Source organism: Lissotriton vulgaris, unplaced genomic scaffold (assembly GCF_964263255.1).
Source record: "Lissotriton vulgaris unplaced genomic scaffold, aLisVul1.2 SCAFFOLD_692, whole genome shotgun sequence".
In the NCBI taxonomy this organism is placed as follows: Eukaryota; Metazoa; Chordata; class Amphibia; order Caudata; family Salamandridae; genus Lissotriton; species Lissotriton vulgaris.
Genome location: NW_028252646.1, coordinates 290,768 through 362,856, shown reverse-complemented (window position 1 = coordinate 362,856; position 72,089 = coordinate 290,768). Strand labels below are relative to the sequence as shown.

General features: G+C 47.2%; 1 protein-coding gene across 1 annotated transcript; it reads left to right on the top strand.

The window, feature by feature from the left end:
* The first annotated feature begins 20,722 nt into the window (after positions 1 to 20,722).
* LOC147662087 (uncharacterized) lies at positions 20,723 to 49,254 on the top strand. The gene is made up of 2 exons (XM_086951118.1): positions 20,723 to 22,301; positions 47,537 to 49,254. The coding sequence occupies exons 1-2, from the start codon at positions 20,723 to 20,725 to the stop codon at positions 49,252 to 49,254; spliced, it is 3,297 nt and encodes a 1,098-aa protein (XP_086807244.1).
* Positions 49,255 to 72,089: the final 22,835 nt, after the last annotated feature.

The window sequence follows — 72,089 nt, the reverse complement described above, 5'->3', positions numbered from 1 at the left end:
AACTTTTGCTGAATCCCTAACCCCTTCAGTACATATTCCACAATCTTTCCAACAAAATGGGGCCCATTATCGCTCCACAAAAATTTGCAAACTCCAAAGCGAGGAAAGAATTCCTTAAGCAACACCTTAGCTGTTGTCAAAGCCGTATTGTCTTTCGTGGGGTAGGCCTCAACCCATTTGCTAAAAGCACACACCACCACTAGGACATACTTCAGGTTATTGCAGCGCTCGAGTTGGATGTAATCCATTTGAAGCACCTCAAACGGTGCAGAAGGTGGAACGAACCCTCCTTTCGGAGTATGGGTCCCCTTCCAGGATTGTGTTGCAAGCATACCAGGCAGGTCTGCACTACTCTCTTTGCAGTATTCGCAATCTCGGGATGTTCCCAAACTCGTGTTAAAAGCCGAGTGATTGCAAGAGCTCCGACATGAGCCAGTCCATGTGTCATCTGGACCATCGCCTGTAAGTAAGCCGCAGGCAATTTCCACTTCTCCATGTCTTTGCTTCTCCAACAACCCTCGTCATATAGTACCCCATCTGCTGCCCAAGCCGCAAGTTCAGATTCTGTGGCTGATTTTTGAATATCCCGTATTTCTGCTCTAGCATCACTCCATCGCTCAGCCTGTGATTGTACCACGTACATGGGGGAGCTAGTTCGGGACATAGCCGTTTGCCTTGCTATGCTGTCTGCAAAGGCATTTCCTTGACCCACTTTATCCGTAATCTTCTTATGGGCACTGCACTTTACTATCGCTACTTTCTTAGGGCCAAGCAACGCATTTAGGAGATCACGCACTAGCTCTCCGTGCATAATGTGCTCTCCATGTGATGTCAGAAACCCGCGTTCCCTCCAAAGGAGCCCGAAGTCATGGGCCACTCCAAAGGCATACCGGCTGTCCGTGTATATGTTCACACATAATCCGGCACTCAATTCGCAGGCTCTTGTTAAAGCTATCAACTCTGCTGCCTGAGCCGATTTTTGTGGTATCCTAGCTGTTTCTACCACTGTCTTAAGCGTCGTGATCGCATATGCTGCGGAAGTCGTACCATCTGGCAGCCTTAAACACGATCCATCAACCCACAGTTCCCCATCCACATCAGGAAGTGGCACATCCTGTAAGTCAACACGACCCTTTGTCTGTTCCTCAGTCAGGAAAACACAGTCGTGATGTTTTTCTTCCTGACCCTCCTCGGCCGGATAGGGCAATAAAGTGGCAGGGTTCAAAGTAGCGCATCTTTTCAATGTTATATGTGGCGCTAAGAGTGTCAGCTCATATCCTGTAAGTCGTGCACTCGTAAGGTATTGAGTCTTTGTTTGATTTAACAGGGCATCTACTGCGTGAGGGACTAACACCAACAATTTGTGTGATAACACTATGCCCTCACTCTGTCGTATGGCTACTGCTGTTGCTGCTACCGCTCGGAAACACCCAGGCAATCCTCGTGCTACAGGATCCAAAATGGCAGAGAAGTATGCACATGGTCTCTGCTTATCCCCGTGTAATTGCACTAACACTGACAACGCGCACCCATCATTCTCGTGCACGTACAATGTGAAAAGTTTCGTGTAGTCTGGTGTACCTAACACGGGTGCGGAACAAAGGGCCTGCCTCAACTGCTCAAAAGCTTTCTGACATTCATCTGTCCACTCAAGAGGCATCGGTGTAGCTTTGGACAGTAATGCTAGCAAAGGTTTTATGATATGTGAAAAACCCATGATCCATTGCCTACAAAAGGACGTCAACCCTATGAAGGCACGCACATCTCTCTGCGTACGGGGGACTGGTGTGTCTAAAATTGCTTGAATTCGATCATATGTTAATGCACGCCCCTCCTTAGACAACAGATGACCGAGGTAGGTCACCTGGGGTCTACAGTATTGGAGCTTTTTCTTGGAAACCTTGTGATTGTGTTGTGCCAAAAAGGAAAGCAACGCAAGCGTACTCTGTTCACATTGCGCATAGGAGTCAGCGGCAAGCAGAAGGTCATCCACGTACTGGATGAGCGCAACGCCAGACTGCAATTTAAAGGAATCTAGTTGTCTTTTCAAAGCCTGGCTGTAGATGCTAGGGCTTTCAGTATATCCTTGGGGAACACGACAAAATCTATACGATTTATTATTGAGCGTAAAACCAAACAGATATCTGCTATCTGGGTGAACAGGGATGGAAAAGAACGCATTCTTTAAGTCAATAACGCTAAAGGTGGTGGCCGTCGGTGGAACCAAAGTAAGCAAAGTCGTGATATCAGACACCACTGGGTATTGGGGAATGACAATTTTGTTTATCTCACGCAAATCAATAATAAATCGATAGATCTTGCCATCTGAGTCTCTCTTAAGAATCGGTAGAATAGGGCTGTTACAAACATTATAAGGGACCTCCTCCACCACCCCTGCAGAAATCAAGTCCTGAACAATATGTGTCAATGCAATTTCACCTTCTCTCGAAATCTTATACTGTGGCACTCGTGGCAGAGGGGCCCCCTCCTTAACAGTAATGTGTATTGGTGGAATACGCATCTCTCCCACATCCGTATCTGAGGTCGCCCACAACGTGTGCGGCAGAGAGGCCAAAGCAGGGATGTCCAAAATGGCATAAAATCTGTCAGGGTCAGGGCAATCGTCAGGGTCAGGGTAATTGTCATTCAGAATAACCTGCACTCCCTCTGGAGCGCAACGTATTGTCGCTCGAAAATATTTAAGCAAATCAATGCCCACGATATTGTCTGGGGTATGGGGTGATAACAAAAATTGGCCAAAACTAAAGTATTTGTCAATGCATAGTGCAAGGGGCTTGGACAATGGGCTAGGGGAGGGTGTGCCATCAAACCCTACACACGTAATCATTTCGCCAGACAGGGGAGCCCTCGGAACCACGTTTTTCGACAGAGCACTACGAGTAGCTCCTGTGTCGACTAGAAATTGATCAGTAGAACCCAAAATACCCGCTGTTACATATGGACCTTGCTGATCTACCGGCACTTCAACTGATTCCTTACCCCATCCTACGCAATCCTATGCATGCACATAATCCTGGTGTTCCACATTCTCTCCTTCCGAAATCTGATATTGATTCCGTCTATCAAACGTGTTTCGTTCGTCCTGGCCACGGCCCCTCTCCTCAACCTTTCTACGATCACCTCCGCCACCTCTCGCTCCATTATAACCTCCTCTTGACCTTCCACTTCCTCGACCACGCTGACTACGCTGTTCGCGAAGTACCGGACAATCTTCGGCCCAATACCCAAACTCCTTACAATAAGCACACTGATCCTCCGCAATGTCCGTACGACCATACGATGCGTTTCCTCCACCTCGTCTACCTCTATCGTTCCCTCTACTCTGTGTTCCCCGAACCTGCGCCAACATCACCTTCGTTTTCAATTCCTTCGCCTTTTTCTCTACACTTTCTTTAGCCTCCACTTCCTGCCGCTCATAATACTGAGCCATAGTTAACAAGGACGCAGGGGTCGCCGTGGCCCAGGAACTTTCACTCGACTTCAATCGCTTTGCAATGTCTGGTAGGAGATTAGCTACATACTTATCTACAAACAAATGCCGACCCGTATCGTCTGTTAAAGATTGACCACTGTAATCATGAAAGACTTCCTCGAAGCGTGTAAAGAAATCTGAAACCGTTTCATCGGGTTTTTGCTTGCACGACATTAACATGGTCCAATCAATCTTTTTGGAGGGAACAAGCGTTTTTAATTTATTTAAGATAGCTGCCGGCAGATCTAGAATTAGCTGACAGGGCTTACATGCTGGTTCTCTATCTAAGTCTGCAGCATTTATTTCTTTCCATGTCGCTCCCAATATCGTTTCGTCATTATTTTTACGAATTTGCCGCCACATATCAGGTGGTAATATCAGCCCAAAAAACAAATCTATGTCTACGAGAGTCATCACACAAGACGATATAGCCCCCTCCACCCCCTCATAAAATGCCGTTGGATTCTTCCGAAGATCAGGTAAAGAATTTTTCAATGCCATGACATCTGCTCTATTCCATGGCGTGTAAACCCAATTATACACAAAATACCCTTTCGCATCCTTCGATAATTTATCCTCATCCGTACCTTCCCCCCTCGGCGGAACATACAAAGGCGCAGCTTCACGCATAGGCATAACATGCAACGCAGAACTCTTATCTGAACCACGGAGAGAACACTCTTTGGCCTGCCCGTTATTCTCCAAGTCGGACTCCTTTTGCCTCCTTTTCCGTTCCTCCCTCAATCGGGTTGTCTCATCCCGCAGCTTGATCAATTGCGCAAACAGGTCATCGACATCTGAAAGATCAAAATCACCTTTAGTCAAATTTTCACGATACACTGACAACGCTTTGGGTTCTAACGTATCAGAAAGATCACGATATGCGCCTATAACTTCATCCGCCAAACTAGACAAGAAATACATCAATTCAAGATCCGTCCACCCTTTCTTTTCTGATACCAATTGCTCTTGAGTAACACTACGCTTATTCACTTTACGAGCCCAACTACGTAGATGAGCGGACCTCTCCGTAGTAAACCTGAGAGCAGATACACTCTTCTTGCCCGACTTATCCTGTTCGTCGTCATCAGAATCCGCAGCCGGAGCCGTCGGCGAAACGTACGGAGGCGGTGACCGATCTAACAAAGAAAAATCATCAATTTCATTATTAAGGACAGGATAAAGTGGTCGGCGAATAGGAAACTGACCAGTCGTTTGCAAGTTACGTTCCCGTTCCTCCCTTTCTTTCTTCTCCTGAGCCTCCTTTTCCTCAAGCTGTAAAGCTTTATCCCGAGCAGCCTTGCGCTGCTCTTTGTCCGCCAAGGCAACCTCACGCTTCATTCGCTCACGCGCCGCTTTCTCCCACATTCGCACGCAATCAAACATGTTTTGTCTAGACCTGCGTTGAAACATACATTGCTCTACAAATTGTATTTTACTCAAATCATAAGACCCATGTAGAGGCCATTGCAATTCAGGATCGGCCTTGGTGTATTTATGCCATAATTTACTGTACATAATAGGGGGAAGGCCAAATTTTATGTACATGTCCCTATTTGGTGTTCCCTCTGGGGGAGCCGGCTGTGATTCCGCTAACCTAATTGAGGTACCTTCTCCAAGACAACACATTCCTCGGAGTGTGCTGAAAACAGGCATGTTCAAAAAGTATCACGAAAGCGTGACACCGGACAAAAATGGCACTTACAGTTCTTCACACGATTGTGCCGCTCAAAGGAAAAAACAAAGTTAGAGAAACATCTCTACATGCCTGCCTATGTGAAGTGCACTACACATATAAGTTCAAAGATCACAAATTCACAATGTTAGCTAACTCAAATCAAAGATCGTAGGACTTCGGCAAGCGTCCGAGGACTACCTTACCGATCACAAAGCACAGATTTTCAGTAAGCGTCCGAAGACTACCTTACCGAACACAAATCATAGGACCTCAGTAAGCGTCCGAAGACTACCTTACCGATCACAAAGCTTACCAAATTCCCAAATGTCCAGATTCCAACTGCCAAGGTCTTGTAAGCCAAATCAGCCAAACGGCACTTTCTCAGCGATGCAGACACTTTGAAGACTCAGTCGGAGACCGGCGCCACCTGGAAGGTCAGATCGGAAGGAAAGGAAAAAACACCGTGGCAGCCAAGACTCGGGTCACTCGTGGCAGCGCGCGCCCATGGCGGGTTTCCAAGCCTTCGTCACGACCTCTCCTTCGGGCATCCGAGTCGCCGATGAGTCCCACCTGGGTCGCCAATTGAAGTAATTCGGCGTTCCCAAGGCCTACACGCTCCGGAGATAACCCACTTACACTCAAGAACTGTTGGCACAGAAACTGTAAAAGGCAAAGAACAAGTTTATTAAGACCCCATGGGGTGGTGGTACACTCAAACAGCACCCTTCGGTAATGCAAGAGGTATCACACCGAACATCGGTGTGACCCCGTTTATATACAGTTTTGGGGCAATAAAAGATAGGCGGCACAAGTTAAGACACATTTTCGATACATATATGGTCATGTTTTGGAGTACTGCCAGCTCATTGGAGGGGGCACAACTCCGCTGGTCAGTTTGGTGCACATTCCTGAAGGTCTACGGGTCAGTGGGAGCTGCGCATGTGCGGCTTGACCAGTACTAAAAATAGCCTGTTGCTGGGCAGACAAAAGTGGTCAGTGGAACGGACAACGGACTAAAGGGCACGTCGGCCACGAGGCCGCTCATGATCTAAGATGGCCGCCGCAACATTCAAAAATGGCGTTATCGTATATAGCCAAGTTAAGTAGGGCAACGTGTAGGTTCAGCTAATCGCTAATGCGGCCGGGCCAATTATGACAAAAGCACTCGGATGTATGTTATCGGCCCTAATTCTAAGCTCGTCCAGGACTGACACCATCACAAGCTCTGTGCTATGGTGTGTCCTAAAGCCCGCCTGTCTAGAATGGAGCAGATGGTGGTCGTCTAAGTATTTTGCGAGTGTTTTCCAGACGTGATGTTCCAATATTTTAGCTAGAAAGGGGAGCTGTGAGATGGGCCTATAGTTTTTTAAGGCTGTCGTACCTGCCCCTGTTTTTTTCAATAGGGGAGTGACCCTTGCTTCCTTCAGATTGGCTGGTAAATAGCCCAGGTCTAAAGACTCATTGAGTAATCCCAGGACCTGTTTTTACAGTCCCGGCAGGACCATTTGGAAAAGGCCCGGCGGGCAGGGGTCCATTCGAGAGCCTGATTTAATCTGTTTTGCTACTTGTAATTGTAATTGTAATTGTAAACGGATTTATATAGCGCGATTGCTGCCCAGGGGCGCCCAACTGTTTGCGGAATGAGAGCAGGTTCGAGTTGGACCGGAGTTGTAGGGGAAGTGCATTCCACAACTTCGATGTGTTCAGGGAGAACATCCTGCCTCCTGCCCTAGCTCTCTTTACTCTGGGTACCACCGTCAGGAAAGCCTCCGTGGAGCGAAGGTTTCTACTTGGGGGGTAGAGCCTACTACAGCCAGAATGGCAAGATCAAGCTTTGGGAAACTAGCCAACTGGCTGCTAGGGCAAGGAGGGGTGATCTGATCCAGAGAGCTAGGATCAGTGGGCTTTGTGGTGATTTCTGAGACAGTGTCCCGAACCTTTTGGAGAAAGAAATCCTGGAAACTATCGCAGGTCGGAAGGGCGCTTGTGGGGATTTTTTCCCCTTTTTGGCTCAGTTCCTTCAGAATTGCAAAGATCTCTTTTTGTTTGTTCCCTGATGAAATAATCCTTGCTTCATAGAAAGCCGCCTTCTTACCTAAGATAGCTGATTTATACGTAGCAAGGAGGGCTTTATAGATTTTTAATTCTGTTGGATCATACTTAAGTCTCCATATCCTCTCAGCTTGGCAGAGGAGTTGCATTTTTTTCCCATTAGCGTCTCGTCAAACCATGGCGCTCCTTTCTCTTTGTCTCTAACCCTTTCTTTCCGTTCAGGTGCCAGTGAGTCAATGGCCTTTTGTTACCGGGAGAAAAGGGCTGCGCTTTTATGGTCCAGGTTATCTTCACTCACCACAGGGACAGGGATAGAGTGGAGCTGAGTAACTAAGGGGTCTGCCTCCATGTTTTTCCACAGTCTAACCTTCCTCCACAGAGGTGGAGGCCGCTATAGTGGGCTGTCAATAGGGACCCAACATCTTAACAGCACGTGGTCCGACCAGGCACAGGGACTGACATTGGTTATCTGTGCCCGCGGTTGAGAAGACCAAATCAGGTCTAAGATATGCCCTTTGTTGTGGGTAGGGCTATTCACAATTGCAAACATTTCCGTTTTTTCGCGGATTTTCACCGTTTTTGGTAGCCTCCTCGTGGCGCTTGGCCGCCATCTTGGGGTGGTCTCTGCCTTCTGTGCCATTTGCTCGAGCGCTCTAGCGCTTTCTGTAGCCCAGGTGAGCTGCTACTTAAAGCTCACTCTGCTCGCGCAGCGGTGACGCGCAGCGGTAGCGCCTGACTCGCGCCGGAGTCGAGCCAGAGTCTGCCCGTCTGCGCCCGTCCGCGCTAAGTACGCGCGGTACGCCGGGGATTTTATTTTATATCTCTACTGTGTGTATATCCGTGTGCCCTTATCTGTCGGCTTGTCAGGATGATTGCTTATTCCGGTGCCTCGCTTCTTGCCATCAGAGAAACTCTCCCACGCTGCTCTGCCACACCCTACCATCCGTTGTGTGGCCCGTGTCAGTGTGCTTGTAACAGATGGTCATTGGACCAGCCTGTAGGCATTCGCGAGCTCGCCACTCCCCCCGCCCCACGTGCTCCTCCCGGTCTCCCACCGTTGCCTGGTAGCCTGGGATCTGGTCTACGATTTTTAAATCTGAACACCAGATCTCTAGTGAAACACCACCTGTCTGTGGCTGATCTTATCTTGGATAAGACACCAGATCTGCTGGCTGTAACTGAAACCTGGTTACAAGACATTGATGACGCTATAGTCAATCTTGCCTGTCCTCCGGGCTATCTATGCTTCAGATCTAACCGCCATTCTAGAGGCGGAGGGATCGCCCTATTTATCAAATCCGCCTTCACATGTACCTGGACGGTCTTTCAGATTGCTGGATGTGAGAGTGCGCTGTTCAAGGTTTCTATCAGCCCTCAGTTCTCGCTGTCAGGGATGGTTGTTTATCGCCCCCCAGGCAGCGACGTAGCTTTTAGAGGTGCCTTTCCGGAGGCTGTGAGCCTATTGGCTAGTGGTTGTGCAAATTTTTCTATCTTGGGCGACCTAAATCTCCACTTTGATAGGCGAGAGTCTCCGGCCATCAGTGGTTTTTTGGCCGACTTAGAGGCCTTGCAGTTGACCCAGCTTGTTTCTCAGCCTACACACGTGGCCGGCCACACTCTTGACCCGTTTTTTACGACCCTTTCGGATGTCCGGATTGTGACGGTTGATCCTGTGATATGGTCTGACCACCATCTGGTATCTGCTTGGCTTCCCCTCCCTGCCAACCCCACTATACCTCCCCCTTTGCGGATACCCCGACGCCACTGGAACAAACTCAGGTTAGAGGACCTTCACCGCATTATGGGTGCTGAGCCTCTAGGTCCCCTGCTGAATGCCACCTCGGGCTATGACCGGTTCTGTAACTGGATTACCAGGGCGCTGGACGTCCTGGTACCTATCATCCCCAGCAAGTCCAATCCCCGGCAGGCTAGCCCCTGGTATGACAGTGCGCTGCGTGCAATGAAGTCCTCTTGCAGACGGGCAGAAAGGGAATGGCGTAAGTCGTACGATGCCGACAAGAAATCCAGCTACCTGGCCTTAGTTAAGCTTTACCATCGAGCTATATGTAGGGCCCGGGCGGCGTTTTACGCAGCCGAATTCCGAAATAGCCTCAACCCGACCAAAACCATCTTCAAAACCATAAAAGACCTGATGGCTAAGAGAGTTCCCCCACAGTCGGACAGTTCCACCGCCCACTGTGAAGCCCTAGCCACCTTCTTTCTGGACAAAGTCAGGAAAATCTACCAGGCGTTTCCGAGCACACTGTCTCCAGTGATTCCTTGGAGCGGCTCTGGTAGCTGTCCATCGCTGCACTCCCTTCCTACCATCTCTAATGAGGAGTTTGCTAAGTGGGCCCTGCGAGTCAAGTCTGGATCGCCTGCAGACCCGGTAAGATCTGCTCTTTTCAGGGACGTTGCTTTTCAGGGACGCACAGCAGTGTGCTCTCTGATTAACCTCTCCCTGACCTCTGGCCTGGTCCCTGCCAAATGGAAGCAAGCGGTGGTTTCCCCGATCCTAAAAAAACCATCTTTGGATCCGTCAAGACCAGAAAACTACCGCCCAATATCTTTGCTCCCTTGGCCGGCCAAGGTTATGGAGGCCCATGTAAATCGGGCCCTCACGGAGCATATGACCCTAGTGAATGTCCTGGATCCCACGCAGAATGGGTTTCGTGCTGGCCACAGCACTGAGACGGCCCTTCTGGCAATGGTTGAGCATTTGCGGAGTGTGCTCGATGCAGGTCAAACGGCAGCGCTTATTTTACTAGACCTGAGCGCTGCCTTTGACACTGTTTCCCATTGCATCTTGCTACACCGCCTGCAGGACATTGGCATCTGTGGTTCAGCTCTGCAGTGGTTCCGCTCCTTCCTCAGTGATCGCTCCTTCTGCGTTGCCACCCCTCCATTTCAGTCCAAGTACCATCCTTTGGACCTGGGGGTCCCTCAGGGCTCCTCGCTGAGTCCCACGCTTTTTAATCTGTACGTGCAGCCGCTGGCTGAGGTCGTCAGGCAATGGGGCCTAACCATGGTCTCCTATGCTGATGACACTCAGTTGGCGGTTACGATCAGCGGGGATGCCAAGCAGGATGCCCTCAGGTTCCGAAGCGGACTGAGAGAGGTGGCCAGCTGGATGAATAACAACTGTCTCCAGCTGAACGCGACAAAAACTGAGGTGATGATCGTTGGAAAGGAAGTGGACCACTGGGGGGGACGAATGGTGGCCTTCGGAGCTGGGATCAGCGCCGGCCCCTGTCCTGGAACTCAGGAATCTGGGAGTATGGCTTGACCACACGCTAAGCTTTGTGACTCACACGAAGAGAGTGGCGGCCTGCTGTTTTGGAGTATTACGCGGGCTAAGACCCCTGCTGCGATTCTTTGATGCTCCTACCAGACAGCTGGTCATTCAAGCAATGATCATCTCGCGGCTGGACTACGCCAGCTCACTCCTTTTAGGAGCGAACCAAGCCGAGATTCTTCGTTTACAGCGAGTCCAGAACGCGGCGGCTAGGGCGGTGGTTGGTCTGCCTCGAACTTGTCCCACCTCTAACACTCTGCGGTCCCTGCACTGGCTCCCGATAAGCAAGCGTATCCAATTCAAGGCTCTTTGCCTGGTTTTTAAAATCCTGAGAGAGTTGGCACCCGGGATACTCAATACACTGATCTCTCCCTACGTTCCTACCCGCTCACTACGATCCCTTGGACAGTCCTTGGTGGTCGTCCCCCGTTTTAGACTCAGTCGGATGGGAGGTCGCTCCTTCCGCGTGAAAGCTGCAACCCTCTGGAATGCGCTCCCCTTGGAAATCCGCCTCTCGAATGATTTAATATCTTTTCATAGGGCTTTGAAAACCTTCCTGTTTTAAATGTTCCTTGCTTTTAATGTTCTGCTTTTTGTTACTGGTCTAAGTGTTGTGTTGTGTTTACCTTTCCCTGCGCCAGGACGCTCCTTCGCTGGAGCAGCTGTGCGCATTAAAATGCAAATAACATAACATAGAGCTCATGTTTGACTCAAATAGAGATTCCGCAGGCTCTCTTTGCGTCTTGTCCCAATAGTAGTTGAAATCCCCCACTACTAAGAGGTGTTTATATCTGGAACATAGGTCAGTCATAAGCTCCAGAAAACCATCATTGAAGTCAGGGGTGGATCTAGGGGGGCGATACGCTACCATCAGTATAAGGCAGGAGGATTTCAAGGAATTTTTTATCGCCAAAACGTCAGCACTATCACAATTTTCAGCAAGTATTTGAGTGACCATGAGGCTCTTTTTGAACAGGACCACTACTCCCCCCTCCTCTGGAATCCCCTGGCCTATTGTGCCAGACCGCGTCAAAGTCCATTGGCAGGGCTGCCACAATGTCTGGGGTGGAAGTATCCCCCAGCCAGGTTTCTGTGAGTGCCAAAACATCAATGTTACCCTCTTGTTGTAGGGAAAACACTTCAAGATGATGTTTATGCAAGGAGCGAGTATTAAGGACTGCTACTTTCAGACCATTTCCCCTACGGGCTCGGGGCTGCCCCTCAGTCCTCCGGGCCCCCTCCCCCTCAGTGTTGCTGGTCTTCAATAAGGATTCAGCTTGCAACTGTACATATTTTAAATAGCTAACTTTTATCTGTAGCCCCCACCTAGGAGCGAGAATTACTTCGCCAAGGTTGTTTTCACTGCATGACACAGCGCCGCTGTTGCTAGGCGCTGGTCACTTCCCCTAGCAACTTGAGCCGCCATCTTGGGCTGGGGAAGGCTCGCACTGCAGATCTCCGTCCCTCCCACCCTCCTCTCACTCCTTTAGATTTATTTAAACCACCATACCGCCCGTCCGCGCAGCGGGCGGGCGCAGCGGGTGCGCCGGCGGCGCGCCGAAGGCGCGCCAAAGCCGGGCCCATCTGCTACCGTCCGCGCCTGGACCGGGCCTAGGGCCAGTCCCCCTGGTTCTCATCCCTTGCCCCCAGGAAGAACTTACACTGCTAATCAGCTTCGACACTGGCGCCTCCCCCAAGACCAATCTTGCACTATACTCGATCCTAGCCTCCTTACTTGAAATTCACCTCACTGTTGTTCGAATTGCTCCGCATCAATACCCTTATATCTGAAACACCCTCGGTGTAATCCTAACAATACACGGAGCTCTCATTCCATTGCCCTTATCATTGTTCGATCGCTCGGCAAACACCGACAGGAAATATTCGAACTTATAGAGGACAACAAACTAGATCTATTATTTTTGACAGAGACCTGGATGGACAGCGCGTCCGATCCGGACGTAGTCATTGCTGTTCCTCACGGCTTCTCTATTTATAGACTGGATAGACAACGCAAGAAAGGGGGTGGGATAGCAATCATTGCTCGTGATTCATATGCGGTAAGAACTAATGTGATACCGCTCCTCTCCTGTGAGGCTCTTCAATTCTCCATTAAACTGACTCCTTCGGTGAATTTTAAAGGCATTCTGCTCTATCGCCCACCAGGGCATAGGTCTGGATTCATTTCCGACATTGGGTCTGTTCTGGAAGTGTCTGCCCTTGATAGCTCATTCACCATCTTAGGTGACTTCAACTTTCATTTTGATAAAATTGAAGATAACGATACAGCTACCCAACTAGCAGACCTGACAACCTTTGGCCTTTCCTCGTTGGTAAATTTCCCTACTCACGAAGGAGGTCATATCCTTGATGGGATTTTTACTAATTTGGAGGACCTACATGTTACCGAAATACTCCCCATCACCTGGACAGATCACTATGTCGTAATGGCTTCATTTATCACCCATGACACTGGAGCACTTATGGCAAGTGTCAGTCCCCGCCAGACATATCTGGCCTGGAACGACATCGACAGTGACAGTCTAGAATCACTCCTGACCACCTCCAAACCAATCCTCTCACATGACCCAAATATTGCCATTACTCAATTTAATGAGTGGGTGGGATCCGCGACCTCCGCTTTGGTCCAGACCAAACAACGCTCTCGCAACAGATCCTCCCCGTCAGCCCCCTGGTATTCCGAGACCTTAAGAACACAGAAACAATTGTGTAGAAGGTACGAAAGGTGTTGGCGTAGAGACTATTCTGAAGAGGCCAAAACCAAATGCAAAGAAATGGTGACTAAATATAAAATAATGATAAGTGAGGCCAAGAACAAGTTTTACTGCGAAAGAATAGAATTCTCTAAAAATTCCAACAAGGCCTTGTATGAGACCACTAAACAGTTAGCAGGTGACTCGCCCAACTTACACCCTCCCCTCTCCCAACCACTCTGCGATGCGCTGGCAGAATTCTTTTTTAATAAAGTTAATGATATCTATGCAGCCTTCGCTAACGGTGTTAAATCCACTCCTAAACCCATCTCTGAGCTGGTTTGTATCCCCAGGACCAGCCCATCGCTCCTCCAGTTTGCAGAGGTCTCCACAACCCAGATTAGGGACATTATGTCCTCCATTAAAGCAGGCTCCACCCTTGACCCATGTCCTTTCAAAGTATTATCTTCAGTTACTGAAGTGGTTCTTCCTGTTATTACCACCATTTGTAACACCATGATTACCACAGGTATTTATCCACTTACTTTGAAAAAAACCCTAATAAGACCTTTGCTCAAAAAGTCAAATCTCGACATGGATGAACTTAAGAGCTATCGGCCCACTGCTAACCTCCCAGTTTTGGCAAAGATTGCTGAAAAGGCTTTGAATTTTCAACTTTCAGCCTTTATAGAGGAACATCACTTATTGGATGATTCCCAGTTTGGCTTTCGTCAATATCATGGGACGGAGACGGCCCTGATCAAGGCTGCGGAGGATATTAGAGCCATCCGGGATGCTGGGGGAACAGCAGTTCTTATACTGCTGGACCTGTCAGCAGCATTTGACACGGTCGATCATACCATCTTGATCGACCGTGTCGAAGGCATGGGTGTTCAGCAAAAGGCCAAGACTCTCCTGGCCTCCTTTTTGGCAGAAAGAACCCAGGTGGTTACCATAGGACCCTTCCAGTCTGTCACCTTATCACTGCCATGTGGAGTACCCCAAGGATCATCCCTGAGTCCGACACTTTTTAATATATACGTGTCGAACCTTGCTAATATCATTCGAACTCATGGGATGAGCCTTACATCCTACGCTGATGACACCCAGCTGGTCCTTGCCATCAGGAATGATGGCCAAAAAATTGCTGACAAATTCAATCTGGGCATGCAAGCCATAGGGAATTGGATGGCCTCCAATTGCCTGAAATTGAATTCTGATAAGTGTAAATGTAAATGTATAGGCATTTATATAGCGCACTACTTACCCGGAGGGTCCCAAGGCGCTTCGACCGCTGCGAAATCCTTCCTGGCTTCCCTGAGAGATGGTCCCTTAATGGGTATCTACAGGGTGAGACCAGGCATCCCCAGCGATCTGGTGGGACCGTTAGTGAGGATGAGGCAAGCTAATGCCCAGAGTTGCCGAGTGTGATCGCTGATCAGAGTGGGCACCGAGGCGAGAGAATTATCGAGTCCGCTGACCCTGGTCCAGAAACCTGCCGCGCCGGGAATCGAACCCTGGTCCCGGGCCGTCCTCTGCTCTCGGGTCTGCCGCCTCTAACCAGTGAGCCACACTACTTCACTTCACTAAGTCCGAAGTAGTTATCTTCAGAAACTTGACCCCGGATTGGTCCTCCCGCTGGTGGCCACTGTCTTTAGGTCCTCCCCCCACACCTGTAAGTAGGGTGAGGAATCTGGGAGTCATTTTTGATGACCGTCTTACCTTCCTCCCACATGCTAATCAGATTACCTCCTCTGCTTTTTATAAGCTACGACTTATAAAAAATTCTCTCTTTCCTTCCGACCACAGCAGGCAAAACTTTGATTACGTCCCTGGTTCTGTCCACCTTGGACTATTGCAATGCCTTATTCCTGGACACACAACAAAGAGTTCTCAATAAAATGCAAGCCATCCAAAATGCAGCTGCCAGGCTTTTGGGAGGTGTCCCCAAATTCCACTCAGTGTCAGGAACCATCAGAGAACTCCATTGGCTTTCTATCAGGAATAGAATAAAATTCAAAACTCTTTGCTTTGTTTACAAAGCTTTGCATAACCAGGGACCAGCCTTTCTTACTCAAAATCTTATTCCTTACCGTCCCCTTAGATCCTTGCGATCTTCTAACTTACATGAGTTAGTGGTACCCCGTACCAAACTGGTGTCATGGGGTGACAGAAGATTCCTCGTGTCAGCACCCAAACTCTGGAATACTCTACCATTGGCCATTAAAACCAGCTCGTCTCTTTGGTCTTTTCGAAAGCAACTTAAAACCTGGCTTTTTAATCAGTGATCCCCTTCCCCTCTTTGGCTGTACATAGCAGATATTTTAGCGCCGAGATGCCCAAGGGCCTTCGTTCGCGCTCTACAAGTGCTATAAATAAATAAATAAATAAATAAACTTTGCTTGAACACTTTCCTCTAGCACACAGTTACCCGCCTTGAGCGCCCATAGTGTCTCAGGTGCATAGGTAAGTACCCGAGCAGGGGTTCTGGCTGCGCGTTGGCTCCATCAGCTGTTTTTATGGCAGCCGCGGCAGAAACTAGAGCGCTAATCAAGATGGCGGCTTCGCCTGTGCCACCGGAAGTAGGAGTGCAACCGCAACTGTCACCCTACACTCCCTTCACACAAACAGCACTTTGAGCTGCGGTGGACCGGGGAGAAGTGACCGGAATGCGGGCGGAGGACTAGGTAAGCGGACACGATGTATGCAAACACAGTCTAAAAGCCCTATAGCTGTAGCAATGTGTCAAGCAGCTTCTCAAAAGTCCCCTCTCTAGGTGAGCAACAAAATACAATAATGATTCAGAAAAGGGGGGTGGTGATGAACAGAGTGTCTGAATTAAGCAGACCACTCTTACCCAGTCCAAAGATCAGGGCTTGATCCATCACCGTTTTTTAGCTCACTGCACCATCCCAGCTCAGAACTTGGCTATATGCAAATTATTCTGACCCTGGCCCAGTGGTCTGCTTAATTCAGACACTCTGTTCATCACCACCCCCTTTTCTGAATCCTTTTTGGCCACTATAGGTGTGGCAGGGTATACTCAGACATGAGTCCCTTTCTCACTGCACCATCAGGATTCAAGCAAGCCGGGCCGAAGACGGCTGAAATGCCAGAAACCGGTCCCCGGTAGCTTGTCTCCTTTCTGGTGAAGAATTGGCTTGGTAGTTTAGTCTGCCCTGTTCCCATGATGCACTGGGCCAGGGACAGACTGATTTGCATATAGCCAGGTTCTGAGCTGGGATGGTGCAGTGAGATAAATAACGGTGATGGATCAAGCCCTGATCTTTGGACTGGGTAAGAGTGGTCTGCTTAATTCAGACACTCTGTTCATCACCACCCCCTTTTCTGAATCGTTTTTGGCCACTAGAGGTGTGGCAGGGCATACTCAGACATGAGTCCCTTTCTCACTGCACCATCAGGATTCAAGCAAGCCGGGCCGAAGACGGCTGAAATGCCAGAAACCGGTCCCCGGTAGCTTGTCTCCTTTCTGGTGAAGAATTGGCTTGGTAGTTTAGTCTGCCCTGTTCCCATGATGCACTGGGCCAGGGACAGACTGATTTGCATATAGCCAGGTTCTGAGCTGGGATGGTGCAGTGAGATAAATAACGGTGATGGATCAAGCCCTGATCTTTGGACTGGGTAAGAGTGGTCTGCTTAATTCAGACACTCTGTTCATCACCACCCCCTTTTCTGAATCAACAAAATACAATAGTTAAGAGTAATTGAAAGTATTAAAAAACTCGTAATGAGGCGCTCCGTTTTAGCTGCTCTTCTCTAAGTTGCGCGTCGGCTCCATCAGCTATTTTTATGGCAGCCCTGGCAGAAACTAGACCGCTAACCAAGATGGCAGCGTGGACTGTGCCACCGGAAGTAGGTGCGCAACCGCAACCGTCACCCTACACTCCCTCCACACAAACAGCACTTCGAGCTGCGGTGGACCGGGAAGAAGTGACCAGAACGCGGCAGAGGACTAGGTAAGCGGACGCGATGTATGCAAACACAGTTTAAAAGCCCTATAGCTGTAGCAATGTGTCAAGCAGCTTCTCAAAATTCCCCTCGGTAGGTGAGCAACAAAATACAATCGTTACGAGTAATTAAAAGTATTAAAAAACCCGTAATGAAGAGCTCCGTGTTAGCTGTTATATGAGAGTGTGAGGGACTGATCAGTCTGAATACTTATTTCCAGTGTGTAGGTCTTTGTGCCTGTGGATGAATTGTGTTTCACGTGTGTGTGTGTACTGGAGAGCATAATGCCTGTGTAATTGTGCAGCATTGAAGATATGGTTAAGAGATATCTGGTTTGTCACATTAATCCATTTATAAATGAGGTCTGAGGCTGTACAAGTGAGAGTTGGAGTTTGTGTCACATCTGTGAGTATACAGTTGAATGGAGTTTTTTAAGAGCAATTTCTTTGTGTGTGTGTGTTGCAAAAATGTTGCCAATGACAAGCCTGTCTGCTCCCAGGCATGCCTGGCCACATCCGCTGGGACCAGGAGTCAGGTAGTATCCTAAATATTTTGCATATTCAGCATAAGATCTATTTTCTTTCAGATACACAGATTTTAGTATCCCCCCGTGCTTGTCTCAACTTTAGAAACTGTGTATGCTAGCCACACGTGTAGGGTAATCTGGCACTCAACAGCCCTCACTGTGGACCAACAAACAATAAGACTCGTCCACATCCTCAGATTGAGGAGTCGTTAAAAGCGGCTTTACTAAACCCACCCTCCCTAGGCAAAGATAAGGTGGAAATACTCAAATTATTAGAATCTCCTAAAACGAATATCCTGTTCTTAACTGAAACCTGGTTGTCAGAGGAATCTACTCCAGATGTCCAGAAGCCATACCCGAAGATTACCAAAAGAGAACGAGCTCAGAGAAAGGAGTGAGATAGCAGCACTTATTCACGAGTGGATCCACACATCTCTGAAACAAATTACTCAAACTGATGGGGTAGATCTGCTTTCCTTTCTCAAGTTTCGAGTTGATGACGACAACGCAGACCCTAAAGATAATGAATTTGCTGATTTAATGACGTTGGATTTACATCAACACATTAAATGCTCATGTCACATAAAACAAAATCCCTTAGATCTGATCTGGCTGTATAATTTGAATCAACCCAATATAACCGTCCTTCCTTGCATATAGTCCAATCATTATTTGATACAGTTTTGTATTCCAGTAGATTTTTCTAACTTAATCCACAAGCAGGAAATTAAAACCATATGCAAATGGCAAAAAATAAATACAGAGCCAGTGTTATCAACACTTTCAAACCCCTCCCCCTCTCCCTCTTACCATCAATTGAAGACATTCTCTCCAAAGAAAAATAATACACTCTGTGGCTCAGACATGCTAGTGACCCACACCCCCGCAAACCGCACCAGAACAGTACCCTGGTACAAGCCAGAGTTAAAGGAGGTGAAACCTGCATTGCGTCGACATTGGTAGGAAAGGGATGATGAAGAGAGCAAAATCAAATTTAAAATTGAGCTTGAGGAATATAAGGGCAAAACGAACATGCAAAGTCCTATTAATAGGGAAATAATAAAAATATTTTTTTGATATCCTGAATGATTTTTCGCCCCCAGGTGAAATGAAAACTTCCCTGACTCCTATTGAGGCATTCTTTGACAATTAAAATACTTTAAAAAAAATTATGTAAAGATAGTATAAACAATTACAGCAGCAGTAATTCTGAAGCTGAGTCCGAAAAGAACTCTGCTCTCCTTATCCTCGTTTGAAGAAATAAACAAGTTCCATGAATTTGTGATCAAGGTCAAATCCAGGTCACCAACTGACCCTTGCCCTTCAGCAGTCATGGAATCTCTGACCTCATCAATCAATCAATCAGAAATTTATAAGGTGCACCCCAAGGATATCTGGGCGCTGAGGGTGCTGCGTCTCCTTCAAAAACCCAGGTCTTGAGCAGTCCCCTTCGGAGCGTTTTCATCAATTAAGCAGCTAAAGCTGTCGCTCCAAGCGTGTTTCAAAATGCTGAAGAGCTCCCGATACTGAAAAACCACGGAGAAGTCCCGGGTATAACCAAGAATTATAGGCCAATATCTCTGCTCCCTTAACCTGCAAAAACCATTGGTCAGAGAACTATCTTCAAGAGGTTCCAGGCTTTATAACTATACCTACTCTCAGTTGTTAATTTGTGTGGGCAGAATGTCCGCCTCACCAATCCAGTTTTAAAATATGATGCAAATTAATTATTACTTGAGGAGGTTGAATCAGCTAAAACCGTGTGTGGACAAAACTGAGATTGTAATTTGAAAGAATAAGACCAACGTTTGGAGCCAACTTTACTCTCCAACATAAATGCGATTGTTACCGGAGCCTAAACCCACAACTAAAAGCCTCTGAGTGATAATCAATAGTAATATTAGCAAGTCCCAGCTGCTGGAGCAGTAGGATCAAAATGCAGATTTGTGCTGAAACTACTTGAGAAAATAACCCCACTCCTCCCACTTTAGACAAGAAAAGCAATAGCGGTGGCCGCAGTCCTATCTAGATCTCATCATGCCAACCAAGTATATGTAAGAATGCCCAGTATCACCATTCATAGACTACAAGTAATTCACAGCGACGCAGCTTGTTTACTGCATCATCTTCACAGGTGGGCACGCGTCACACCTATATTGAAATAACAAATCCACCATCAGACCCACTGCCTCAGCCCTAAAGGGTTGTGATGTCTAGCCCCTCACTTCATTGCAAACCAGGCGGAAATGCATACACCCATACAAAACCAGAGATCGCCTCACTTGAATTTACTTGCTATTCTAAAATTACAGAGGAACAGATCAGGTCGACGCGGCTTTGGTATAAGCTCCTTCCATTTGGATCTCGCTTCTGGCGAAATCTATTTGAATCTAACTTCAAGTGTTGTCCCAGAAATCTGACAGCCCACAAGCCTATTCATGCTCGATTCTTCCCTGGTCTGATTGGTTGTCTCCTCTTTTATGCATTTCTTATTCAGTTCCAAGAAACCCCAGGTTGAACATGCTCTCTATATATGCAATGACATAAGAAGCGTTTTGTAGATCCTGTAGAGGTTTGGTATGTTGGAACGTGCTTCAGTAACAGAACCGAATACTGCAAAAGAGAGGTGTACAGTGCAAGTGAGAATGATAGCGCAGTCTTGTGTGCCAGGGTTTTATAAACCTTTCATTGCTGCAAGGCTGCTACAGTATTCAGTTTTTTCTTAAAAGTGTGCAATTTGAGCAGAGCAAGGAACAGACATAGTGCTGGAAACGCATTTCAAATCAGTGCCTTTCATAATATATGAACTATGTTATGGATATTGTTAAATTTTAATGATTGCATTTTTTTCTGGTGTTAGATATTCGTAATTTCCTCTGATCACACTGGGGTTGGTGAGACAGGAAGGAGTATTTTGACCTAGTTGTCCTGTGATAACGTGTTATCTTTTCTCTTTTCCTCTCCTCTGCAGAGACTTGAAAATCAGAGTACCAGAATGGGGAGAAGACGGGCTCCGGCAAAGAAAGCGAATGCGCAGGGTTCACGTGAATCCGTAAGAGCCACAGTCCCATCTTATCCTCTTCATGACGTCTCAGCTTCAAGATCCCGAAATGATGCTCAGAGGGACGAGGACCTGGAATCACTTTCGGAGAACCTGCCCCATATTATCCTTCTGTCCATGCTGGAGGAGTTGGAAGCCAAACTGGATAACTTGATGAATACTGTGGAGGGCGTACCTTCTAGAGTCGCTGGGCTGATTAAGAAAATCTGGATAGAAAAGGATCAAGGTTCCCTAGATAATGGTACGGTGTCTTTGGAGCTTATCTGTCCGACAAGCATTAGAGATTGTGCTGTTAGCCGGTCTCCTGCAACGCCTCAACTGGACAGGCCAGCGGAACCGAGCTTGTGTCTTCAGCCGGTGTTCTCTGATGGGCATGCACCAAAGCAGGACTGTACGCTCTCCTCGCCAACTGATGTTCAAGGGCGTCCAGAGGAGCCAAACCTTTGTCTACAGCCAGTGTTTCCTGATCGACGTCACTCACAGCAGGACCAGTGCGTGCAACCTGGGTTTCCAGATAGAAATGGAGTACAGCAGGATTGTCCTCTATCCCGGTGCCCTCAGACAGTTCCTCCAGGAAGATCACAGGAGGCAAAGCTGTGTCTTCACTCAGAATTTGTTGATGGGCAGAGACCAGAGCAAGACCATAGCGTACAGTCAGCGTTCCCAGAAGAGTGGGAGCCAGATGAGCCCCTGAAGCAAGAACCATCCCCATTGTATACTAATAACTGGGACCAGCAACAGAACCTCTGCCCACACCTAGTATTTCCTGAAGGACACAAACTACAGCACCGTATACAACCCACGCTACCAGATGGGAATGGACCTGATGATCCCTTGGAGGAAGAATTGATGTGTTTTGATTTCCAAGATCCCCAGGAGAACCGCAGGCTTCAACCCTTGTCACCTGATGAGATGTCATCAGATGAACACTTAGAGTCTGGGCTGTTGTCCTTTGATGAGTTGGGGTCACAACAAACCCAGTGCCTACAGGAACACCTATCCTTGGATCAGAAACTTCCTTATGCGCAGGATCCAAACGTGAACTACGAGCTAGAATCTATGCGCACTGAAGCACAGGAACCAGACAAACATGACAATCTAGAACCGACCTGTAGTGATGCACATGGTTCAGATCAAAAGTACAAGCAAGAACCACTGCACACTGCGGACCAGGACCGAGAGCTAGAGTCAGCGCTTCCAGAAGCACAGAAACCAGATCAGAACGATGAGCTCGAACAGACCTGTGCAGATGCACATGGTTCAGATCAAAAGTACAAGCTAGAACCTCCCTGTACTGATGCAGAGGGTTCAGATCAGAACTACATACTCGAACCACTGCATCCTGAATCACAGCATCAACATCAGAACTGCAAGGCAGAACTGCTCTGTCCTGATGAGCGGGGTCAGTGTGTGCCTCCATCATTCCTAGGACTGGATACACATACTGCAGATGAAGACTCAATGGAGAGAGGAAATACAAAATCACATTTATTGCTGTTTGAAACTACCCCAGGTATGTGTTTTACTATAAATAGACTCTTGGAGTGCATACTAACACATGTAACCTCTTCAAAATGCGTATGGGCAGATTTTAGAAAGTCTCTGAGGGGAGGATTATGGTTTGGATGGAACCCACTGAGCGATACTGACCCCCAAAGTACGAGTACACAGGGTGCAGATGTTTCCCTGCATTCTTCTCCTCTGTTTCCACACAGGACTGCATCCTTCCTGTGAAGAAACAGGCCTAGTAATGGGAATCTGCATGAGACAAATAAGCCAGTAGCTCTTGTCGTTCCTTGTCCGTCCCTGTTCCAGGCTGAAGAACTGGAAATAGCGCTATTCATGGGAGGAATTACTGGCCAGAATCGCACGTAATAGTCGGATGCAAGTTATGTGGTGTTCATTGAGAATAGCAGACATGTGCAGTCTAGAGAGGGAACTGTGTTTCTAGTTGCACAGTTACATTTGGTAAGATGCAGTCGTCTCCAGTTTGTGATTTAAAAATCCTAGTCTGTATTCAGCCTCAACAGCAAGGCCGACCAGGGATGTTGTTGTCACTGCAGGGTTCTCCAGGAGTGCACACCACCTCATGATAGACAGATACACAAAGGTTATGGAACTCTGAGGTGACTTGCAATAATCTTATGATATGCACCTGGTGGTACTTTATCCCGTATAATAGATGGTCACACATCCACTTTCCCACAAACTTTGGTGCGTAGCTCCTACATATGCATCAGCTAACATATTTGCAAACATGAAGAATGAACTTAAAAACGCATGTGCAAAAGTAAAAATAAAAACTGTTAGATATTTGTTGCAAAAAGATGTTAGAAACAGTTCAATAAAAGTCCATTAAAAAGAAAAAGCTGCAGTAGCTCGAAACGTGTAGAAGCATGCAGAAAGATTCCACCCTTCCTTTATCTAAGGAAGCTAATAAACATATTCCCTCTGCTTCTCATAGTAAACTAGTGACAAAGCAGACATTTCTATGATACAAAATACATATGTTTTCAGGCCTATAGTCTTTTTTGAGCTACTAAAGAATTGACACCGGCAGGAATTCACAAAATGGTCGCACGCTCCATTTTGTGTGTCAGTCAGCTGCAACGTGCAAGCAACACAAGGCTTTCCGAGAACAAACATGCTAGCTTCCAGCTAGCTATTGCAAAACCTCACATTTCAGTAAAAGCATGTCGACATGACCTGGCCGGTCAAGTACGTGCCAAGTCCACGTATACCAGAGGCACAGATTTCACCTTTTGGGGAAAACCCAAATCTGCTCTTGTAGATGGCATGTGGGCAGCAACACCAGGGTATAGACATACTTCGAGCCTTGAAAGGGTATCATGCCACAGTTGCCCTTCATTGATTGGCCCAGCAGGACATAGTCTGATCCAGGTTACGTATGCAATGATGCCCATCCTGTGGGGGCTTGTAACTATAAAATGTTTCTGTACTGTCATACCAATTGGGCACTCAGTAAGCTTTGCTGAGGTCTCATACAGCAGAAGTTATAAAAGCAAAGTTCTGTTTGTTGCTTTAAACAGCTGCTTCAATTATGCTTCGTGACTTGACGTTCTATTCACATCAGCTGCTGGCGCTGGCAGCAGGCATTGTGCCCTCAGGACTCGACTGTAATAACTTATAAAAGCGCAGCTCTGACGTCTCTTCTTCATAATCACTGACTTTATACATCACAAATTCCTGATTATAAAGAAATTAGAGACTGCCATCTATACAGGGATTACAGAATCCCATGTGATATAATTATATATATATACACATATAATAACTTTGGCACCGTTCAATGAATCTGCACAAAACTATTTGGGATTGGCCTGGCTGGTTTCATGCAGTGTTTTTTGTGGTCCTCAAATTAAGCCACTAGTCATTTAAGGTAGAGCTAGCTGGACCTTTAGCCCATGCATGGTCCATGCATCTGGACTCGTGGACCCAAATGTAAAAATATATTGGATCTGATTGGTTGAGGGAGCTTTTTCGCCCATCCATTTCGGATACCTAAACCCAAAGTTGGGCCTGCGGACCTGAAGCTCCCTGGTTGGCTGGCTACATCTTGAACCATGACAAAAAAGAAGGTTCCTTTCTGTGGTTTTTAAATAAAGTTTTTTTCCAATGTAACTTGTAAAGCTAGACACCTATCTAGAAAACTCTTCTATCCTCAATTACACATATACCAAGTGAACCATAACATAAATTGTATCAAAAACCATATTTATTAAAAAAGAAAAGTTTCTTGTATCAAATAATTTGACATAAACAATTTTTTGCACATAAAATTACATACATATTTCATTATAGATCATACACGAAAATTCAATGTATCAACATGTAGAAATCAATTTAAAAAGCCAGTATTGTCGACGCGTTTCGGTGCTTAGATTGTTGGAACACCTTCCTCAGGACTATAATTAAAAACTTCTTCAATCTAAAAAGGTATATGGAACATTCATTAGTATACAGTATATGAGGATTTTTTAAGTCTTTTTACAAAAAGAGTTTTTTCTAGGATCATACAGGGTCAAACCTACAAGTGATCATTATGTCTTACATTTAAAGCATTTTTCAATTTGCGGTACCAGTCTTGATCCTGGAGTGGAGTAGCCTTTTATAATGTTATACGCCTCAGCTTTGTCGTCAAAGGATCTATATATAAAATATAAAATAATAATCATTTTGAATTTATAGTCCAGCTACTACTATAATGCATTATCTGTACATTGTAACTATCAAAGTATTTGGCTTACTTTGTGATAGTTCGTGGAGTCTTGCAATTTAGGAGACACACTTCAAGTGTACAGATAATGCATTATAGTAGTAGCTCTCTCTCTCTCTCTCCCTCCTTCTTTCTCTCTGTCACTCTTTCTCTGTTTCTCGGTTTCTCTTTCTCTTTCTTTCTATCTTTCTTTCTATTTCTCTTTCTCTCTCACTCTCTCTCTCTTCTGCTCTTCCTTCTTTCCCTCCCAGTTAGTTTGTGGTTATAAGAGCTTCTTTTGAAAAGCAACTATTTCTTTGTTAATAATTTTGGAATCTTTTGACAAATTTGCTCAAACTTTTCAAAAAGAGGTTTTTTCTGGTGTCTCTTTATTATACCAAATGCGTTTCTTTTTGTGGTTTTATATAGTACAATCTTGGCTAAAGGCCATTGAAGCACTTTTCTAAAGAAGAAAGACCAAAATGCAGATTAGATGTGCCATAAAATAACAGATAAGCAATAGACGAATCCCACAGATCACGTCGGGGGAGAAAGTTCAAACAGTTAATATCTGGATACATTGGAAAAGTGGATGCAGAAAGGTGACCACAGATTTATTATTCAGAGCGTCTCTCAAGTAGGAGGATTTTGAGTTTATAATTGTGGCAAGACTTGTGGTTGTTCAAGGTGGTTGGGGAGTTCCATATCCTTGTAGCGCTGGCAGAGAAGGCGAGCTTTATAAAGCGTTCTTGCCTGAATGTCGCTTGTTCCAGCAGGAGGACTTTACAAATTCTCGATCCTTGTTCAGATCCAGAGATTTTGAGTTTTTCAACCAAGTAGGAGGGTGTGGAGTTGTGGAGGGCTTTGTGGGTGATGCATTCAGTGTTACATTGGTCCGTTGCTTCAATTGGAAGCCATTGTAGGATGCGAAGTATAGAAGAAATGTGACTTAAAATGTTGTGACCTGTCACAAAGTGGATAACTGTATGAAGCATTTCTCTCGGTGATGCTAATTTTCTCTGGGAAGGCCAGACAGGAAAGTACCAGCGTATGGACTTCTAAGTTCGTCAGGCACTCTTGTGCTTTGATGAGACTTGCTTCTGAAGGTAAATGTGAATAAATATAGGTCTGTAATTGTTAAGGTTGTTCTAGTCGGCATCTGTGTTGTTTGATGAGGGGGGTGACTTGGCCAAGTTTGAGGGAGGTCAGCATGGAGCTTCTCGAAAAGGAGGAGTTGATGATTTTGGTCCATGCAGGCGAGATATGATGTGACTGAGATTCTTGACACGCTCAGGAGGGAGGGGATCGGAAATGTGTGTTGGTTTCATGCAAGCAAGTAATTTGAGCACTTCTTCTGAAGGGACATAGTCGAATTCAGTCCAACCGGGATAGGATGAGTTTGGTGAGACGACCATTAGTTGGAGGTAGGGCCTTGGGTAGACCCTCTTTGCTAGGGGGACATCTTTGGTATAGGACGGAGAGATGGGTGGGTCAAGAGAGATTTCAATGTTAGATATTTTTTCAAAGAAGAATGTAGCAAACTCTTCGCGGCTCATGGTAGAGTCATTTATTGAGTGTTGAGGGAAAGATGAGGTTTGCTGTTTGATGATGTTGAGAAGGTCTTTAGGGCTGTTCCTAGAACGGTCAAGTTGGGCTCAGAAGAAGGGGGATTTTTCTCTGAAGAAATATTTTTTGTATTTTATGCGTTTAGCTCCTGGTATCGCCAGATGTGTTAACAAGGGTTGTTGTCTCCAGTTTCTTTCAGCCAATCGGAGTTGATACCTCTCTGTTAAGGTCGTTGTTAAACCAAGATCCGAAAGGAATACATATGATTTCTTGAGTTTCAAAGGGGCGTCTATGTCAAAAAGTTCTCTAATTTTTCTGTTGTAGTGGGCAGTGAGATCATCACCTTGGAATTCGGAAACTGACTAATGCTTCTAATTCTGCCTGGGCGATTCAATGTATGTTCCTCGCCCATTGCTTGTGCCGGATATTTTGGGGGCGGGCCTTTGGTTGGATGGCATTGAGATTGAAAAGAATTAGGTGGTTGTGAGTCCAGTCTGTGGGTAGGAGAGAGCGGAGGGATAAGGTGTTCTGCTTAGAGATGATTGCATCAAGGGTAGAGCCCTTGGTATGAGTTTGTTTTTTGCAGTGTTGGGTGAGATCGTTCGCTTCGAGGAGGGTGGATAGGGCTTGTACTGTTGGATCATTTGCATTGTTCAAGTGCAGGTTCAGGTCTCCTAGTAGAACGTCTGCGCTGCCTTTAAGATAGTTTTGCCTGAAGAGGTTTGTTTAGTCCTCAAAGATTTGTCATTTTTCACCAGGAGGGTTATAGATTACATGAGTTTTGTTAGAGTTGGGGCCTTTGAACGAGAGTTGAAGTCCTATATATTCAAAGGTAGGGTATTTCGTGTTGAGGAATGGAGTTAAGCACAGATAGTTCTTGTGTATAATGGTTAATCCACCGCCAATACGATCCTAGCGGTCGTACGGATGATTGAGAAGCCCTGTGGGTTGAGGAAATTGATAAAAGAGGATGAGTGGTCGTTCAGCCGGGGTTCAGTTGGAAAGCAGAAGTCGATTTTGTGTCCTAGGATGGTTTCTGCTATTTGAGTGGCATGCTGGACTGCTGACTGACAATTCAGTAGCATGCAGCAATGCGTAGGTAGTGATCTTGGACCAGGCTGACATGGTTGGATGGTTGTTATTTTGGTAGACCGCCTGGGAGGGCGAGTGGTGTTCAGGGTTCTACTCGTGCCAAGGATGACCGGGATCTTGCAGCGGCAAGGCTTGCTCGGGGCATTGTCATACGTGTTGCTCAGCATTTCAGCTTCCCGTTGCGTGATTTTAGTCGTGGTGCATCTATGTTTGAGTTGGTGATGGATATAGGGGATAGTTTGTCTAGGGGTAAAGGATAGGGGATCAGAGTGTATGTTTGTGGCAGGATCAGTGTGCTCTATAGATGCGTGAAGCAGGGGCAGGAAGTAGGTAATCTTTGCGTTCTTACGTAGTGACGAGATTTCATCCAGAATAGTGATGATTGTGAGTTCAAGCTGGGCTGTTGTAGGGATCAGTTGAGTGGCGTTGGGTCAGTGGTAAGAAGTGGAGTGCGATTGAGCTCGTCAGAGTTTGTGGCGGAAGCTAATGCCGGAGCGGCCCGTGCAGGTAAAAGCGGTGGGGCCGGGTGGGGGGATTCAATAGACGACAACAAGGGGGGAATTATTTATTTAATTTTCCCTTGTCATCGTCTGACGCATTCCCCCGGCCCCCACCGCTCTTACCTGCACAGGCCGCTCCTGGGCTAATGTAGTATCCAGCCTGCTGTAGTTGGAGGACTGTGAGGATTCTGGTGGGATAGATAAGTCAAGCTGGGCAGTGGAGGTGAGCCATGCAGAGGGGGCAAGTAGTTTTGGTATCGAAACAGAAGCTTCAGTGCGTCTGGGGATCAGAGAGGCTGTAGGGGAGTTAGAGGGGGGGCAGTGCGAGGGGGTTTGAGAGTAGAAGGTTCAGCTAGTAGATGAGGGCGTGCATGGGAGTGAGTGATGAGGTAGTGGTAGCGAATGGCATGGCGGCGCAGAGAGCCGGAAAGTGGAAAATAGATAATTTTGTTCAGTGGCTTGGATTAGGATGTTCCAATTTCTGTATATAGTAATGGACCGATCTCTGCTAAATTTCTGGGATAGGCATATAGTTTGTTTAGATCCATAAGGGACATTGGTAGCATTAGTTCTCTCCTTTTGGCGGGTTTCGTAGTGTAGCAGATGAAGTCCATTTTAAGACTTCCGTGTGTAGGATTGTAGAAATGTCTGGTATTAGTGTCTCTGGGTGTTCTTTTTGTGTTTGTACTTTTTAGGCAGCATGTTTGGAGAGGTTTTGCAGAAATGAGTTGGGGGCGTATCTTTCCACGCTCCCGAAGTTGGAGTGATACTCAAAAGTTGTTTCTGAGGATAACCAAAGTTAGACTTCAGGAGAAGCATTCAGAGGTGTGCATAGTGGTCAAGAGGCAGCCTCCAACACCTGAGATGGCCGCCTGATTGTAACATTGGGCCCTTTCAATGGACGGTTGGTGGGCACTTCTTTGGAAGAGTGGGATGCGAGTGTCAGAGGCGTGTGAAAAAGGTCACCAAGGCAGTCTGGTAGGATCCCTTTGAGGAAAAGGGGGCCTTGAACGCCGAAAAGCGCCGGTGGGCCTGTTGATGTCACTGGGTTCTTAGTGGCCATGGTATCTAGGAGCTGGAGGTTGTGATGGAGTTTATTGGTCAGTCTGCAGAAACGTCTTTTATATTCGAGGGCATATATACAAGTTATACACCCACATCATAGGTAGTATATCAATATCAGCATAGACTAGTAGACATCACGAAGGATGGGTCACTGCTATAGGTACATGGTAGGATAGGAAGCAGCATCAACTTGAGAGGACAGTATATGCAAGAGATAATATTAGAATAAGATGGGCAAAACAATCCCCATGTAGGCTTAGAATAACATTGTCGATAAAAAGACCCAGTATACTCGCAAGAGAACATCTTACACTTCAGCATTGTGGAACTTTGTTGGTAGTTCATTTTAGTAGTGAGATATGTTAGGAGAGGACACTAGGTGTCATTGATGTAAATTGTCTCTGACACTATAGTTTTGTGGGACTTTGTTGAGAGTTGTTTTTATTGGCATGAAGTATTAGAAGGGACAGTGGGTGGCACTGGGACCTCGTTTATTCTTTTGCGTTCTGGAGTCCAATATTTATACCTGGCGCCCACTAGTAGGAGTTTCTAGAGGCTTCCACCGCCATGGCGTGTCAGGCACCCGCTTCCTCCTTGCCCTGGATCCAGCTTGTCTGGAGTCACAAAAGACCAGTGATAACTCCTTCGTGAGAGTGTTCATGCAGAGCCTTTGTGATGTGCAACTGTGATAAGTGACAGCTGCTCCTCCTCGTTAAGTCAAAGAGGCCTATCCTGCCAACACCTCGCTTCCAAATGAGCAGAGGAGCACTGAAGCACTCAGCGAAGTCCAATGGCCATGTCGTTCGGCCAATAAAGTAGTACTGAGTTGTTTGTCGTGATTTATTGTTTTCACAATTATTCACCTTTCTTGCGTCTGAGACGTAAAATCCATTACAGACAGACAGCCGGCACGTGTTTCGTCATAGAGACTTTTTCAAGGCTGCAGCAGGATTTACAAAGTATCCTACACAATTGTAACAACGACATAGGGATAAGAAATACAACTGTTAAGTCACTATCACCTGACAGAAGAAGATGAACACAGTTGTGATCCTGAAGGATACCCTGTGAAGAGCCAAGTGCATCGGGTGAAATCCTAAAACAGATTGTGCCTGATAATCTGGCCATGCTGTTATTGCAACTTACTGTAAAATCATACTACTCATCGGATGAAGACATTGTTATCCAAAACTCCAGTGATCAAATCTGTTAGCATTTCAGAATGCTCAAGTATCTGATATCCCAAAAATGCTGTATGGCGGCAATCACCTCAGATTTGGGGATACTAGTATATAATGAACAGAAGTCCAAGGTAAACAGTTTGTTGCCATCAGTCTATGCACATTTGTTTTCCCTCCTGTTCAGACATTAGATTGTGTCACGCTGTTGCATGTTAGGTTTGTTTTAGGCTAGCCAGCTAGCTGCTGCCCAATTTTTGAGAACTGATATGATCACACACTGTGTTGATGCCACAGTTGGGGATATTTTTTGTTCCATAGCAGCGCATTAATTGTTTTTAGATTGTTACTTGCATGGATACAAGACATTTCTCTTTCGACTATCGCTCCGCATGGTCCATACATGCCATTTTTAGGTCGAGCCTAGGCAGGCCGCATGCGCTGTCTGCAAGACCTTGTGTAATCAATACTACTACTCTATTCCCGCCTGCTGCTCACCGTGGGATTAGTGCAGTGTCAGTCTTCTTTCCTGCCTCCTAATTCATTCCTGCAGCCGATACCTCACTTCCGTTTAAGGGTGAGGAGCACCTGCCAATTACAGTTTCCATACGCTATGTACTTTATGTGCTGTTTGAAAGACCTCTTTTTCAAAAATGTTCTTTCCCCAGTCACTGCTTGCTTAGTTTGGCTTCTCCCTTTCGCTTGCGTTATCAACCATCCCCCCATCCACCACATGCTGTTGAATCTACACTCCAAACATCCCGCTCTCCTTTCGCCGCTTTAGCCGTGCCGTTAGTTATTTTTTGTTTGGTTTTTGTTTTTTACTTTAAAGCTGAGCACGCTGCCCGCTCTCCCCTAGACTCTGTCCACTTTTCATCTGGCATTACTTCGAGTTTATAAGGTTGCTTGCACTAGTTCTACACATACGCTTGTAGAGGTCTCACACTCTGAGCATCCGCTCATCTATCACAGATACTGGAAGACAAAGCGCTGTTCTGCTGTTTACACTAAAGACAGCAATCTATGGAGCCTGGCTATAAGCCCTTTCTTATATGATAAACACCACTGCAGATTGGTGTTTCTACCCCTTCCAGAATCAGTAAATTTAAAGTAGGGACGTGCTGACACCAGATGTCCACCCCACCAAGATCCAGGAAAAGGAGGGGGTGTTAACAGAAGTCTTATCTGCAGCGGCCCTCTTCTGCCTCGCTGGAGAGTCCATCACTGCTACTCGACTCGCTACAACGGGGTCTTGCGGGGGAGGATCAGACCAGCCTCGCTGCAGAGATCATCACTGCTGCTCGTCTCGCTGCAGCGGGGTGCTGCAGGGGAGGATCAGACCAGCCTCGCTGGGAAGATCATCACTGCTGCTCGCCTCCCTACAACGGGGTGCTGCGGGCGAGGATCAGACCAGCCTCGCTGGAGAGTCCATCACTGCTACTCGCCTCGCTACAACGGGGTGTTGCGGGGGAGGATCAGACCAGCCTCGCTGGGGAGCCCATCACTGCTGCTCGCCTCGCTACAACGGGGTGATGTGGGGGAGGATCAGACCAGCCTCGCTGGGGAGACCATCACTGCTGCTCGTCTCGCTACAACGGGGTGCTGCAGGGGAGGATCAGACCAGCCTCGCTGGGGAGACCATCACTGCTGCTCGTCTCGCTACAACGGGGTGCTGCGGGGGAGAATCCGAACAGCGTTCCTTCATCAGAAACAACATTCCTGAAGGAATCCACAGCCCAGCCGGGAACACGTACAATCCAGTGAATGGAGAAGTTTGTGGGAAAAGTTCTGCAAACCCCCTTTCCACCCCAGAACACCCCAGGAACCGGGGCTTGCCCCTGGAGACTCACTCACAGAGGTCTGATTGTGTCTTGCAAGGGGCATTGTTTTGTTTGCGTGCAGCGCTCAGGGCTTTCCTCACTTCTGTAGCCGACTTCCTGTGTGAGAAGGGACTATGGCTCATGAAAAAGCCTGAAGACCAGCCCTTTTTCTCCAGTCAAACTTTCTACGTTACTTTTTCTTCAGGTTCTAGAAGCCTTGGGGGTCTGTGCAGAGATGGTAGGAGGCAAACTATGAAAACAAGATTTCTGCCCAGTAAATGGAGGGCCAGAAGTTGTTCCCTCCACACGCCTCTTTCTTTTCAACTTTTTGGTGTCTCGCTTACCATCCCTTCTCCTTCTCCTCCACTACTCTTCCCTCTCCCCCCCTGCCCCCACGCTACCCACGACCCTCACACCTTTCCCCTGCATCACCTTTTAAAAAGTTTTCATTTTTTCATCGCCCTTTCATCACAACTTTCCACAGCCCTCCTCTTCATCCCTTTCCTCTTAATCTACTTCCCTCAATAAAGCTCACTACCCTTCTCACGCCCTCCTTTACTCCTCTCTACTCTCTCGTCTCCACTCTCCTGTGTCCTGGATGAACATGCGCTCTCCCTCTCTGCTCTAGCACTCCTCACTCGCCTACTCAGTTGCCCTTTACCCTCTTCCTCAACGGAATTTCCTCTCATTCACCTCGCACGCCCTGCTCATCCCTTCTTTCCAACTATACCACCTCTCTTTGAAACCTTTCTTCTCTCGTCCCTCCTCTGCTTTGCCTTCTCTCGTCCGTGCTCATTCCACCCCACCCCTCCCTGTCCACCTTCCTCTCTCATCTTGACTCTCTCGCAATTACTGTATTCACCACTCTTCATTTTGTGTTCTCTGTCAGCCCTCTACGCCACTCCCCTGCTTTTCACTCCTTCCCTTTCTGCTGCTCTCTTCCTCTCTACTTCCCCCTTCGCTTCTCTCTTCTTTTTTTGTCTCCTTGTGTCCACCCCCTTTCCTCTCTTCCTTTCGTATTCAGCTCTCCATACCGCCTCCCTCCCATACCCACCTCATTCTCCATTTTCTTTTCTCGTTTCTTGCCCTTCCTTTCTCCCTCTTCCACCCGCTCTTCCATGCTTAGGGTAGAGAGCACAAGCACTTTAGCACTGGTTAGCTGAAGTGCACAGAGCCCTAAGGCCACAGAAAAAAGTTCAGCAAAACTAGGAAGGGCGAAGGCACCAGTTTGGGGGTGACCCTGTAGAGAGGGCCAAGTCAAATAAATTCAATAGCTGTTTTCTTCAAGTGCCACTAACAAGCTTATTCTTGCAGTAGTAGCATCTATCCTTCATAAGTGACTTCCAAGGTATATCATCAGTAAGGACGTAAGCGCTGGAGAGATGAGATAAAGGCCGGCGTAGAATGTTGAGTTCTGACGTACACGCAGTGTAATCAAGACATGTTCAACTACTTTCCCTGTGTGGCTTGGTTATTGGCGAGTACCTGGGCTGAAAGGACACTATAAATGGTGACAAGATAGGGGATACAAAGTCCGTACACTGAAAGCTCTCTTCCAGAGAGTTTGCCGTGGTCCAGCACACTGCTCGTGCGTGCCAAGTGTGCCTCAGTTGAAGTGCAGAATCGATGCTGGCACTGGTCGAGTCTCCGCGCAATGCCAGCCTGCATAAAATGCTTAAAGATAAAGAAAGTGACACTGAAAGTCTACATGTCGCTGAACAGGAACTGAACGAAACAGCTTCTAATAGAGAATGTGGCGCCATTACGTCAATTAATACCATTACGCTATGCGGAGTAAGAAAACTAAAGTCGGACAAGGAAAGCGCACAGAAATAGTTCAGTACACATTACACTGAAATTCGTATGCTATGAAGCAGAGATTAACCAGGTGTTTGAGAAGAAACATTTAAGCACAAAATCGACCAGTGTTATCTGCTTTCATGTACTTGTAGTGCATAAAGATTTATCTCCTTCTCTAAACCATCAACAAATCATTGTCTCACAATATGCTGGAGAGCAGTCCCAGAAAGAGGGTCGGGTCCAGGGAAGACATGGCTTGGCAGTTCGGGCTAGACTGTTCCCATGAGGCACAGGGTCAGACTGATTTGCATATGGCCGTGTCTGAACTGGGGTGGCTGAGTGAGCTAAAGAATGGTGATGGATTAAACCCAGATCAGTTGACTGGGGGTGAGGGTTTGATTTGCTCAAACGCTCCGTCCATCATCCCCTTTTGTTTCGCTTTATCGTCAAGTGACTGGCATGGAGGCCGTAGGTGCCCAAAGTGCGTCGGTCATGAGCACGAAAAGTAAGCCAAGGTACAAGGCTGAGGGACACAAGGACCTGTCTGCACAGAAAAAGAAAATTTGTTACAGATATTGACTGTCATTTCCACACAAAGGTAAAATTCCCGCCATTGGACAGATATGCATAGACTGTGGTAAAGCGAATCATTTTGTGACGACTTGCAAAGCGAAGATAAAAGTAAGTGCGTTGCAGCGTGAAGACAAAATGGCCGACCAAACGCTACATCAGTGACATTCGACGTACTCCCACAAGGCTAAGCGGTCACACCAATTGAGGCAAATCGACGCAAAATGAAGTTGATCACCGTCTAAATCGTCGAGAAAGAATTCCTCCGTGTGTGTTTACAATGAAAGGGACGATAACAATTGTGCAATATTGATGTTTACTTCAAAAAGGCATGCACATATGGTGCTAGTCCAATGTGAGAAAAAATCCGAAGTGATGACAATTCAACATGAAGACAGCTGTGCGTCTATAAATAATATGCCGCTGGAGATGTATCACAAATTATCTCCGGTAGCACAACTTACAAATTTAAAGACTAAAGTATACTCATGGGCTGCCTCAACGCCCTTCAAAAGTCAAATCAAAAATTTGTAGCCACGATGAAACATAAGAAAACTGTGGTGAATGCGCCTATTCATGTACTTCAAGGAACAGCTTCAAGTGTTTGCTGAGTTTCCATAGGGCTGCTGATATGGGACTGATATCAGGGATGTATGATGTTTCAACACATGCTTTTACCACGCATGCCTTTACAACGCAGGTATTACAACGCAAGTCGTTACAACGACTTGCGTTGGGGGGCGCTGGATAGTGGAATAGTTTAATTTTCTATTTCAACTCCAGTCCCCGGGAATAGTAGGGAAGGTGTTGGATAGAAAATTAAACTATTTCCTATCCAACAGCGCCCCCCAACGCAAGTCGTTGTAATGACTTGCGTTGTAATACCTGCGTTGTAAAGGTAGTGCGTGGTAAAAGTTGCGTTGTAAACGCTGTTTCCCGATATCAGTGAACTACACTATCAATGCTCATCGTGAAATTGTAAGTCAATTTCCTTCATTATTTCATGGGTCGGGAAAAGTCAAACAATGAGTGTAAGGTGACACATAAATAAGAATTTTCATCAAAGACCCAGACGAGTTGCGTTTCACTTGCAAGAAGTTGTTGAAAAGGAACTGCATTTTTTACTTATACATGGCATCATTGAACGCTTCCGTGGTCCGTCACCACGGCTTTCTCCCATTGTAACTGTGCCTAAAAGAGACAGTGAAGGACCTGTACGCATAAGTGTTGACATGCGTAGGCCAACAAGGCAACTGAACGAGAGAAACCTCACATTCTGCACATTGCTGATTTAATAATTCAAATGGTGCAGAGTTCTTCTCTCGACTCAACCTAAATAAAGGATGCTACCAATTGGAACTTGAAGAATAATCCAGATACGTTGCAATCTTTTCTACGCATATTGGTTTGTTTTGCTAAAAGCAATTGAGTTTTGGTATATCCTCTGCTGCAGTACTTTTCCAAGTCGTCATTTGACTTATCATATAGCCTGTAGTAAATGCATTTAACTATAGTGATATATTGGTATTGTAGGCTGCACAGAAAGAGCATTACAAAACTCTCATGCAAGTATGTCGTTTGCTGAAGGATGCAGCCTTAACTCTGAATGCTGACAAATGTGAATTCCACAAGAAAAGCTTGAAATTCTTCAGCCATGTCTTTTGTAATGGGGGTATGAAACTTGAGCCATCTCGAGTACAAGCATTGTCTACTGCAAATCCCCCACTAGGCATTTCTATCTTACGATCATTTCTTGGAATGGTCAATTACTGTTCTAGATACATACAAGACTTTGCTATGGTCATTGCACCAGAACTATCCAAAAAGTATGTGTCTTTTCATTGGTCACATGAGTGTGAGAGGAATGAATGAATGAATGAATTTAAGTTTATATCGCGCATAGCTCCCCTGAGGCAGCCTAACGCTTATGGACCGAGCGGCAGAGGAACAGCAATGTTAGATCGATGCCTTGAAGAGATGGGTTTTCAGGAGCTTGCGGAAGGCCAATAGAGCGTCCAAAAAATCAAGCAAGCCATTGAGAGCCCCATTGAAATGCCTGACTTTGATCCCAAACCCCATACAGAGGTTGTAGTTGATTCTAGCCTTGTAGGGTTAGGCGCAATCCTTGCACAGCTCAAGGGACCGCCAAATTCCCCTAGACATATCGTGGTACATGCCAATAAGAGCCTGTAACAAACTGAACGTGCATACTCGCACCCTGAGAAAGAACGTTTGGCACTGGTTTGGGCTTGTGAATAATTTCCATGTGTTGGACTTGGCCCTTCTGGCAGGTTCACCACCTAAACTTTTTGCTTTTGGTTTGTGACCTAGTGTCAGTGATTTTTGGTTTCTGCGCACTTTACCACTGTGTCCCGGGGTAAAGAGCATGCGTGTGGTAAGGTTGGCCTGCCCTCCATGTATGTGTCCATGTTAGTTCCTGATGCGTGGGGAGTGCAGGTGCGAGTTTGGAATGTGCGGACTCGTGTGATTAAATGCTGCGCGATGATGTGTGCGGCATGATTGTGTCTAGTGTGGAAGTGCCACTTCTGGAAGTTATACAAACGTGGAAACCCAATATACCCTTGTAGGCTTGGGCAATTAATAGTCAAAATAAAGGATGGCTACAAGGGATTCTGTTTATGAATCTTACTCAATTATTTTTCATATTTATGGTTCAAACAATCGAACATAGTGCATCCTCAGGATAGCTGATCAAATTAGTTGAATGATTTTATAACAGATTGGAGTTGATCTTACTGTTATGAATTGTCAATCTAATTTTTATATGTTGCTATTCATGATGGTTATTGTATAGTTTTGCTCAACATTTATCCCCATTAATTCATTTTGTGATTTATATCTATATAAACAACTTTTTTAAACATAACCTTCCACTGCTGTGTGCTTTTTACTTTTACTTTCCTCAACAACGAATGTATTGTTTTGTTATAAAATCATTCAACTAATTTGATCAGCTATCTTGAGGATGCACTAGGTTCGATTGTTTGAACCATAAATATGAAAAAGAATTGAGTAAGATTCATAAACAGAATCCCTTGTAGCCATCCTTTATTTTGACTTCTAGAAGTTGGCATGTTTGTGTAATTTATGTGAATTGGCTGTCTGGCTTATGATTGGCTGGAGCTGTCTGGTGTGCCAGGCTCCAGGAGTCAGGATGGGTCTGCCCCGGTGGTGAATGGGAGATCTGCATGATTGATGTGAGGGAGGGGTACACCTGGGACCTGAATAGGGCTGGGCTTTCCCCACACAATGCTGGCTCCGCCCCCTGTGGTGCGACTGATGACCCTAGCCTGACTAGTGAATGGAAAGGGTGGCTGAGCATAACAAAGTGCTCCAAACCAGTTGCATCTGGTTTTCCCCCCACCCTGCACCTAAGGACAAAGGGTTTCTTAGTATAAGAAGGGGCTGTGTCCCCTTGCAAAAGGTTCTCTTTTCCTGATCCTAACTCGAGGAGGGCCTGCTGCTGCTGGGCGCCAGGAGGACCGTCACTGGGGACTGCCTCCCTGCCTAGAGGCCCTGTGAGCTGGCCCCTGGGCCCAGCCTTTGCCCCCCCCTGCCTTCCTGAGGACTTTTGCGGGAGTTTGCCTAGATTGGTGACTTGCGTGCTCCAAGCACCTGGGAAGCGCCAAATATTCATTTCCAAGGAGCCCCTTTGCCTCCTCCTGGCAGCGCTGGACGGCGCGCTGCTGCCTAGAGGGATTCCCCGGCATGGGAGCCCCCCCTGTTCTTTTTTTCAGAGTGCAGGAGCCCACCCTGCGTCTGCGTCCTATTGTACCCCTAGCGGGTGCCAACCCCGCCAGGGACGTTATCTGTAGAGGGAGCCTACCCCTCTTATGCCTGATCTTAAGTTTTATTTATTTAACGGGAGCCTACCCTATGTTAAAATCATCCCTACGGGCCCCCGCTCTGCCCACGGCGACCCGGAAGCGCCCCAACCCGGAAGCAGCTGGCTGGCCAATCCCAGCGCAGCCTGCCCGGAAGGGCCAGTGGGAGAGGAGAGGCCCCAGGGAGGGAGAGCTGAGCTCCGCCCGCAGCTCAAGCGAGACGGAAAGAGTCACCTGAGAAGCAGCCGGGGACAGAGCCTCCCACTGCCTGACAACAGACCCGGTGAGCGGGGCCCGGGTTCCTTTGCCAAGAGAGGGGCGTCGGGGCATAATGCCGGTGCCCGCCCCCCCCCACTTTCCCCCCCTTCCCCGAGTAGTACTAGCCTCGCTTTTGGGGGCAGATTGTTTTAGAGTCCCCGGGCGGGACTCCCACGTCCAGGGCACACCATTGTGTTTAGAGCCCACGAGGGCTCCAGGGGCCTTTTCTGATTTCGAGTCCCCAGAGAGGGGGACCCCAACGGCGGGGCATATTGTTAATTAGAGCCCGAGAGGCTCCTGGGCATTTCCGTTGGTTCCGAGTCCCCAGAGGGGGGACTCCCACGTGAAAGGGGGCATTGAGGTAGCGAGGCCACGAGGCTCCAGAGGGCATTTCGGGAGGTAGTGCGTCCCCGGCTGGCAGCGGGCTGCTCCCCCCACAGTGGGCAGCATTTCCTCCAGAGCCCACGAGGTTCCCGGGCACATCGATCTTCAGAGCCCACGAGGCCCCAAGAGGGGCATTGTTTTCCCGAGTCCCCAGAGCTGGACTCCCATGTGATTTGGGACCTTTTTATTGCTGAGAGCCCACAAGGCTCCTAAGGGCCCTGTGTTTCATTGAGCCCCACAGAAGAGCCAGGAGGCACGCTGGTGCCAGGCTCAGTTCTCCAGCTGCCCAGCACTTAGTGGGTAGCTGCTTCGTTTAGGCCTGATCTCTTTGCGCAATCTTCTTTTGCTGCCTGCGCAGCCTGCCCTGACTTTGTGGACACTGGGCGTTTCAGCCCCTGAGAGGCCAGTTGGCCTTGGGACAGTTCTGTTGTTGTGCCCTTGCTAGGGGTACATGTTTATGCCCTCATGTGATATTTTGCGCAATTGTGAGTACCTGCCTAATGTCATTGCTGCATCATGTGTAATGTCTTTGTGCCTATACCTCTGAATGTATGTTGATGCTTAGGAGGTTGGTTTTCCTAGTATAGTTATACTAGGGAGTTCATGGTTCCCTGCGGGATATATTCCTAAGGTGGTTAGAGTTGCGTAGGTGGTACTTACCTTTCACCAGTGGTTACTGGTTGTGTGCTCTATTTTCTATTTTGTGCTACAGTTCTTATTATTCTAAGTGCTATTCCTACAAGTATTATTCCTACAAAGTGCTATTCCTACAAGTATTCTAGTTCTAAAAGTGCTTATTCCTGACAGTGGTCCATGTGGCCCTGTCCTGTACATATTTCCCCTATAAATTCTGCCCGTGCCTGTTGGCACATTGTAAAGAGTGTGTTTTTATCTAATGTGTTTGGTATAATACAAAGGCTATTTTTGATATAACCTTGTGTGGAGTTTCCTTTGTGGTGGGCGTGGTTGTTGTTGCTGGGTGCGTGCGCAAATACTTAACTTACATAGCCTCCGGGATAAGCCTTACTGCTCGCGCCACGTTGCCTAGAGGGTGAGCAGGGGTTATCTTTGGCGTGTAGCTCCCTTGCCTTGACTAGAGTGGTGGTTTCTGCCTGGCTTTGGCACAAGCCTTAGCCAACCGGAAATCCCATTTCTAACACCATGTGTTTGTGTATGGAAAGCCTTATTCTGCAAGGTACACAGATTGTTATTCACCAAAGTCTCTGACAAGTAGTCGAATTTGCCCAAGAAGGAGATCGAGGAATAGTTGCCACTAAGAGAGCTCTCCGTGATCGAGTCTGAAGTTGAAGTGGAAGTTAAGGTATTTATTAAGCGCATGACTACCAGGCGCTTTCTTGGTGCTAGGGATACAGGCCCTGGGGGGGTTAAGGGAGGCCACTAGGGCGAGAAAGCTTGTGAGAAGAGGAAAGTCTTAAGCGCTTTGCGGAACTCAAGATAGGAGGCAGAGGACCTAATAGTGATAGGGAGGGTATTCCAGAAGGTGGGGGCAAGAGTGGAAAACTTCACGCCACCAGATTTCCTCTTCCTAAAACGAGGGACAAAGAGGAGGGACTGGGTAGAGGAACGCAGCTCTCGGCTTGGGGTGTAGGCTTTAATTTCAGAATTAATGAAAGCTGGAGAAGTTCCTGCACGGGCCTGAAAAGTTGTGTAGCCCATCTTGAAAAGAGCGCGTTCCCGAATAGGGAGCCAATGCAGGGCTCGAAGTAAGGGAGTAACATGATGTGATTTGGGAAGGTTGTAAATAAGTCGGGCAGCTTGATTTTGGACCAGTTGAAGGCGCCGGAGATCGTAAGCAGGGACACCAGTGTACAAGATGTTGCCATAGTCAAGGCGTGACATGACCATGGCCAAAAGAATACGTTTCGGATTGTGCGAAGAGTCAAAAAACAGGATGAGACCACTGAACTGATCTGGGAGTGAAAGGTGAGGTGATTATTAAGTTTTATCCCTAGAGTTTTAACTGAGGAGGAAGGTGAAGGAGGGGTACCCAGGGAGGGGGGCCAAAACAAAGGGGTCCATGGACTGGAGCTGCCACCTGTAAGTACCAGTTCGGTTTTATCAGGGTTTAGCTTGAGGTGGTTGCAGTTCATCCAGTCCCTGATGAAAATCATAACGAATTGGAAATTTTGGATGGACTCGGGGGAAGAGGAAAGGTTCAAAATAAGCTCGAGGTCATCGGCATAATTAAATACCGTGACCTCCATCTGCTGTAATGCAAAAATAAGAGGGAAGATGTATAAATTAAACAACAGAGGGGAAAGGGAAGAGCCCTGAGGGACGCCACATTGGGCATTGCGTGAGGGTGCGGAAAAATCGGCCAGGTGGACGGCCTGTGTGCGATTCCTCAAAAATGAGGTGAGCCAAACCAGGGCGGGTCCCCTGAAGCCGGCCGCCTTGACACAGATAAGGAGGATGGAATGATCGACCGTGTCAAAGGCGGCGGACAAATCAAGAAGGACCAATGCCTGGGGCAGGTTGACATCCATTCCCTCTCTGAGCTTGTCCAAAACGAAAAGAACTACAGTTTCAGTGGAATGTGATGGACGAAAGCCCGCCTGACAGGGGGCTAAGCAGCCACTATTCTCAACGAAGACACTAAGAACTTTGGTGACGTGACATTCCAGGACTTTCCCCAAAAACGGGAGAAGGGAGATGGGGCGGTAATTTGAAAGGGAGGTGGGGTCGGCGCCGGGCTTTTTAAAAATAGGAATTATTGTCGCATACTTATGTAAGTCTGGAACAATGCCCTGCGCGAGAGAGTCATTAAGAAAAGTGAGAGGGGGCAAAGGGAATGCCAAAAAGATCTCCCTTAAGACATATGCAGGGCAGATGTCAGAGGGGGATCCTGATTTGACCCTGACAAGCAGAGACAAAAAGGTCCCCCTAGTCAACGGAGGTATTTGATCAAAATGAGACAGGTTGAGCGGAGGCTGGGGATCAGAAAAGGAAGGGGAGGGCGGTAATATATTTGACTTAATGGTGACGATTTTCTCAATGAAATAATCATTGAGAGAATCACAGAGGGATTGGGAGGGGGAAGGTTTGAGGGTGACTCTGTCTGAAGAGGCCAACTCCTGGACAGTAGCAAAAATTTCTCTGGGTTGGTTTTCAGACGAGAGGATTTTAGAGGAGAAATAATCGGTCTTAGCAAGAAGAATGGCTTTTTTATATTCATTAAGGAGTGAAGTGTATTTCAGTTTTAGTGTAGGACAGTAGGCGCATCTCCAAGCGCGCTCTACCTGCCGCACTATAAGTTTTCTCCTTAAGCTCGGCATTAAACCATCTATTTGCGTCATGAGCGCGCCTGGTTCTGACGCGTCTAAGTGGAGCCACTTGGTCACACGCTCTGGAAAGCCAATTATTAATGGGGACTATTATGACTAGGGGGTAGTTCTCCAAGGTTGGGGCATGAGGCTGAGAGAGAGGAACAGAGAGAGGCCACATCTACATGATTCCAGTTTCGCGCCCAAGTGTTCCTGGGAAGGGGAGGTCTTTTAGCGAGACTTTGATCAAAGAAAAAAGAGACCTAAGAATGATCCGACCAGGAACAAGGAGTAACAACAGGGGGAGAAACAGGGATGTTAAGTGACCAAACCTGATCTAAGGTGTGGCCGCGGTCATCGGTAGGGGTATGAATGTGTGATGAGAAATTTAAACTGCGAAGGAGTTCAGTGAATTCTCTCGACATGGGGTCCTCAAAAGGGTCAGAGGGCCAGAAGTTGAAGTCACCAAGCACCAGGACAGATGAATCGTTCACTGCTAGGGTTGCCAGCAGTTCCTGAACAGCAGAGATAAAATGCGACATTTGCTGTGGAGGACGGGACATAAGTACACAAGTGAGGGGAATTTGGAAGGAGGCAGATTCAACAACTAGATAGTCGACCGCCATAATGGGAGGAAATGATTACAGTTGAAAGTGAAGTTCGGAGCGAACGATCAGGGCAACTCCTTCTCCGACCTTCCCCACGGGCCGATCTGCGCGTAGGGCGTAGTAGGAGGAGGGGAGAGCCGCTAACACGTTGGGCAGAGAGTCGGGGCAAAACCAGGTTCCTGTAAGAAACAGAAGATCTGGTTTATAAGTGTCTAAAAAGACAAACAGTTCATGATGGTGTTTGCATATCTTGACAAAAGGGTCAAAAAAGAATTGAAGACTTGTCCCATATGCGACTGTCTTTCATCTCAAGTTAGTCAGCAACCTTTGATTGTGTCAGAATTGCCCCATCATGCTTGGGAGAGAAGTGCTATTGATTTTTCTTTTTATGGCCCTCTGGATAATGTGGAAGGACTGGTTTTTGGCATGTTAAGTGAATATAATCAAATAGAGTTGCGCTATGAATTAGCGAAGCGCATACTACTAGAACAAGCCTGAAAGATACTATGCTCGAAGGATTGTTGTTGTAGCAGGCTAGCAGGTTACTAGCACGGGCCAGCTGTTCGGGTAGAAGAAACAACGCTCAAGTTTCAGTAAAGGATATGCTGTCGAAACCGGGCACCCCGACTTAAAATGCACATTAGTGTGAGGGAGCGGTGTACGCCGATATTTATACCTATGGAGACAGTATTACTTACAAGTGCACCGACATAGACACGGTTCATGAGCTGCTAAGTAATGTAGGAAACAGATGAATTACGTGCACGGACCACGTGTCTGTTTAAAGGGTACTGTTTGTAAATGAGTACATGAGATATTGGGCAATGGGCAGACGAAGATTACTACCTATGGTGAGACAGATCTGTACATATGAGTACCTATGAATCTAATGACAAGAATAATAGCGATTGAGACCAGTTCTCTGCACTATTTTGTTGCCAGAGCAGTTATGTAAACTCGATAATCTTTTTGTCCCTCATCTAAATCCTTTCTTTTCTATATTTGTTTATTAGAGCGGTGCTCCTATTACCTGCGCTGTAGCCAGGTGAGGTGGAGTAGTTCTCTCCTGCCACAGAGGTGAGTGAGATGGTACACTGGTGTATATCTGAGTGTACGTGTGCCTATCAAGTGAAGGTATACATACCATTGATGTATGCTCTTAATGGGAGTGTTGCCTCTTACGGTGTATGAGGCCACAAACAGACTATGACTAACTGTCGTGTGTTTCCTTTCTTTGTATCTGTTCGTGTGTGTTGTCCTGGGTAATTTGACGCACTGGTTGGACCATGAAGTCAGGAGAAAGGTGATTCAAATCACAATAGGGTGATAAAATACCTTTTTATACTTTTATTACATAGCATTAACGTTAATGGTCCTGATGAAGCAGCAGGATACCTTTTGGCTCCGCTTAGTCTGCAGAAACATGTTGACCTAACATACTCATTAGTAGTCATTTGTTTATACTACTATTTTCGCACTCTCTTTATGATTTGGGAGTGAAGAGGTGCACATTAAAGTTTTTCACCCCTTCACTATCCAATTTTACTTGTTGATACACATCTTTTCACTTATGATTTTTCCACATTTTTTGCACTGCTATTCAGTTGAAACCTTACACCCTTACATACCATTGAAATCACTGGGACTCACAGGTTAGATTAGGCTTATACATCTGCCAATCCGCTGTGGGTGTACAGTCTTACCTTCATGGAGTGAAGGATCCCAGATGATGAAGGGCGTTCTCGGTCGATGACTGATGGGAATATTTTCACAAAGAATGAATACCCTAGGTGTGATTTCATTGGTCCAGTTGATAAGTTGAGATGATTCCATCTTCTTTCACATAGATACTTAGTTTGTAGTTCTCATTTGATTGACCCACTGCTACTTTTTTGTTCGTGTAACTGTAATGGTAGGGGTAGTTGCATTGTTTTGTCGTTAAACATCCCCTAGGACCCCCCTCGCTCTCTTTGTGTTTATCCTCTGGATATTGGACATTATCTTCTAGTTGTTCAATACTCCCATTTTCCATTGGTAGAAGACCTTTCATCCACTACACATGAGCCGGGTTATTCAAAACCTAGATGGCATCTATGAAACATGACTTGTACCTGCAATCTTGAAATCTGACAACGACCCACCTTTTATTAGTCAAGAATTCAAAATCTTTCTAAATCACCTCAATATAAAGAATCAAAAAACGCACTCCCCTTTGACCCCAGGCCAATGGTCTGGTAGAACGCCTCATGAGTATTCTAAAGAAGGCTCTTCAGCATTCTGCATTGGGGAAGCTCGACCCCGAAGGTGTTTTGAACACTATTCTTTGAGGTTAGCGTGTGACCCCCTCACTCGACCACAGAGGAAACCCCTGCAACTATCATGTTTGGAAGAGTCAGGACAACCAAGCTTTCCCAATGGGAGGGGCTGGGTGTGACAGGGGATACATCTGCATTCATCTGCATGCTGATAGTCTTCTTGGGCTGGGAGAGAGGTGATTCACACTTTCATTTGAATAGGTTGTGTCCTGCCCTCACTCAAAGGGCTGATTTACCCCCTACTGGTCGTCTGGAGCCAGGAATGGGCTGCAAGTGACTGTTGCACACTTCTGAGGGTTCATTTGAAGTCACCCGTTCATCAAAGACATTTTTGAGTATATGTACTGGAGCTCTGATCCCATGTTTTTAGACGCTGCTTGGGACTTGTAGCCAGACACTGTTGGCTCTACAAACTGCTCATTGCCATGAGGACTGCTGTGCTGTCAGGAGCAACAACCATTTTGACTAACTGCCTTGTTGTGTTGACCTGCTGCTGCTGGACTGCCGGAGGGACTGCTAATTTGAAACCTAACTCTATGTGCTGTCTGCTGCCTGCCACCTCTTTTTGTATCCGAATTGCTCTCCAAGGCTTGTTTGCTTGCCCCCTGTTCTCTCGAGATCTCAGGGCCATCAAAGACCTCATTGCCTCTTTTCTCCAAGACTTCTGCTGGGAGAGCCCATTTTACAAGGGCTAACATGTCGCCAGTGCTCCCTTATGCACCAAGGTACAACTTGGTGCATTACAGGACAGTCCACCATGGGCCTACAGTGCAGCGCTCTGACCAGGGGAGTGCCTTTGTGCATTGTAAGGAAGTGCTCCATGTTTTACAAACCAGCATGTGGTGAGCGTTTTTTCTCTAGCGTGAACAGCGTTGTTTCACCTGGAGGGATTACCAGAGAAACAAACACATCCTTGAGCCAGGGTGCTCACTGCGGCTGCATTGGATTGTGAACCTCACCCCAGGAGTCTGGCAAGATATCGCCACCATCAGATGCCGCAAAGAACAAACTAGTGCGGCCCCTCTGGTCGTGAGACTCGAGGAACAGCCCCCTGAAGACTTGTACTGCTCTGAGGTGGTACAGTGGAGCGTCTAAGGCTGCAGAGCTACAGGAGCTGCACAAAGCCTTCAAGGCAGGCCTTTCGACGACACGTTGTTCTGTAACATGCGGCGGGCGAGCATTCTGAGGCTCATTCCAGCCAGCCTCGCCCTCTGGTTTTAACGCGTATACTTTACGAAGCTCGCAACATCGGGTCCCACTCCCGAGACATGACAACATTGTTAGCAAGTTACAGATGCCCTGAGGACAGTGACCCTGCACCCACAAAGGTACTGTGAGGCAGGTTGGGTCCAGAAGAGTGGTAAAGCCGCCCTGCTCTCCTTCACGGGTGACTTGGTCGTCCTTGGGCAAAAAGACGCGATTCAAGCGTCCCCGGCGGGCTCCAAATTCGCAAGAGCGTGAGGGGCATTTCTTGTTCAGCATTGTCTCTGCTCTGGAGATGACCTCAAGAATGGTGCAGGCCGTCCATAGAGGAGAACTGCTGGAAGACTCAAGGTCAATTACTGTTTAGCGTTTAGTAGGTACTCCTGCACTCTACGTTTGGTTTCTAAATGCAATCACCACGTTCACTACAGTTACCGTATGAAGTGTAATAGGAGCGCAGGTGCGCTGTGACCTATGTTTTCATAGTAATTTATGTGTTTTTCTTTGACAAACGTGCATTATTTGCACTAACGGTGTGATTTAAGTCATTTTGGTCTTGTTTGATGTACAATATAGAATGTATTATTACAATTCCCTTTTGTGGTTTACTCACTGTGTTGCTGCTCGAGTGTGTTGCACAAATGCTCTGCACATTGCATCTTTAAACTAGCCTGACTGCTCTGCGCCAAGGTACCAGAGGGTGAGCGCAGATTATCTCAGGTGTGTGTCTGGCTTACCCTGACTCGAGTGGTGGATTCTGCCTGGCTTAGGTGCCTACCCTAGCCAACCAGAAACCCCATGTCCAACAGTGGTTCTTGTGAATCACTTGATTTCCCAGCATGCTCCTACTGCAGGACCAGGTCAACGCACTTTGTGTAGGAGGACTAGCCACCATTTGTGTCTGAAAGGGAAGTGTGACTCTTTTTCCTAGAACATATCTTTTTTTTCCCTGAATTGTAACTACACTTCTCCATATTATAACAATGCAGCTTTTTGAAGAAGTATTTTCCATATGTAATTTTCAATGTTTTTTCTATTTTGCAGAACAACAATCACATCTAGAAAGTATGAATGGGAAAGAAAGCCATAAAGGTTCCGGAGGAAAGATGAATTTTACTCAAAATATCTACTTAAGGAAACGGCGCAGAATGCACATGAGGGAGAGACGCTTTGCTTGTAATGTGTGTGAGAAAGGATTTATCAATGAGACACTTCTTGTGAGGCACAAAAAAGGACACACCAGCCTCAGGCCATATCCCTGCGAAACGTGTAAAAAGTGTTTCACTCAAAAGGCAACTTTTTTACACCATCAAAGGACACACACTGGAGAGCGGCCGTATCACTGCACAGTGTGTTCCAAGCGCTTTGCTCAAAAGAAAGGGCTTGTACAGCATCAAAGCGTACACACAGGAGAGAGGCCTCATCAAAGCGTACACACAGGAGAGAGGCCTCATCAAAGCGTACAGATAGGAGAGAGGCCTCATCAAAGTGTACACACAGGAGAGAGGCCTCAGCAAAGCGTACACACAGGAGAGAGGCCTCATCAAAGCGCACACACAGGAGAGAGGCCTCATCAAAGTGTACACACAGGAGAGAGGCCTCATCAAAGCGTACACACAGGAGAGAGGCCTCATCAAAGCGTACACACAGGAGAGCGGCCTCATCAAAGCGTACACACTGGAGAGAGGCCTCATCAAAGCATACACACAGCAGAGAGGCCTCATCACTGTACGGTATGTGCAAAGAGCTTCACTCGAAAGAAATGTCTTCTTCAGCATCAACGCACACACACAGGAGAAAAGCCCTATCGCTGCTCCATGTGTGAGAAGAGCTTCAGTCAAAAGTCAACTCTACTACAGCACCAAAGAAAACACACCGGAGTGAGACCTTATCACTGCACCATGTGTGAGAAGAGCTTCAGTCAAAACGCAAATCTCCTAAAGCACAAACTAATACACACCGGAGTGAGACCTTATCACTGCACCATGTGTGAGAAGAGCTTCAGTCAAAAGGTAAATCTACTTCAGCACCAAAGAATACACACCGGGGAGAGACCTTATAATTGCACTGTGTGTTCAAAGTGCTTTTCTCGTAGGGCGACCCTTGTACGGCATCAAAGCGTACACACAGGAAACCAGCCTTATCACTGCACAGTGTGTTCCAAGCGCTTTGCTCATAAGAATAGCCTTGTACGGCATCAAAGCATACACAAAGGAGAGACGCCTCATCAAAGCGTACACACATTAGAGAGACCTTATCACTGCACTTTGTGTTCCAAGCGCTTTGCTCATAAGAAAGGCCTTGTACGGCATCAAAGCGTACACACAGGAGAGAGGCCTCATCAAAGCGTACACACAGGAGAGAGGCCTCTTCAAAGCGTACACACAGGAGAGAGGCCTCATCAAAGCGAACACACAGGAGAGAGGCCTCATCAAAGCGTACACACAGGAGAGAGGCCTCTTCAAAGCGTACACACAGGAGAGAGGCCTCATCAAAGTGTACACACAGGAGAGAGGCCTCATCACTGTACGGTATGTGCAAAGAGCTTCACTCGAAAGAAATTTCTTCTTCAGCATCAACGCATACACACAGGAGAAAAGCCTTTTTGCTGCACTGTGTGCGAGAAGAGCTTCAGTCAAAAGGTGCATCTACTAAAGCACAAACTAATACACACCGGAGAGAGACCTTATAACTGCACAGTGTGTTCCAAGCGCTTCGCTTATCAGGGATCCCTTGTACGGCATCAACGCGTACACACATGAGAGAAGCCTTTTCACTGCACTGTGTGCGAGAAGAGCTTAAATCAAAAGTCAAGTCTCGTAACACCAAACACACAGGAGAGAAACCTTATCACTGCAAAGTGTCTTCCAAGGCCATGTACGGCATCAAAGTGCACACAGAGGAAAGAGGCCTTATCACTGGACGGTGTGTGAGAAGAGCTTTACTGGTAAGGCACATCTTCTACGGCTCCGAAGTTTACACTCCAGTGAGAGGCCTCATCGCTGCACTGGGTGTGAGAAGAGCTTTACTCGAAAGGCACATATGCAACGGCACCAAATAATACACACTAAACTGAACCGTATCACTGCACAGTTTATGCCAGGAACTTCACTCAAAACGAAAGTTTCTACAACACCAATTAATACACGCATGATAGATCCATTTTCACTGTAACAATCTTATGCCCTGCTTACCCCAAAGTAAGTTTTACTGGAATGTTGTAACTTGGCGGGGGCTTATAGTCAAAAATGCCCAATGGCCAGTGTTCCTTTAGGGTACGTGCATTTAGTGTAATAACCCTGAGTGCCCAAACTCCATTGCGAAGCGCATAAACTTCACACATCACTGAGGCAGCTCTTGCTTTTAAAAAGCGAGCAGCGTGGAAAAAAAGATCTCTTGCGTGAAGGAGCACAGAGAGCAGATCTTGGGCATAGCAACATACCACGGTGGAAGAGGGGAGTACGAGCAGCGTGCCTCTTAAACAACAGGAATCGGGTTGCCGAAGGTCATGCCGTTTGCTGCACTACTTTCTGGGAGAGGCTTCAGGGCTTTACAGGCAGCTGTGGCTCTCCGGGAGTGATCCGCGCCTTGCGGATTAATTTATTTTAAAAGTCCATGCACTAATTAGCATTGTTCGGTATTTAAGGGCACGATGTGCGGCATACTGATGTTTAAGTCCCAGCTAATAGTGTTCAAAAGGCAAGCACTCAGTGCATAATGGTTTGCCTGTGATAAACTTATTTAGAGAAGTAATTTCTGACCCTGCCGCAAGAATGCTAAGGCATATGTGCCCCCAGTGAGGCAGCATCATTCAGACGAGTAATTTTCCCGGCCTCGACCTGGGCTCTGTAATTGCAGCTCTGGTCACCTGTGAAGCTTTAATGCGAGCAGCCGTACAAGAATGTAAGGGGATATGATCGGTAACCAATCACATCCTTGTGTTATATCTTTATAAATGTGCTGAGTCTTTCTCACTGCTAGTTGATTCTATTGTAACAACCGATTATAGGATTCATTTACCACTTCTCTCACTCCATTACATGAGGGCACAGCTGCAACGCTCTCACACCATCTTGCAAAACACACACTAAACTACTACTTACACGTCACAACAACTTTTAGCACACCGCTAGGGCTCTCAGCACAGCCCCATATTCACAGATGCCAAAGTACCAACAAATCGAAGCCCGATGCTCCTCTGTAGTGCACCGAGGTACTCGCCTCTCGGAACGGACTTGCTTCCGTCTTCAACCCAGGTGCTGCTCGCTCTTTGTGGTGCGTGGTTACCGTTGGAGCTGCAGAAAGAAACGCAGACTCTTTTCCCTCCCCTTCATACCTTTTCCCACATATGTTTAAGAGTTAGAAGTTGAACTGTGGTTATTGCAGATGTATGTAGACCTCTTTTCCTCAATAAATCCTGCTGTATCTTGCATTGCAATGTGTACGAGTCAGCATTCTGTGCATTTAAGATCCCCTCCTATAGAGCGCACATTTATTTTTTTGTCGTTCTGTAAGCTCTACAGCGCTCAGGCTTCGGTAGTGAAGAGCGCTGCCGCAACCCATCAAGCAGCCCCGTGTCTATGAGTGCCACCAGGTATAACTTGATTTATTTACCTCTTGTCAGGAGTAAGTATTGTGTTGAGACTGGTTTTTAATTTCTTTTTTCATCCCAGTTCTTTTTTGCTTTCCTCATTCGAAGAATGCAAAATACAACAAGACTTAGAGCAGGATGTACTAGCATCAGGAATACCGATTTCCTATTTGCAATTCTCTATGAGTCGCAATTTGGAAATCGGAATTCCTAATGTATTAAACTCTTTTGAGTTTCATTAGCGATTGCTAGCAAGTGACAAATAGACCTACCTCATGCACATTAGTGAGGTAGGTCGCAATATGAGACCCATTAGGAATCACAACCATCACAGAGATGGCAGCCTGCTGACGTCAGCAGACCACCATGTCTGTGATTGGGTTTTAATAAAGCAGTCTGTTTATCTTTTTTTAATGCAGCCCGTTTTCCTTAAAGGATAATGTGATGCATTTAAAAAGAAAGAAAATAAGCTTTTTCGTTAAATTTTTTAAGAGTAGACAGTGGGGTCCGCGGGACAGCTGCCTGCTCTTAAAAATATTTGTTTTCCATTCTTCAAAGGAACGCTACCGATTTGCAAATGGGTTACCACCTCCTTCAGGGAGTCAGTAAAATGTGACCTTAATTCGGTTGCAAAACTTTTATACAGCCCATTCAGATTCAGTAATTGGAAGAGATGCCGTAAACACGCCCCTTTTAAAAACCACATCGCAAACGTAAATTGCGAGTAGGTAGTGTGTTACCGAATCACAATCTGTATTTGGTACATTTGTAAAAGCATTTTTGCGGTTGCACGTTTGCGACTGCAAAAATGCTTCATACAAATGGCCCCGAATGATTTACTCCCCCAGCAGGAGAACTAGCCAATAGGGCACTAAACTAATGGTGCAGCGTCAGCTTTGCACGTGTGCAGCAACAGCGGTGGCTTGAGCACTGCCACTTAGTTTAAAAAAAATAATAATAATTAATCACTGAAAGCATTCATTTATTTGTACTCTCATGATTGAAGATGTCTCTTTCAGCCTTAGGCTTGGAGATAATGGGCCCGATTCACAGAACGAACTTCAGACAAAATCCTAAACTTACTACTTTTGATATTCACACAATGGATTTACGACTACTAACTTTACGTCCGCACTCGGCCGGTGATTCCGGCCGGTGGCAGAGACTTAGCCACGGCTGAAATCTCCACAAACGGTCCAGAATCTCCGGCCCGGAATCCCCACCACCGGGCCGGAAGCTCCTGCTGTTCTTGGTCCATTCATCACACACTCCTGCTGGTGCTTGCTGACTCTTCTTGCTTCTGTGCGCTTTACCATTGGTGCAGAAGGTGCAGTGGCACAGGGCCCAGGGCTGTGAGGGGCCCGTTGAACCTTGTAAATTACTGTATATTAGCAGCCCCCACCAGTAGTCAAATTGGTGATTTCCTTTGCTTGCACCTGAGCTCATGGCATCCTGGTCTTTCCACAAATATGCATAACCCCGAGCAGGACGTTCCTGCTAGCACTGATGGAGGGCTGTAGGTTTTGGAAGGAGAGTCGATCTCTCAAGACCATGCTCAGATAAAATGATCATTATTACGAGTCACTGCACTGCCGACGCCTGAGCAGCAGGAACCCTTCGTCTACCTCTTCTTGGTTCATGCAGGACTTCATTCTGCCTAAAATAAGATTCCTGTATGTTTCATTAACAACACAGTTAGCTTCCTAAATGAAACGGCAAAGTTAGATTTTAGAGGGATGAACAGCACACAGGATTATACCTGCAAGCGTTCTGGAAATACAAACAGACACACATAGGCATCACCCTTTTAAGAATATCCACACCTTATGTCCATTATACTCCACTCCACGTGTTGTATAGCATTCCCCAACATAGGGAGGGGACGCCTTCACAAAAGAAGGGTCGAGGACGTGTTGCATCTTAAAAGGCTTCAAGCCTGTGCTCTGCGTGCTGCAGATGTCCGCAGCGGATGCCATAACCATCTGCGCTACCTTACATGCTTACCACGACACAGTAACAATGGTGTATGTGTGGCAATTGTAACTGAGGATCAACAAAAGTTTTGGTTTAGAGGATCGCCTGAACCTTTTTTTAGTATCTGCAAGCACTTTCTTTCTTAAGCACTTTGCATTTCATGTTCACTGTGCTGCGGCTCACCATTACCAGTCCACCGAAAACTAAATACACTGGATGCTTGACACGTTATTTCGTCCTGCTTTACCTAAGAGGATTTGTGTTTCCAAATGTTGTTTAGTAGTTTAGTATGCAGCACATGGCACTTGTTGAGTAGAAATCATGGGTGTGTGATTATGATGGGATGGGATTGACCGCTCTGGATTTGAGTCAGAGTGCAATGTCGGCTTCTCACAGTGCACGTCAGTGGCTCCTTTTGCTGTTCAGACTGCTCGCACCTCCACTCTTTGTCCTCTCCACAAACCACATAGAGTGATGGTCACACGTGTGCAAATTGTACCTGTGGGAACGTGTTTGGAGGAGTTACACAACAGTGCCACAGGGTAACAAAATGCAGTGTTTCTGCAGGCGGTGGTGTTTGTGTGGGGGAATGTTGCAGTAAATCAGATGAAAGGATGGCGCTGAAGAGGAGGAAAGAGATGATGCTCGCGAAATGCATATGGAGGATTTCAAAAAGATGTGAAAAAAGGGGTCAAGGTGTCTCAAACAGAGTGAGAAACTGCAGAGGAACTTGATGTGAATTGCAGAACTTTTCAGTTATTGTTTTCAGAACAAAATCTTTGTTACTCATCTATTTGATACAGGTAACAAACATTGACAACGCCAATAAGTCTTGCTTGTTTAGGCATTGGTCTATTGTTATGTCAGAAAACTCAGAGGCGCCCTAATACTGGTTGGTTGGGGTCTGAGTGAAGAACAGGATTTTTGTGCACACGTCGTACCTTTTTAAAGGATTTTTAGTTACACTTCTTTGGCTATGCACCTTTTAGAGATCCCTCACCAATTTCAGTCCATTTGAAGTACTGGCACGGCTGAGAATGGTACCGCATGATGTCTGTAGCCGCACCGAAGGGCCAAGATCAAAATGTGTACACATCTTTTCAGCTCCTCCACACATACACGTGCATTCAAACTCTCTGTTGGGAAAGTAGAATGAACAGTGTTCCAATTGAGAACGTTCAGTAAAATCTTATATTGGCGCACCCTTCAGAATATTCAAAGTATCACAGCAGGTTGCAGGCTCCACTCATCCTCCACGGTTCCACAAGGCAGCAGTTTGGAGCTTCCATTTATTTAAGGAAATTCAGGAAATATCAGAAATGGCCGTACAGGTCAGAAAAATCTTTTGCACTCTCAGGAGGTTCCTTTCTTTTCTTGCCCAACTCCCTTACTGTTGTTTTTTGTTTTTTTATTAACATTTTGTTGAATATAACAATCCAAGCCCCCAACAAGGGGGGTAGCAATTCCGACAGTGTCAGCACATCTCGCACAAGCTGTTTTACATTTAGGAAATAACTTCACATTGCAAACAAACCCTCACCCTCCAAAGCCCCCCCCATCCCTGGCACTCGTATATACATTCATGGCATCTGGTAGTGATACATTGTGGTACGCATAACCCCATAGTGCAGCCCTATACCTCCAGGCTGGCATGCAGCATTCACCTATGCAGTTACTTATGATAGATCTGGATTGGTAAGGAGATATCCAGTAAGGGGAGCCCAAAAGTCCTTTGGGCGAGATGCTTCGTGCAGCTCTTCCGCGTATATTTTCAATTGGTCCCTCAATATATTAAGTCCTGGATCCACTTCTTGACCGTTGGCACAGCACGAGCTCCCCAGCACTTCCCCACGGCTCTCTTGGCGAATAGCGTTGCTATGGCTACTAGTCTCCTATTGCAGGGCTTTAGTTTCAGCACCCATCCCAGCAGACACACCTCAGGCACGCACCCGACAGGTTCCGTAGTGATCTAAGTTAACACCTGTGTGACACATGTCCAAAATTTTGTGATGCCAGCACAAAACCATGCTAAGTTCATAAAATCCACAGCATATACAGCACGCACTTCCATGCTAACCAAATCTACATAATTGAGTCGGTGTGTGGAGTAAAGCTGGTGTAAATATTTAAAATGAATAATGCAGAGATTGCAATTCGCCGTCAGGCGTCCCGTTAAAGCACAGCAAGACTTCCAAGCCTCCATTGTTAGTGGAGAGGACAGGAGATTATTCCACCTCGTATAAGAGGGGGATTCATTTATCTCTTGTTCCCGGATAGAAGCATTGTACACTTTGGTGATTAGGCCGTTTCGGTTTCCCCCTCCTAAAACCACGCGCAAGGCTAACAGTGTTCGCTGTTCATTAGGGAACTCCGGATAGATGTCCCGAATTGCCTGTCGCACCCTCAAATAGGTAAATCCCAACATCATTCCAGTGTCCTGACCCGCCTGCAGGTCAGCCAGGGTTCGGAATCAACCCTGTTTATATAAGTCACAATATTAACAGTCCCCACCTTACTCAATGTCTTCAAAGCTGCTGGCTCCCCAGCGGCTGATATACCAGGCTGTGCTGCAAGCGGTAGATTGGGTGCGTACAAATATTCTGACTGTGCTCAACACGCTAGGGCCTTCCACGCCCAGGCAGTACAGTGAACTGGGTTAATTTACGAGCGCGGGCCTCCTCCTCCCCATCAGAGCCGCCGCTTTCAGAGGCATCAGCAGCACAGAATCCGCCTTGATCGGAATGTGCAGGGGAAAGTTCTATGGGAAATACCAGAAGTGTGCGAACTGCGCCTGGGTGCAGAGATAATATAATCACAAGTCTGGACCCTCAAAACCACTACGGTCAAAGGGCTGAGGCAGTACATTCCAACTGCAGCCGGGGTTCCTACCCCCCAAAATGAACATTAGAAGGGCTGACTGCAGTGTAGTGAGCAATGCTTTGTTCAAAGAAATAGGGATGTTCACAAATAATTAAAGGAGTTTAGGCAGGAAGCACATTTTAATGACCGCAATGCGATCCGCAAGTGAGAGCGGGAGTTTTGCCCAGCGCGTAGCTTGATCTGAAATCTTATCAACTACCCGGCCACAATTAGCTGTTATCACCACTTCACTGGGTCTACAGACTATTTCAAGGGATAGTCCAAGTCAAATTCTGCGGTGCCTGCCATTAACCGAAATACAGTGGACTTAGTCCAATTGATGCCCAATCCCGAGTACCTCTCTAATTTGACATATTCACGTAGAAGCGCAGGTAAGTGGGTGGGAGGTTCAAGGACATAAAGCAGCATGTCGTCGGCATACAACGTCACCACCAAAGGTCTCTGTCGGAATCTTAGTACCGCCTGGGCATCTACCTGCCGCAACTTGTACACTAAAGGCTCCAGCACCAATGCAAATAACGTAGGTGACAGGGGGCAGCCCTGCCAAGTGCCACGTTTGATGCAAAAGGGATCGGAGACCCATCCATTCACTCTGATTCATGCTTCCGGTGCTGTGTATAGGAGGTGTATCCATTTTAAGAAGAACGGTGGTAGGCCCATCCGCAGGAGAACGGTGAACATAAACTCTCATTTTAGAGAATCAAAGGCCTTAGCCACCTGTAATAGTACGGCCACTGCTTGGAAATCCTGTTCAAAGTAATGAAGGGTTGAGAGTGTGCGGAAATTGTGCATCGTGGATCATGAGGGCACGAACCCCGACTGGTCCGGCAGGACCAGCTTGGGGGCCATTGGCTGAAGCCTGGTTGCGATCACCTTAGCCAATATTTTGGCATCTATGTTTATTAAGGAGAGGGGCCTGTAGGAGTCGCAGACATTAGCTTCTTTATCCGGTTTCAGAAGCATAACGAGCAGGGCCTTCTTCAAGGAGGGGGGCAGATCGCCCGAGTCATACGCCTCAGCGAATACTTCTAGAAGGAGCGGCGCCAGAGCATCGGCATACAATTTGTACAATTCACCAGGGAGCCAGTCCAGCTGCCTTGAAGGTCGGGAGGGACATTATGGCTAGGTTGACATCTTCCACATCAAACGGTTGCATGAGATATTCTCGGTAGGGTAGCTAGGTGGAAGCCAACCCAGTGCCACATCATCCAAGTAGGCGTTAATTTCGTCCACCGCGTCTGTTCCCGGTACCCTATTGGTTTGAATAATAGTCCAGCACCACATTGCTAATGTCAGTAGTGCCAAAGTGCGTTACACCCTCCCCATCCAGCAGTTCAGTAATGTCGGTCTGACTATGCGGGCCACCAGTTTATGCGCCAAGGAGCTACCAGGGAGTCTTCCCTCCCAGTAGTAACCAGCAATGCACTTCTGGGATCTGTGCACCATTTCTTGATCAATGGTCTCGTTATGTTCCATTACAAGATTTTGAATCACAGCCCACGTCTCTGGGGTCTGGGCAGAGGCATAGGTTTGCTCCAGTGCGACAATGTCCCCAGCCAACTTTTGGATTCTGTGGCAAAGGTCTTTGAGGACCCCCGCCTGGGTGCCAATACATATTCCCCGAATTATAACCTTAAATGCTTCCCACAGAACCCCCTGACTGTCGACCGTCCCCTTGTTTCCCCCCCAAAAAGTTATGGATAGCCTCACCGACTGTGTGTTTGAAAACCTGATCCGTCAGGGATGACGGCTGTAGTCTCCACGTGAATGGGGGTCTTTCATAGCCCGGGAACTTAAGCTCCAGAAGAACAGGTGAAAGATCTGACATTGTTTTATCTATGTGTTGTACATCCACAACCCAGGTACAGGCAGTCGCAGTCAACAGCCAATAGTCCAGCCAGGACCAAGTACCATGCACAGCCGAGATAAACATACTCTCCCTGGCCCCTGGATGCCTCATAAGCCAAATATCCCACAAATTCCCAGCCTCCAGTATGCCCAACAGTGAGGTAGTGGACAGTCTATGCCGCGCCGCCCCCACACCCAGTCTGTCAGCGTTAACATCTCACCCCACATAATCTCTGCTGTGGGGACAGCTGAGATATGACGCCATACATCCGCAAAAAAGGTGTGATCATCCACATTTGGATCATATACATTTGCTAAGATCACACTCGTCCCCCCTAGCATCCCATGCACAATGGCCAGCCGCCCCTGATCATCCGCTTCTGTGCCATGGACCTGGAATGGGACCCACTTCTTGACCACAATCATCACCCCCCGAGAGTAAGAAGAAAAGAATGAGGCAATCCTCACCCCCGCCCACCGTGATCCCCCATTCCGGTCTAATAGGGTAGTGAGATGAGTCTCTTGCCGTATGGCCACGTGCACATTCAGCCTATCTAGGCTCGGTATCACTGTGCTTATCTTTTTAGGGCTGTTGAGTCCCCTATCTTTCCATGTTATAAATCTAAGTTACCGTTCATAGGACCCATAGATAATGAAAATTCATATACCTTTTAAATACGTTCAATCAATCAATCAATCAGTCATGTGTTAAGCGCACTACATACCCGCAAGGGTCTCAGGGCACTGGGGGGATGTGGGGGCCGCTACTGATCAAACAGCCAGGTCTTTAGTGTCCTCCTGAAGGTCAGCAGGTCTTGGGTCTGTCGTAGGCTCAGTGGGAGGGTGTTCCATGTCTTGGCGGCGAGGTGGGAGAAGGATCTTCCGCCGGTGGTTGTTCTTCGGATGCGCGGGACGGTGGCGAGTGAGAGGTCGGCGGAGCGGAGCCAGCGGTTGGGGGTGTAGAATGAGAGCCGTCTGTTGAGGTAGGCTGGGCTGGTCTTGTGGAGTGCCTTGTGTGCGTGGGTGAGGAGCTTGATGAATATCCTCTTGTTGATGGGGAGCCAGTGCAGGTTTCTCAGGTGGGTAGTGATGTGGCCGTGTTGTGGTACATCAAGGATCAGTCGTGCCGAGGCGTTTTGGATGCGTTGTAGTTGTAGTCGAAATACGTTGGCGAACATTACAGCGAGTGTCAATAGTGTAGAACTGCTGGGGGATTTGGGGGTCATAGATATGCCAACCGGGGAAATCAAAGGACCACGCCATATTCCTGCATTGCTATACAAACCGTATAATTCAAAACCTTGTGCCAGATCAGATAGTGCCAACGATACCCAGCCCACCACCCCCTCCCACTTTTGCCACCCCAACTAGCCAAACCATCCCTGTGTTGAAGCAACGAACCCCCCCCCAAAGGTGACCATTCCAAATCTGCCCTATCCAACCCAACCCAACCTAGAAAACAACAAAACAAGTACAGATGGGGTACTCCTATGTGGGGGGTGTCAGCGCGCTTCTAACCTCCCATCTAGTAGGAAGTGGCTGTGCAACCATGATAGCTATGTTTTTTTGCACACATTAGTACAGTGTCCCCCTTACCCCTGTCACAGAGTAACATATATCGTCAGTGAGTCCAATTTAAATCAACCTGTGGAGAAGAATAATGGTGAGTGGTTGCCGTAGTAATGATAAACAGCCGAGCTATTGTGCAGAGAGCAAGGCGTTATATCCCTACTGATCCTCAGTGTCGGAGGCCACCTGCGACACACGCCTTGACCGTTTCAAATGCTTAGCGTGCTCAAGTGCGGCCTTAGGGTTTGTAAAAAAATGTTTGAGTCCCCCTCAGGACCTGTAAGCAGGCGGGCCGAGTATTTATTTATAGAGCGCAACAATTATCCCAGGGGATATCACGTCGCTAAGGATTACGGTAATGAGTATGGTCAGCAAGGTTGATGGATCAGATATCAGTCTTTGGGGAATAGGTGTGTTTTAAGTTTTCTCCTAAAGACAGTCTAGTCTTTAGTCAGCCTGAGTTCAACTGGGAGCTCGTTCCAGTGCCGTGCTGCCAGGTATGAGAAGGTATGGCCTGCCGTTCTATATTTTTTTTAATCTTTCTTGTTTCAGCCAGAGTGAGGTGTTGTGATGTTAGTGATCTGATGGGAGTGTAGAAGCATATTTTGTTCTGGAGGGTCATGGGGCCTGTGTCGTGGAGTGTCCTGTGGGCATGTCCAAGGAGCTTGAAGAAAGCTCTTTGACGCATGGGCAACCAGTGCAGTTGGTTTAGGCAGCTTTTTGCTGAGCTATATTTGTCTTTATTGCACACTAGTTTTGCTGCAGCATTCTGTACCACCTGCAGTCGTTTGAATAGATAGTCTGGCATCAATAAACGTTTGGCTGTTTTACAGGATCTGAATGAATCCCGAGCACTACTAAGCAACGTGCAAGTAAAACGAACCACCACTGGGGAAGTCAAATTGGTCACTGCAAGACCTGTCTTTGGTCCCAAAAGTCGGGGATCTGGGCAGAGGAAAGATCGAGAACAAAAAAGAATTTGTTGTCGCGATTGCTGGCTTGCAGAGAGGTAGAAGGGTTAAATCCAGCATTACACACACTACACCCTTCTCTGTTTTTAGTGTGCCCTTGAACGTCCGCAGATACACCCATTGGACTACCACTTAGAGGTGCTGCAACAGGAAGTGAACAGCTAACCCCTTCTGGCTTTTGACAATAAAGCTCCGCCTCTGAAAAAACATAGTGCTTGACAAACTTCTTCCGAAGCTGAAAAGCGGATGGTGCTTCCCCGCTGGAGGAATTCAGCCCGTCTCCATGTTTCCCGTGACCTGGGCCTTGCCTGCTTGCTGTTCAGAGGACACCAGAGCCAGAGAACGTCCTCGCCGAGTCAGGTATTAATCATCACTGTTCCGAGAGTGGTAGATCTCTCCTGGATGAGCTCTCTTCTCGGAAGCAGCGAGGTGCATTATTTTCTGCCCACAATTAAGTATACCATGGAGTAGCCCGCAGCTTAGGGGCTTCCGCATCTTCTTGTGCCCTGCCGGTTTCCCTGCATATTTAGATTCAGGCCGAGACATTTGCGCAAAGTGTACCGCGGAGCAGCTACAGCTTGGGCTTCCACATTTTTCTTACGAGCTGCCGGTTTTCCTGCCTTCTACCGCTTCTATCCTCGGCAGCTCATGATAGGTGCCTCATGGTGTGAGCAATACTGTTATACATAATTCTTTTTTGTTTGGCTCACAGAGACTCCTTTCTTAATTATCCTTCCACATGTAAGGGTTACCTATATTTCCTTTTGTGGTTTGTGACTAACTTGACATGGTGTTCTATTACAGAATAGAGCACAACATTCTTATTGCTTTTTTGTGAGACAGACTTTGCCTACAATGGAGGTTTGCTTGATGTATGGACATCTGATGTTTACTCAATAATACCTCTGCTGAAACACCTTAAAGATACAAGAGCCAGGACTTGAATGTAAGTGTGCTAGTCTTATAACCCTGAGGTGTTTTTGTGTGCATGTGTTCTATGTTCCTCACTGTCTTTCTGCCTTATCTTGTACATACAGATTACCAGATAGAAGCCAGCGCTCTTGACCAGACCTGTGAGGCAACAGGAAATCTTAATTATTTTATCCACTTCCCTTTTCCCTTGGGGACTCCCTGTTCCCGCAGTGTTGTAATTATATTGTGGAAGAGGAAGTGTCTAGGGTAAGAGGGGGGCTTCTCTTCACAACATTATTCCTGCTGGCTGTTACAGACAGGTTAGTGGCGTACATCTTGCCTGGAGCTGCTGACAACCACGACATTTGGGCCATGTTACAGAAAACCTGTACCTGTCCTGGTTGTCGTAGAAACTAGAACAGTACTTCTCCCGCCTCTTGCTGGCAAAAAAGAAAAGAGATTTGTCTCCACTGATCTGATCAAACCCCACTATGTGGCCAATACTGAATAGTAGGCCTTGTGGGCTGCTGAGTAGCCAACGCGCTCTTCTCGCTGCCAACCCGGAAGTTCAGACACAAAAGACTCATAACATTCAAAGAGTCACCATTTTGAAGTGATGGAATTTCCAACAATGAACTGGAACTCGTTACTCTAGAAACAGAACTTCAAACTACAAATGAAGGACAAAAATCAATTTGGGCTACCATCGATGTCTACATCAATATGCCTCGACAAGCGACACCTGCCAATTCAACAGAACCTGCCGAGTTGCCAAAGATTGATGGAACTGTTTCTGGCTACTTCATCGATTTTGATACTTTCTCTCTTGATCCCAGTGAACTTGAGAAACCGCCAGCTCCGGTTTCTTGTGAGCAACAAATTTGTGAATTCTTCACTTTTCTGAAAAAGACTTACTTAGTATTACCTTGGCTCCAGCTCTGGATCATAACTGGAATATTGTTTTTTCTGTTCTGGATTGGACTAGTAACTACCTGTCAGAGGGATGGTCGGAAGCAGAAGCGAGGAGGCCGTATAGGTTGAATAGTGAGAGGTTTATTCAGGTAAAAGTAAAGTGGAGTGGGAGAAACAACAGTTTTGTGAGTCCAAAATAGAGTACAAGAGGTTTATTTCCAAGGACTATGCAGCAAATTCTTCTCTGGCAGGATGGCAGCTTGCTGGGATCGCCCCTTCCGAGGTATGAAACCTATTACGGGTTTCTGAGGACTTCAGGTTCCCGGAGCGGCTCGAAATAAAAAGAAAGTAGCGGTTAGGAGCCAGCTCTATTTTTAAAGGGGGTACTGTCACCAAAACCAAGTGCAGAAAACCAATAAACAGTGTGGTTTGCTTTTTTAAGGATGGGGGGGTAACGTGAGGATATTTGGGTATATAAGACGATCTGTTGGTTGGCCTACATAGCCAGATGGAGGTATGGAGTGGGTCTCACATCACCTATTCTCCCCCCCTTTCAAGCAAAGGTAGAAACACTGGTATTTAAGGAGTCGGGCAGAACAGTTTGAAGCGGTCTCCCACCTCCCAACCCATCCGTTTACCACCCACCGCCCAAGATACTCCCCACCCCCTCCCTAGGTCCCGTTCCCCGACACTTACCGCTGGAGGCCACAACTCTCCTGAGTTGCTGCGGCTCTTGCGTCCTCCGGGATCCACCAGTCCTCTGACCAGGTCTCGGGTCCGTCTTCTTCAAGCTCTTCCGCTCCTTTAGCTCCGTCCATCTTCAGTAGGTCTCTCGCCTCAGTTGTCGCGGTGTCTGCGTTGTTCCTTGCGGCGTCCTCGATGATTAGGCAATCCTTTTCCAGAATCCTCCTGACTGACGCGCCATCCGGTGTGTCCTCCCCCTTTTTCTGCGAATCCGGGCTCTTGCTTCTGTTTCCTGAGTGGTTGACAAATTCCGATGACTGGGATTTTAAAACTGTGAATAATATGTTGTCTGATTTAGAAACATCTGCTGCATTTACAAACAATGAAATGTTAGAAGACACATCTGATTTTGATAGTATGTACTGTTCTCATCATTATGGTCATCACTTTTTACACAAATCAAGTATCCCATGTAATGTTTTTACATACCACCAATGGGAACGTTGTCCAACACCACTGAACATTTGTACAGAAATTATAATTTGTTTCAGGGTTTAACACTTCTGACCCGACCTCATATTACTATAAGGTTGCACCTACACACGGTTTTGACTTATGGAAGGACACTACAGACACAAAATCAGTCTGGGGTTCTAAGGATTGGCAAGTTCAGGGAACAGAAGCACTATTTAGAGCGTGCCTCATTCCGCAACAAATTATATTTCTGAATGAAACTGAGCAACACACCACGGTTTCCCACAGGTTCACACATAAATTTTACATCAAGTGGAGGGGATACCACAGATGACATCATGCAGTATAATACTTCAGACCCCAATTGGAAGGGATAGTTAGTTAGACCCGCAGACACAAACCGATGTCAGTCAAGATTCAGGGGTACAACCGAAGGGTTTAGTATCCATAGGCCAGACCCACGGTATGTACAAAGGAAACATTTTGGGGTAGTGACATCATACAGTGTTGGGAAGTTGTGACTCGATTGGCTAAAAAACCCTGATACTGTCTTAGGTGAAACAGTACTTATCCTATCAGATGAGGTGGATTTAAGGGATTTTTCTATTAGGTCCCTGAAAACCACGTCAGAAACGTTTCTATTATGCGGTCTATAATGAAATCTGGAAAATCTCTCAACACGAAGCTGCGGAGAGAATGTGTTAGATAGACAGAATCAACCTAAAAAAGGCATTAGCCATAGTTGACAATGGTATGACTACATTAACATCCAGTATTTTTTCACTGGGCAACATTGTATCTTCTGCTACTGATATACAAGAACCGGACTTGTCTATACTACAACACGGACAATCTGAACTACGTTCTATTATGTTATTGGGCTGGACGTTGCAATTATTGCACGCTGGTTATGTGCTTTGGCGATTTATCAGGATACAATCTAACTGAAAAACAGATTACAATGGCACAAAGGGGAGAAAAATATACAATGCTGCATATTGAAAAACTTGACAAGTTACCTTTTACAGTGGCAGGGTCACCGTCCACTGAATGGTTAATTCATGGCCACATAACATTACCGGACACAACTTTCCAGTTTCAGTATTGCCTAAAACTAAACCAGACAGGCAGATATGAAGCGATGGGTAGGGAATTCATAAAGGAATCTTGGGAATTGCCGTACAGATTTCAATGCACGGAAGTGTTTCTTAGCTTTACTAACTGTGATAGCGCTTTCAGCGGCTCTCTCATATGCCAGGATATCATGCTTCACGGGGCCTGTAATGGTTAAGTTGCAAACTTTTCCTGTCACTTGAAAGGGACCCCAGCTGCCATAATTAATCTGGTTTTCGAGTTGATTTCAAATGGGAGTTACTTGATGCTGAATGATCAAGGTTGTTGCGGGATGCTCCCGGGCATTGCATTTCTTGTCACTCAGCCCGATGTTAGAACTCTACCATCCTTTTACTCCGTTAGTGCTTAAAATAATTTATATCAGTTATTGTCTAATGGTTGTTACCTATTTCACATTAGAATGACGCTGGTTCAATAAATGCTTATTGAAAAACATCCCCACCATTTAATCTGTGTATCTCTCTGATACAAAATGAGCATGCGTGACTGAGCGAAAAGTAGTGCACTGTTTCCACGATTCTGAGGGATCAGGGTTGTCATGTTCGATAGTTGCCAAGAACTATTCTCTCCTTGTTAAGAGTGGTTTCTAGTGGCACGGTGAGATAGCTGGTATACAGGCTAACATATCTCTGGTAGGAGTGTCTAGAATCAGTCTGACTTCAATCCTACAGTATATGTTGTCTAAACACGCAGATTCTAAAGAGGTTTTTAGGAACTACACAACAGAACATTCAGTTAACAGTTTACACAGTGCATAAAAACCGAGTTCCGTGTGTGAGGTGATCATTTATCTGTACCCAGGCTGGAGAGGATGTTACAGCTCTCACCTAGTTTAAATAAAGAAAGGCAGACCCTCTGGTCCGCAGAAGGTAAGTGGACGAAGTCATCAGCACTTACTCACTAGAACGTAAAACAAGACACGAAAGGAGAAACAACAGTAACATTAAATACAGAAGCTGTTTCTTTCAAGACCAAATAAAAACATCTAAAAATGAATGAGTTTGATAAATTCCTCCCTTTACTCCAAAACGTCCCAAACGAAGAAAACTACCAACCTGATCCTGTTTTAATTACTTACAGGTAATCACATTACTCCTAGTGCTAGTGCTATCTATTTCCCCAAAAACAAAGGAAGAAAACCAGCAGAGCCAGCATGTGCAACCACCACAATGATAGAAACAACGGAGAACACCGGAGAGCCAGCAAAACCAGAGGGAAAGCCCCAAGAGGAACACATCCTCTGAGGGATTGGTCACCTCATAAAGAACCGGGAGACCAGAACCAGAGCGACCCACAGACCCCAGCAAGGGGACAGCAAAGCCCCTAAAGGCCAGCCTAGAGTGCCAGAGGCAAAGAAAATGAAAAGGAACCATGCACGCATGAGCACACCAAGCCCCAACAACAGCCAATGCAGAGCACAAGAAGACCAGGTCGACCCCCAAAGGGTGCTCGCACAGAAGAGGCGACCGAAGCCGGGAGACCAAGGCACCAGCAGCCACTGTGTCACATCTGCAAGATGCCAACCTGGGAAACGCCTGAGTGGGCTCCAGGAGAAAAAGAAACCACAGAGCCACAATCACCAATGGAACCGGAGACACCAGACCCAACTCCAACAACAGAGGAACCAAAGGAACAGGACAGGCACCAGAACAACTGACACCCATCCCCACTGACCCAGAACCCTGTAACAAGGCCAGCAGAGGGAAGCCACAAAGAGGCCCTCAGGCCAAGGAAACCGCAGGGAAACCACCCCCAAACCGACACCCCCCTCCAACATCCTCAAACAAAATGGGGGATCAGCGGAAAGGAGCAACCCAGACCCAGGCCACCACAGCAAATAGCTCACAGCCAAAACAGCAGGAACTGGAAAGTCCCAGATAGCACAGCAAACCCCCAAAACTGCAGAAGAAGCGGACAGGAATGCAACCCGCAAAAAGGATGCAGGCATGAAGACCCCAGAGGCACATAGCAAACAGCCCTCCCCTAACCTGGTGAAACTAGGGTGGCCCGCCATGGTATGGGAGCAGGGAGGCACCCCAAAACAGGAGGGAGAGAGAGCCAGGAGTTCCGAACCAACAAACACACCCACGTGTGGGAAAGGTAAGCCACCAGCAGGACACACCACCCCAACCAACCCTCCACAAGACAGGAGCTCACTGGACAACCCAAGCCAGTAGCACAGCCCAAGGGACCCGAAGCAAGGCAGAAAGGGTGCTGCCAACCCTATCCGGGCAGAAACCACTCCACAGAAGGAAGAGGAATGGGGAACTGCACACTGGAAAAACCCAGGGGACAAAGGCTGACCAGCGAGAGGCACCAGGAAAGAACCAACAGGACCAGACAGGCATCCAAGCCAGAAAACACAGGAAACCAAATTACCGGACATCATACAGCCAAGCACCCCCAAAGAGGAAGTAAGAAAGGAACATGGGACAGCCACAACCGCCAACCAGCAACCAAAGGAACCAACAGGCCAGGACAGCAGAGGATGCCAACACAGGTGCCCCACGAAACTTCAAGGACTGAAAGAAGCTGTGGCAACAAGAGGTGCCAAGAAGGAACCAAGCAGAAAGAACGTAGCCACAGAGCCGCCCCAACCACCCAGGAACGGGAAAATAAGGAGCTGGAGACCACTAACCCCCCATGGAACTGAAGAGGGCGAAGCCCAAACTAAACCACAGAAAGCCACAAAACACAGCGCACCAGACACAGAAGCTGACAGGGCGCGAGAGAGCGCACACAAACCACCGTAGAGCAGCCAAGACCAAGGAAGCCCCCCTCCCCACAGAAAAAACAGACTGCGACCCGCATAAGCACCAGGACAGCCAAGGAGGAAGTCACAGACACCCCCAACAAGAGCCGTAGACACATGACGAGACAACCGCACATGGGAAACTGGCACACAAGCTCCACTGGCACAGCAAGGCAGACCAGGCACAAAAGCAGAGACCAACAAAGGACCGACAAGCCACCACTCACCGGCAAACCACTAGAACAGAAGGCAAAGAGTTCCAGGACAGAACAATAAGCGGCGAACAGGTGGAATGAAGAACCAGAATAACCCACTTACTGGGTCCCGGCGGCGGGGGAACTGCCCAAATCTTCCATACCCTTCATACGTAGTACAAGGAGACACAGGAGCCTTCGTCTGCAGGAGGAACCCAGATTTATTCAGTAGCCCGGGCTATGGAATAGAGTCCCAAGCTAGTCAGAGACAAGACAGAGGAGGCTGCTACTTCACTCTGTAGCTTACAAGCCTTTTATACTTTTTGATCCCAGTCTGTTGGCTGTTAGTTTATTGTTTAATGAGGGCAGTGTTTGCAGTTGATAACCAGATCCAGACGACGTTCATAGATGGTGACCTGGTCAAGGCTTGGTACACAAATCATTATTAACTATGCTTTGATCAAGGCTTAGTCTTTTCAGGTCATTGTTCAATTGCCTTGATCAAAGCCTGGTCTTTCAAGTCATTGTTTAATCACCCTGAGGAAGGTCCAGCAGTCAGACCATTGTCCAGATACCCTGATCATGGTGTCAAATATGTTTACCAGACTGGGAGCAGGAGATGGAAAATAAATAATTTACCCAGGGTGTCAGTGTCTCGTGGCTTTCTGGTGAACTGCAGAGAACAGGGGGGTTGAGTGTGTCAGTTCCAGGGCAGAAATGCAGGTTGCAAGATGGTTTTTGTCGTGTCAGTTAGAATTGTCCTCAGGCATCAGCAAAAAGGACCAGGTGGGTCATGTGGAAGTGTTTGACACGAGATGGCAATGAAAAAGCAATTGAGTCCCGGTACAAATTATGTAGATCAGAAGAACACTTTTCCTCAGACCCTCCTTTTGCCATTGAGTGGCAAATACTTTAAGAAATGTCAATGTTCATAAGGCCATCAGTTTCTTGTTGGAGGATCATTATCATATTGGTGTTGTGAATGTTATGAGGGTGGAGGCTTGATGGTCTGGACACACATTGTACAGAGCACTGGCAGACACTGAAAGCACAAACAGCAGGAAACAAGGACAGTTACTCTGAGTCCCAAGGCAAGGAAGATGAGGATTTTCCACCCCCACAGGGAAAAGAGGCCCCAGATCCAGCTTGTGAGGGACCAGTTGCCTTCATCCAGATGAATTTCAGAAGAAAGGCGATGCAGAAGTTGGATGGCATCATACACTGTTGGTGCGTTGTCTGGGATGTACACGCAGCAGCTGGAGCCGATCAATTTACACACACCACCACGATCAGCAAGGATGACGTCTAGGACCATCCTGTTCTGAAGCGTTATGAGGCGGTCCGCCTGTAGCTCTGCTGCGATGTTGGAGAGGGCACCATCTGTTACTGTGATGGTGGCTTCAAGGACCCTGGTCAGTCCTCGTACAGCCCGACTGTTGGCCATGGGGCCCCAGAAAGGAAGGAAACCTTTAAAGAAGTCCCCGGTTTCCTGGCCTGCAGTATCCTCGGCTGATATGACGCCCCTACGTGAGCGGCGCAGAGCGCCCTTCATTGACAGGTGGTAACCTCCATGGGTAGAATACGTTGGTGGAAGGAGGAAGGCTAGATAGAAGGTACCAGACCAGTTACGGGGGAGCCAAGTGTAGGCGGCAGTGCCACAGATGAAATAGGTGTTGGGGGATGCCACCAGCTTCGGAGTTTAAAGTTTTTGTGATATCACACGTACTGGTACCAACTTTCTTAGTCCCTAGGCCATGGATGCAGACACGGCCTTGCACATTTATGACATTCACAGTGTCTCGTTCATCAGGCTGTATCCTCCTTGTGCGGAATCTGGAAAATGTTCGTCAATTGGAGAAGTGTGGCTCAACGGTTAGAGGCGGCAGACCCAAAGGCTGAGGTCGGCCCGGGACCAGGGTTCAATTCCAGTCGCGGCCTGGTGCAGGACCAACGTCAGCGGTAAGCATGGGCGAATTTTGCGAATTCGCGATCCGCGAATTTGCGGATTTGCGAATTCGCGATCCGTAAAATTCGCGAATTTGTGCGAATTTGCGGATTTTTGGTTTTTTGCATGTTCGCGGGGATTTTTGCGTCTTCGCGAGCCGCTTGCATAGCGAAGTTACCCATGCAGTCGTTTATGGGAGAGGGAGAGAGAGATAGATAGATAGATAGAAGATAGATGTATTGGCATTTATATAGCGCACTACTTACCCGTAGGGTCCCAAGGCGCTTCGACCGCTGCGAAACCCTTCCTGGCTTCCCTGAGAGATGGTCCCTTAATGGGTATCTCCAGGGTGAGACCAGGCATCCCCGGCGGTCTGGTGGGGCCGTTAGTGAAGATGAGGCAAGCTAATGCCCAGAGTTGCCGAGTGTGATCGCTGATCAGAGTGGGCACCGAGGCGAGAGAATTATCGAGTCCGCTGACCCTGGTCCAGAAACCTGCCGCGCCGGGAATCGAACCCTGATCCCGGGCTGTCCTCTGCTCTCGGGTCTGCCGCCTCTAACCAGTGAGCCACACTACTTCACTAGATACTAGATAGATAGAAAGAGAGAGAGAGAAAGAGAGGGAAAGAGAGAGGGAGAGAGAGAACGAGAGAAAGAAAGAGAGGCCGGATCTCTGAAGGGCCAGATTCCTGAGTTGCCCCTACAGAACATACAGCTTTTTATTTTTAGCAAAATGCATATGAAAATTGTGCTGTAAAGGTCTCTTTTAGTTTAACCCCTCCTGACAACTCAAAATGGGTGTATTTGCCATCCTCTCCCTTCTTCCTGTTTTTTATATCTGTAAGTGCTTCCTGATGAGGTTTAATTCTTTGGACAGGCGCCTCGTTGCCTACTTCTAACTATTCTCTGACCCTGCTTCAAGAGTCAGAGCAGGGTCAGAGAATAGTTGCAATTAGGCAACGAGGCGCCAGGAAGCAATTAGCAGCAGGTGTCCAGGTTGAAGTTAATTTGTTTGTAACCCTTTTGTAAAAGGTTACAAAGAAATTAGGTTCAACTTTTGCACCTGCTGCTGTAACCCATGCTTGGCTGAAAATTCGTCCCCGCTGATTCGTGGATTTTCCCGCGATTTCGCGAGATTCGCGGAAAATCTGCAAATTCGCCCGCAAAACGGATTTTACGCCCACCCTTAGTCAGCGGGCCCGATAAATCTCGCCTCTGTGCCACTCTAGTCATGGGTCCCACGCTGCAACTCTGGGCAATAGCTTGCTTAATCTCCACTCCGGCCCCATCACCCCCGGGGATGCCTGGCTTCACCTTGGGGATGCCCAGTAAAGGGACCATCTCACAGGGAAAGCCAGGACGGGTTCCCCAGTGGTACAGTGCTGGGACGCTCCAGGGTAACCACGCGCTCTGTAAATCCAACATTCATTCATTCAATTGGTTGAGGTGAATACTACCATCTCACCCAGTTCATCTGGTGGTAGTAGCATTGTGGATGAGCTGGTCGGGCAAAAAGGAGCATTGGCATGGCCTGATATATTTCACCAGAAGTCAACCCAAAATGTTCCAAGGGCAGAATTGTCAGTACCATTGAAAGTGTAGGCCTCCTGCATCAGCATCCACCATGCAAGACAAGACCCATAGATGGAAAAGGGGTTGGGAAAGAATGGGACAGGGTGTATCATGGAATGCGGCATCAGTCCGCACACCCAGCAGTTGGAAGTGTTCATGATCAGCTGGTGATGATGCAACATTTGGATGAAGGTGTTGTGGAAGAATTCTGCGCGGCGGGGTAATTTGTGGGCCGGTAACGTGTAATACTGGTGTTCTGCAGGAGTTGGGGTCGGGGTCGGGGTAGGAGTTGGTGAGGTAACAGGATGGTAGATTAGTAACAGCTAACCAAGGATAGACAGGATGAGAGAGACAAACAGCGTCACCACTTTGACCATGAAGCATTTACTATGTCGGAGGCTGACATCTTGTTTCTGGATTCGGGTGTTTTGGACGGCGGCCATTGTGCTAAGCCAGGGACCTCTAGTGGCTGTCTGTGATTGGTGGTTGCTTCACTGGGTGCAGGTGCCAAGGGCCCTAATGGCTTACCTTAGTCTGACACATCAGCACTACTCTCAGCCGGGGAAGATCAAAGCCTTACAGCTTGTAGGTACTTGGCGAAGTCAAGGGCAAGCCTTCCCTCGGTGGCGCAAGTTGTATCGGTCGGAAGAAGGAACAGTATGGTCGGGAAAACAATTGTTCTTGGTGTTGAGCAGAGTTAAGGGAGGGTTCCACCCTTCCTTTCAGTATGCTGTCACTCTCTGCTTCCGTAGATGTAGAATGCAGTCTGGCATTGCTGAATGGGACAAACGTCGGGACTGTTTCTGTTTCTGAGTCTCCTAGTCCTTCCCTCACCCACTGATCATAGGGGAGGGGCAGAGGCACACTCCTGCAGTGTGATGAATGCCCAATTCTTCCGACCTTCTACTTTCACAGCGATGCGGGTGGCCAGTAACACCTGACTGGGTTGTGTCCAGCAGGGCTCGAGGCTCTTCTTTCGTTGAAAATTCCGGATCAGGACACAATCACCAGGTTGGATAACGTGTCTTGGGCCCTCGCTTTTGTCAGGTATGGCCTCATGCACCTGGTGATACAGAGTATGAAAGGTGTTAGTTAAACTGTGCAGGTAATCAGTTAATACAGAGTATTCAACGTCGAACAGTTTCTTAGGCCACGGGACACCCCATACATTGGCATGCCTCCTGAA

Coding starts and splice junctions, on each gene's coding strand:
- LOC147662087 (XM_086951118.1), top strand. CDS start 20,723: ATGGGGAGAAGACGGGCTCCGGCAAAGAAAGCGAATGCGCAGGGTTCA. Junction 22,302..47,536: donor GCTGTTTGAAACTACCCCAG/GTATGTGTTTTA, acceptor TCTATTTTGCAG/AACAACAATCACATCTAGAA.